Consider the following 72,089-nt stretch of genomic DNA (forward strand, 5'->3'; position numbering starts at 1 on the left):
AGCTTCCTAGGTTTGAGCAAGTTAAAAATGAGGAAAAGACTTTATCAGTTTCTCCTCTCCATTTCAATTCCTTTATTGAATGGAAAATCCCTATCAAAATAGTTGATTATGAGTAACCCAAGTCATCCACTTTCAAGAAAGACTAGGAAACTCAAATGAGATTTATTAAAGGATAGTCAAAGAGGACTGAAGATGAGATGTATATGATGGTCCTCCAAATATGCATCATAATTGTGGCATTGATATTGCTGTTCATCAGATCTAGTTAATGGGAAGATACAAAGATAGCTTTTGAATCATCCTTTATGCATCAGAAAAGACCTGTCTTATGAAAAGATATTTCTCCGTCTCCCAGTCCTTTTCAGAAGTAGGGGCTGGGGCAGACCAGTATAAAACCTTGCTTATATTGTCAGATTTTTTTTCATTTGTTTTGGAAAATTTTGTCTATTTTTTCTTTCTCTTTATTTTGTCCTTTCTTTGAAAAGAATATTTGTTTTAAAGGATGACTCTTTGGAAAGGAAAGCAAGAGGAAAATTTATGTGATATAAAAACAAAAGACTAATAAAATTTATTTTAAAATGAAAGGTCCTATCTCTAATGTGTGTTAGAGATGTTCCCTTATTTTTGAGCATTCCAGGATGATTTGTAAAGGGAAGTGAGGGTTTTTTTTTCTGCTTTATCTACTTCCAGATCACTGAATTGAGTGAGGATTAGACTATCTCCAGACTTACTGAGTATTAGTTAACAAAGAAGTCGTAGATTATCATAGAGATGTTAAGGACTATAGGGTACTTATGAAGTTAAATAAAAATTATGTCTAATCCTACCAATTTTATGGTGAGTCAATTTGTGCTTTGATGGCATAATGCAGGTGTAGTAAAAGAGAAGATATTTTCTTTTTGTTTTTTGAAACTTGCACTGTCAGGATCTCAGCTTTTGAGGGTCTGTTTTTTAGGTCTAGCATCATTTTCCTTAAGGTAGAAAGGGATGCAAATGGAATATTGTTTTATTAAAAGAAGATGAGAATGCCTTGTTACTTTAAAAATCATGAAAATCTTGAAACTTTCTGGTAGATGGCTTCAAATTCTAGACTTGTTTTACATATCTAATAGGGTAGGACAAGATGTAAGTGAGGGTTTCTTAGATGAGCTCAGCTGGAAGCCAGAAAAGAGAAATCACCAAAAATAATCAAGTATAGTGATGAGGATAGTCTACTACATAGTGTAATTTCCTGTTGATGTTAGGCAAAGAGATGTTTACATGTAACTCTAGTTGGCCCATATATCTAAGTGAAGTTTTAATAGAATAATCTAAAACAAACTGATTAAGTCTCCTATTGAACAAACAATTAAGTTACTTAATGGTCTATGTCTTTGTTAAATTGGTTAATTTCTGAAGACACTCTACTGTAGGTTAAAGGCAATTTTTAAAGGGATATCAGATATAATGAAACTAGCAGTTGGACTATGCAAAGACCCAAAGGCAATTAACTGGTTGAGTTAGAAGTCTAATAATAATGACAAAGTAGCTAAAGGTGGGAGAAAGCTTTAACACTGTTATCCACACTAATAGTCTCTTGCTTTTCATAGATTTTTTAAAAATCTAAAGCAGTGGTAAGAAGCTCCAGAGGTGGAGAAAGAAGGGTAGGGAAGGGAGACAATTTGGATCATATAACTTCAGAAAATTTATGAGGAAATTTATTGCATGTAATTGTGTAATTTTTTTAATTTAGAAAATTAAAAAAAGAACAATGGTAAGAGTTATACAATAGACCTGGTAATCAGGAAGGATATGACAGAACTCTTGCTGAGACATTCATTAAATTTAATTCAATCATACCTTCATGTGTTCATTTGTAAAATAAGGTAACATTGTTTCACTTGAGTAGCAGCATTATTAATGTGTAGGAAAAATGAAAGTAAGATTCCATAGTAAGACGGGGACTATAATTTGACAGGCATAAGAAAATTAATTTTTTCAAGCTAGCTTCTCTGCTAGCCTATCATCTACTATCAGAGAGAGACCACTTTTACACATGAAGGTTGTGTTTGTAATCTTCAGGAACTCCCTGTAACCATCATATAATGATATTCTGCAGATAGCCCTGGGAGAGACACTATATGCCATTAACATCCCACCAAGGATTAGCCTTTTCATTGAACCACAGATTTGAAATAGAAGGGATTTTAGTGGTCTCCCATTTTACAGAAGATGAAATTGATGTTTAGAGAAATGAAGTAACTTGCCCAATGACAAATAAGCAATGTGTTGAAGTGGGATTTGAACTTAGATCTTTTGACTCCAATACCAGTACTACTTCTACTCTATACCATTCTTGATGAAACATTTTACATACCTTCTCTTACTTGATATTCCAGTAATGTAGCAAAATCACTAATCATAATAGTATGGTCAATAATAATAACAAAAACAATATTAGTGAATATATTATATTCTCATTTTGCAGATGAGAAACTTGAGGACTAAGAACTTTAAGAAACTTATTTAAAGTCATAATAGTATTACATAACAGAGTTAAGACTCCATAGATCTTCCAAATCTAAATTCTGTACTATTTTTACAATGTCATATTTCCTAGTGGCAGCTGGTGGCACATTGGCTAAAACTCTGGGCCTAGAATCAGGAATATCTGGGTTCCAATCTGGCCTCAGCTAGCTAGTTATGTGACCCTGGATAAGTCAACTAATTCCTATTTGTCTCAGTTTCCCCAACTGTAAAATGGGGATGATAATAATAGCACCTACCTCTCGAAGTTCTTATGAAATTCAAATTCAAAGTTCTTATGAAATTCAATACTCAAATTGTTAAAAAAAAAAAAAAACAGCACAGTGCCTGGAACATAGTAGGCACTATTTAAATGCTTATTCCTTTCCTTTCCCCAACTTTCAACTTAAAAAAAATTGATAGCAAATGATATTCACAGCAAAGATAGTGCAAGATCCCATAAACCACTTTAGCCAATAGACAATTTCTTTGCAAATCAGAGAGATGTGGTAGTTAAGGGGAATGAGTACAAGTTAATTTGCAAAAACTTACAAAGGAGAAATATGAAAGATTATGAACAACATTGGCACATACAATACAAAAACAATGGATGAGGAAATGAATTTGTAGAGAGCTTGGTATTGTGTTTAGCTATGGAAGATCATATGGAGAGCATTCGTGAATGAATAAAGAGTACAACCATGTAAGAAAATGGAGCAATGAGCCTAACCTCCTCAATTTTGGGGGAAAAAAGAAGAAAACCACCTTATTTGCTTAATACCAACATTCTCAAGATGATGCCATATGTTTGTGAATCATGCCACATCATGATCTCACAAAATTAAAATCTCAGTTGACCAAAATGACATTAGAAAGAGACATTATGGATGTGTATAGGCTAGAACACACTTATCAGTTATAGCTTGTGTACGAGCAGTGGTGAAAAAATTCATCAAGGACATGTACAACTGAAAAAAGGAGGCAGGTTAATTTTATATGGGGCACTTAGGATGTGCAGTAGATAGAGTGATGGGCTGAAAGCCAGGAAGACTCATCTTCCCAAGTTTAAATCTGGCCTTACTAGCTGTGTAACCTTTGACAATTCTCTTAATGCTGTTTGCCTTAGTTCCTCATCTGTAAAATGAACTAGAAAAGGAAATGGCAAGTCACTTTAGTGTCTTTGCCAAGAAACCCCCAAAATAGAGTCAGGAAGAGTCAGCTATGACTGAAATAACTGAATAAATTCCATGAAATGAAAATTAGTCAATGGATGGATAACTCAAGAACTTGACTGATAATTCTGAGTTATTAAATATTTGTAACAATGCAATGGAAGAAGGCTTCCTGCTTAGTGAAGGAATTAGCTAATTAATCAATTTATCAATGAACAAAAATTGATGAAGTGTCTGCTCTGAACACTGTGATAAGTACTTAGAGTACCAAGACAGAAATCAAAAAATTTCTGCCCTCATTGGCCTTGTAACCTTGTAATAAATCTCTTGTATGAGAGGTGATTTATTACATATATAAATCTATATAAACAAATCTAAATACATATATATCTATATCTAAAGCTATACACATATAAATATATACAAAATAAAAGCAAAGTTGTTTTTCCTATTGTTTTTTGGGGGGTGGAGATGCTAGAATCTGGGAGGGGGCAGGAATCATGAAAGGCTTCAATTTGAAGGTGGTACTTTGAGGGAAACTAGACATTTTAAGAGGCAGAGGTCAAGAGAAAGGGTACGACAGTCAAGATGGCCAGCCTATGCAAAAGTATGGACATGGATGAAATCAGAGATCTGTTGGAATAGTTTTCAAATCTTCCTTATAGGAGTGTTGTAGTCTGTGAGATTCATAATTAGTGATGTCAGGGAAAACGAGCTGAGCCAAAGTTTCCTCTGGATTTAAATCAAGGACTCTTGAAAGTTGCATTACCTCATTCAGATCATTAGAGTTTCATGACTATATTAAGGTTTTAATATACTGTGAAGTGGGTGGCTAGGTGGCATGGTGGGTAAAGTACTGGTCCTGGAATCAGGAAGACTCATCTTTATGAGTTCAAATACAGCCTTAGATACTTACTAGCTCTGTGTCCCTGGGTAAGTCACTTAACCCTGTTTGCCTTAATTCCTCATCTGTAAAATGAGCTGGAAAAGGAAATGGCAAGCCACTCCAAGATCTTTACCAAGAAAACCCGAAAGTGGGCTCATAAAGAGTCAGATATGATAAAAACATTTGAACAACAAAATACTATAAAAAATTCCAGTAACTGGAAAGAGTTAATTTGAAGTTCATTTATTTATGAGAAATTACTTGATGTTTCTAAAAGAGCTCTTGCAAATGTTAAGGCTCCATAGAAATGGTATCTGTTAGGATTACCAAAACCTAACATGAAAAGAAACAATACAAAGGATTAAGAGAAATAACTACTTGTGATTTTCACTTTCAGTCACATTAGCATTTATCATCTCAGCAATGCTTAGAATAACATTATTTTTCTCAAGGCTTTCTCTTATGAAGATGGATTCATAATACAATACCTCCTAGTGACAGTATGATAGTATCCTCTCTAGTATGCATTATATACTGAAAGTACACCATCGTAATTAAGGCTACATTATTTCACTTCAATTTCCAGTTTTTTTTTTGTTTTGTTTTGTTTTTGCTTGCAGTTATTTAATGGCTAAAAAGAATGGGAACAGTATGGAAGTACCATTTTCTTTGGAAGCACTGGGGAAAGCAAGTAGGCTCTGTGTTCTTTCAGTCTTATATGTAAATTGTACATTTATAGTTTTAAGGGGAAATTTTTCTGCACAAAATATATCCTCCTCCTGCATTGCTATTTTTATTATTATTTTGTTAATAATATTTCTTTTACTGGTCAAAAAATCTAAAGCTAATAAAGAAATAAAGCATATTTTTCTTCTATGTGTTTTTTTCTTTTTCAGACTTTTTGATATTTAGTTCAAAAAAGGTTAAATGTTACATAATCCCCTCATGAAATAGGTAGAATGTTTCCATTTTTCTCAAAATATTTCTCATCACATTGTAGAGATGTAATCTAACCTTTGAATTATACGTAATCTTTGTGTCAAAGGTTGTAACAAAGCATGAAGCCCTCAGATATATGTGTATACATATATGCTTGTGTATGTGTATACTTAAATACACACATACCTGAGCCCTTCATGTTATGCTTACACATATATTCATATATCTATACATACATACATGTACACATATGTATATATATGAATATGTGTGTGTATCTTTTGCTTCTCTGGCTTATTGTTTTAACTCAGATAATCTGAGAATTTCAATATCTAAACCGTAACCATCCTGCCCCCACCTCAGGTGGCTGCTGCTGACTTCATGGCTCTCACATAGGTTCACAGAGCTCAAACAAGCAACATTTTTTTTAAGGTTACTTTGGATCTTTGATTAATCTGTTATCTCATCAACATAGCAATGGAAAGAGCAGGGTTCTAGAGTCAGGGGACCTGGTTAAAATTGTGCCCAAGTTAACATCTTGGCCTTCAGGTTTTGTTATTTATAAAATAAACCTCTGAGGTTTTCTCTATTTTGAAGGTGATCATCCTATGATATATATGTTCTCTTCAACTGTACATAGCAATTTATCTACACTTAAAACTACTTTTGTTCATGTCTTCCAGGTCTCAACCATTATGGGGCAAAGGGAGAGGGGGGTCTTCCTCTTCATGTCTTGTCATTTCACTGATAACAACAGAATAAGCAGATTGTTTATTGGTTATCTCTCTTATTACTTGACTGACCCCCAACATATGCCTCTTCATTTGATTCTTCAGAGGAAGATGCTCTATGATGTTCTGTCACTCAGTCATAGAGCCTCATTGGAGTATATTGATGTTAAAAAAAGATGGAGCTACAAAAGAAAGCACATAAATGTACCAAAATATTTATAGCAACACCTTTTGTTATAGTAAAGAATTGGAAGCAAACTTGATGCCCATCCATTGGGGAATGGCTAAATAAATTGTGATACATGAAGGTTAGGGAACATTCATCTGCTCTAAAAAATAATGAATATGGAGAAATATAGAGATGTCTTCATTAACTGTAAAGTAAGCAGAACCAAGGAAACAATTTAAAAAATGACAATAACATTCTAAATAGAAAGAACAAGCACACACATACCCCCAAAATGTTAAAAAAAAAGTGATTGTTTTAAAATTACAGAGAACAAGAGCGCCTCTAAGAAAGAGATATGAGAAGATGTTCCCAATCCTTTGAAAAGTGGAAGGTCCATGATTGTGGTATATTACACCTATTTTCAGAGTTTTAAAATTTATTTGTCAGTTATGATTAATTTTCCTTTTTCTTTTTTTGTCTTTAAAAATATTATTATTTGTTAAAACAGATGACTCTGGGAGGAAAAGGAGAGAGGACACTGAGGGAAATTGTGGTGATGTATGCAAAAATGAAAAACATAAATAAAATCTTATGTAAAAAATTTAAAGTAGAACTGTGTTTCAGGAAGGTATTTGGGATTGTTAAAAGCACAGAATTATTTTCTTAAATAACCTGTTCTCCTGCTTTTAGGCTATTAGCTCATTTAATTACCCAATCACAATGCCAGACCAATACTGATTGCCTAGGTCCATAGAACCTTTATATGACTACATATCATAACCTAGATAATAAGCATTCCCTCTCCCCCTTCATTTTTCCAGTGTGATGAGATCATTTGGCTAAAAAATTGACTAAACTCTCTATAATTTTGATCCAGAAGTTTCACTGCTAGACATATATTCCAAAGTGGTCAAAGAAAGACCTCCAGTGTACCAATATGTTCATGGAAATATTTTTAGGAGTAGCAAAAAACTTGAAGAAAATTAAATGCATCGATAAATTGGTAAGTGGCTGAAAAATCATTGTACATGATAGCATATTAATGTAAAGGTGAATATGAGAAATCCAGAGGTGCATGGGAAGACTTATGTGAACTGATAGAGTGAAGTAAGGAGAACCATAAAAAAACCATATATGACACACCATTTTAACTCTGAGTTTTCCTAGATGTAAAATGAGGGGATTTGATGAAGTAATTGCTAATATTCCTCCTAATGATCCTATGATTTCAGAGGCCATCTATTCCAACTTCTAAAAATCTCTTCTTTCATCTTGCTGGTAAAAATTCATTCAGCCTTCACTTAAAAACTCCAGTGAAAAGAATTCTTCCACTAAATTCCTGTTGTAATAGTTCTTCATGGTATAGGGGTGATGCTGTGATTTATTAATATTCTGCCAGTAGACTGAAAGCTCTAGCATATTCTTTCAAGTTAGAAAAGGCTTCAAGTATAGTTTTAGTGATGGACTGTCATATGAAGATCAACTTTAGATGAATCTGGAAAAGCTCGTCATAAACAGAAATTTTTCTCTGAAAGCCAAAACAACTCTCAAAAGTAATATCCTAAGACTTAGAGAGATGGTGATATGCTTCAGTATAGGAAATACCCACAATGAGAAAAATCATAACTTTTGGAAATATTATTGAAACATGATTAGAATCATTTAAATTATGGAAGTAGTGGATTTGGTTCTCATAGTCCCAGTGAAATTTGAAGTTAAGAAAGATTCTATTATGATTTGTACAAGGCTGAATTGCATATGTTAAGAACTGATAAAAGAAAATCCATAAATTGTGACTGTTAGGCCTTCTGATTTCTGATTCACTCTTACTCTCACTCCAAGCACCTTCATATTTGCCATTCACATCCAGATTTTGGGCCCATGGATTTTCCTTTTACATCTGTGAAAGTCATGTGTGAATTGACTGGAACAAGCAATTATTTTAAATGTTTTATTTTGTGATAGCATTTGGTTAAATATGTGTACTTCTTCTGACCCAAGGATAAATCAGAATATCTAATCCTAAACAGAAGAAACTAAATTGAATTGGATTCCCTTTCTTAGTTGTCTGTTGTTTTCTGGATTTTGTCTATATATTCATGACATTGTGCTTTTATTGTATTTTTGTGTTTTTTAAGATATTACTCCAAGGTGCTATGCAAAAAAATTTAGCTCTAAAATCACTGTTAGAACTACTACAGTGCTTACTGGTATAGGAAAGTAAAATATTTCATGGATGATCCAAGTCCACAATAAAAGGGGATCATTTGTACCAAAGTGCAAAATAAAGTGAGGCTACAGAAGAAAAACAAATCTAAAAGTTGACAAACACTGCAAAACAGCCTAATTAATTCTCAGAAAACAAAGACCTTCATAGAGACTCACCTAGAGCATCAAGTGGGATAGTTATTGATTCCTGTACAGGATGAAACAGTCTTCTTGAAGTTGGAAGAAACATGAGACCACTAAAAATGAAAATCTGATAATCATTACTATGGAGAAACAATGCCTATTGTTGGCAAGAAAATATAGAGACTGGAATATTAAGCCTGGAAAATGGTAATTTTTATGGATGAAACTGATTTTTAAATGAAAATCTATGTGAAAGCATTTTAGGCGATCTTATAATATGGACATATTTTTCAGACTATAGAACATTCATCTGTACCAAGTATTTTGGAGAATTTTTTAAAACTTCCTTAGCTTGAAAGTCTTTTCCCTTTTAATGGAATGATGAAATCTGATATAGATTGATATATTGAGAAATGGAATCATTCCTGGATTACTATGAATTCCCAGATGGAGTAGAAGTACTACAACACCACCAAGGTTGTACCACACTTCATGAAAGGTTAAGAAATGTATTATCCCAGAGATGGAGATAAACTTACTTCAGTGTCTTGGAAATTCATCTAATTTAAACTCATTAAAAACATATCATCTATAATTAATGCTATACTTTGAAAAAAAGGGATTGTTTTTAAAGGCACATTTATTATTCTGTGATTATGGCTTCATGATGAAGAATTAAAGAATATATATCAAGATCTTGTTAAATCAATTTTAAATTGTATAAAATAAGAGATTTTTGCAAAAGGAAAATGTTACGTATTAAAAGTTTCTTTTTTAATATTCAAAAAGTTATAAGATTTATTGTGTAAATCAATATATTCAATGATTTTACTCTATCTTAGTTAATTTTATTCCACAATAGTTTCCAATACAAATTACTGATAGTATTGTAGTATACTGTAGTACTCAAAGAACTATGCTCTTTGGAATGCAATATATGTCTGAGCTATGTTATCATCATCCCCAGTGATGATATGATAATCTGGAAATTGGCATTGAGACCCAGAAATCCCAATCACTCTGGTAAACTTCCAAAGGCAGCCAATAGTCTGCCTCAGTAGCTGTTCTCCTTCACACTTAATCCTAGTCCCAACAGAGACAAGGAGCTTTCACATTATCAGAATTTGCAACAGCCACATTTTCAATATTCTTTTTTTTAATCCTTACTTTCAGACTCAATAACAAGTCTAAGACAGAAGAACAAGGGCTAGGCAAATATGGTTAAGTGACTTGCCCAGCCACCTGTCATCCATGCCACAACTATGAAGTGTCTGAAGTCAAATTTGAACCCAGGAACTCTCATCTCCAGCCCTGGCACTTTATCTACTGAGCCACCTAACTGCCATAACCTTACAAATTCTTAAACCCTGTAGGGATCTGCACTGTGAGACAATATCATTTTGCTGACTCTGGCACCTGAGCAAACACATTCTTACCAACAACACAACTAAGATTCCTTCAGATTACAAACATTATTCTTGTATTCATAAGCTCAAATCTATTATAAATAAAAACACCCAGGGATGGTTTTTAAACTATATTTACTCCATTGTGCAAATATCAACACATAGGTAATGTCCTGATTCTTCTTTTAAAGCCTGTTGGCTCACAGTAATTGTAGACGGGAGCCCTTTGTGACTCTGCACATAGCTGCTAGCCCTTCAACTTGAAATAACATTGTCAGGTAAAGACATTATTAATATCATTGACAGGGGAACAGAGGGAATCAGGAATATACCTCTTTGTGCTTCAAAATGTGAAACCTTGGGGGCAGCTGGGTAGCTCAGTGGATTGAGAGCCAGGCCTAGAGACGGGAGGTCCTAGGTTCAAACCCAGCCTCAGCCACTTCCCAGCTGTGTGACCCTGGGCAAGTCACTTGACCCCCCTTGCCTACCCTTACCACTCTTCCACCAAGGAACTAATACACAGAAGTTAAGGGTATAAAAATATTAAAAAAAAAGTTTAAAAAAAAATGTGAAACCTTATTGTGCTGCCAAGAAGAGGAGCTCATGTAGATAGAAAGGAACAGAATCAGTGGGTATTTAAAAAAATGAAAATAGGTGCACAACATACTTTTCCTTCTTTTTTAATTTTTTCCAGTCATATATTGTGGGAAGCCAATAAGAGAATAGATAAAAATCTGAGACTCCTCTTTTGACCCCTTTTGTGATCCTTGTGATTTCGTGTTGAAAGTATTGTGGCCTTATTGAAAAGCTTTAAGTTCCTAGCAAACCTGAATTTAAAGGGTTAACACTTTTCCCCTTTGACCAGAAATGCTGCTGCCTGGTATAGCCAATGCCAAAATCTTAGTGGGGGCAATTCAACCCTGAGAGGGATACTCCCTAACTTGGCTTCCTGATAAGAAGCCAGTCAAAATTCAGCCTTGGCCTTGGTCTGTTCTGAAGCCAATGTTTTGTGTTTTGATGTGACATAATTTATAACTTCTGCGCATCTGCAAAGGTTTTTTGGGGGGGGAGGGTTATTTTATGTGAAATGAGTCTTGAAATATATATAATAAACTCCATGCTCTTGGAGACAGAGCTCGAAGCATGAGGTAAAAGATCTTTGTGTCCCATTATTTCCTTATCAACTAAACTGTCCTTATCAGATTATCAGAGATGATAAAGAGATCTTGACAATATATGATGACTCTTCATGATCCCATTGGGGTCATTTTCTTAACAAAGATAATGAAGTTTGTAATTTTCTTCTCCAACCCATTTTACAGATGAGTGTACTGAGGCAAACAGGATTAAGTGACTTGCCCATGGTCACATAGCAGGTTAGTATCTGAAGCTAGATTTTAATTCAGGTCTTCCTGTCTCCAGGCCAGGTTCTCTATCCACTGTACCACCTAGTTACCCACTTATCCCACTACAGGACTTAATTGCCACCTAAATAATATTTAGCTTTGGTTTCTACTATGCCAGACACAGTAAGAAATTACAAGGGTAAGTGTCTAATATAGCCATCACCAACCCTTCCACAGAACTGCCTAATGTTCAATATTAATCCAATAATTTTAAAATTATCTTTAGAATACATACTTCTCTTTTAGGCTCTTTGGCCTACTTAATTTCATAAAAGACCTGTTTTTCCCTCTCTTCAAGAAATTTGTAACTTACTAGGAAGGGGACTATGCCAACAATTAGAGAACAATCTAAGACACATATATAATGACTATTTTTTCTGACCATAATATAAATGCTGAGACATTCCCAGAAAGGATATTGGTTTTAGGAAATAGAGTTTGATTCATATTGTTGATACATTTGATTATTTTGACTTAAGAAGACCTAAAGCGTTTGAAATAATGTTTACTCTAATATTTTTAGCTAGAAAGAATCTAGCTGGCTTTTGGTAGATATCTATAGAAGGGAAGCTGAATGGGAAGTTGGAGAAAGTTTCCTTGGTTTCTCATCTTCTCTTACTACTAGGCTATAAGTGATGTTTCCATAGCTTAGTAGGTCAGTGGGAGAATAAAGGTCAGAGGAGGGAATAAAGAGCTCAACTCCAGTGTTACACTAATAGGTGTGGATGAATGATTTCTAATCTGAGAACCATGATATAATTGAATCATATTTGCAATCAATAATATTTATATAGCATTTAAATAGTAATTGAAAGTTTGCATAGTCCTTTTCTCCTTAAAAAAAAACCAACCTAAACAGATAGCACAAGTATTTTTATCCCCATTTTACAGAAGAGTAAGAAGTCAAAGTGGCTTACTATTGGTCTTAAAGGTTATATGTAGTAGTTAGTTCCCATAATGTGACTCTCAGTTAGCAATTCTAGGTCCATGGTAATCAAGAGATAATTATCCATCCTAATAAATAGTTCATAAGCTCCCATTCCCATTGCTGGCTAGGGATAAAAGAAAGGGATATTTTAGTCTTGTCTATTAAATACTATTAACTCAGTTCCTAAAAGAAGAGGTGTCAAACATGGCCAGCAATATACCTGAGTACAGTTGAAACAGATTAAAACATAATTGGGAAATATTTAACAAAATAAATAAAAATACAGTAGAAGATAATAATGTTAATATATTGTATTTTAAATCCAGCAAGGGTCCTCATGTATGACTAGTGCTGGTTTCTCTCTTAATTGAATATTACTGCTTAAAAGCTTTTGATTTTTGCTGTAGGAGTTAAATTTTGCAGAAACGTTGCTTTTTATTCTTGAGAAATAGAAGGCATACACTCTAGATACCACTTCTACTTAGTGCTGCAACACTATCAGCTAGATGCAATCTTCATTGTCTTTTCTTTTTTCTCTTCATTCTCCTGTGCCCAGTCTCTAATCCATATCTTAATCAAACATAAGACTCCCCTCCTCATTTCCACCTGGATGCTCTGAACATTGCTAGTTCACGGTCTTCTGGAAAATGTAGTAACTGAATAAAGAATAAAAAACACTCCTCCTTCCCTTATAAGTACAGTAGATCCCATCATATATGGAAGATGCCAAAAACTATGTGAAAAAACTATTAGTCAATCGCATTATCACAGGATCCAGGAGTTCTTATGACTTTCCTGTGTTTAGGGTATTAAGGATTAGAAAGATCCATGAAAGCTAAATTATACTGATGTTTTAAAGATTTGGTATGCTATGGTACACTATTTTGTGAGTTCAAGACTCCCAGGATTTTCTTTGCTTGACATCCAGGAGCTTTCAGTATTAAACTAATGCTGTGAGTGCTAGAAGGTGGTCCTGGTGAAAACAAAAGACAAGAATGAAGTCTTTATCTGCCCAACTGTATTGTACCATTTTGAGCTGCTGTGAGGAAGATTAGATTAGTTAGTAATTAAGAATTAAGGTTCATCTAGCAGGCTGGAGCTGGAGCATTCTAGGATAGAATGAAGGAGGAGGAAGTGTGTGTGTGTGTCCTGAGAGGGGACTCCATTAGTGGTGGGCAAACTGTTGCCAGCCCAGGGAGATCTCAGACCCTGCTTCCTTATTTCCTTGGGATCCTGAGTGGAGGTGGATTTCCAGCAACAACAGAGCAGCACCAAGAAGAGGAGAAGTTTGGGACCTGGTGGACAATTTCTCAAGAACACTCTTTCTTCTTGGATATCTTGGACCACCTAGGATTTTGGCATCCTGTGAACCTCTTTGGAAAGCTGTGAGAACCCTCAAAGACGTCCCTCTGATCCATAGTTGTGCTGATTCAAGACTGTCTGGCACCAGCATTGATTCAGTCTTCTAGAGACTCCAATGCTCCTTGGGCCCTGCCTGCTAGATCACTTAGATAAGAGTAGAATAAGGCCTCCCTTTGCCCTGTGGGTTTTGTCATTAGGATTGAAGGTTTTAGAGTAGACATCCCTATCCCACCTTTTAGTTGTACATAATTAAAACCAGATAATCCCTCTTACCTTGCCTGCTTGTTTCTAGACTCTGGCCTAGGGGAAGCTGAGTGGCAGTTAAGAACAACTGTCATTCCTGTGTGAATCCAGTAAACTCTGGTCTTTCATCCTGGTCCAGTCTCTCTTAACCCCAGTGTGTGTATCCACAATTACTTAGTTTTATTATAATATCCCTGGTGTCCCCATTATCGATTACCTTTATTTACTTATCATTTCTACAGAGCATATGCTCCAAGGAATCTGGAAGCCATTGACCATATTTCGATGACATATGGAAAAGGTGATTTGAGATGTGAACTACTTGTAAGTAATGGTAAACCTTGGTCATCTTACTTTGGAAATCTCCTGGAAGACCATAAGGAAAGAATCATTAAAATGATAAATAGGTTAGAAGAATATGGTTTGAAAACATTCATTGATGAGTGATGAGTCTTGCAGTGCCTCTGATATGAATGATTCTCTGCATATCTTCTAATATGGATTGCATAATGTCTCAATAGGGAGTGAAGAATGATCAGAGAAAGTAGATGATGACACAGAGATATTTCTAGGATTTGGTGGCTATTATGGAAAATTTATAATGAATTAAGCTAAGTTTCTCAGTGATCTTATATGTTGATACATGGCTGTGAAAAAGCAAAAGCAGAAGAACAAGAAAAGTCAATCTGGTCTGATACTTTTGAATTCTTTGAGAAACAATAAACAATATTTTCAAGATTTGCCAGTTTAAAGATTGGTCATTTGCCTTATACATGGACCAGTGTTGATCAATGCAGACCTAAGCAAACTTAGCTTACCTGGACGGACTGGAAGAAATCCTGTAATAAGAAAGGGAATGATCATTAGAAATGTATTTCATTTGCTAGCTTAATACATATTTACCACATTATCCCACACAGGAATTGGAGTTTTGGCCACAGAGTAGTAACTGGGAAACTCAATGATTATGTAAAATGAAATGGGACCACTTTCCACCAGGATTTCTTTCCTACTCCCAACCTTTAAATCACCCAAACTTGGGTTAATCTAATTATTTCCTGAAAAGTTACAAAACTGTCTCAAAGATTTGATTGGTTCAAAAGGCTAATGTTTCAGCTGAACTCTGCTAGCATCTGACTGTACTGACAATCAAGTATTTAGGTCCTTAATACATATTTAACCTTTTTACATTGAATCAATCTTCTTTGCCTCAGGTGATTTTGCTTGACTGGTGGTAGGAACAACTGCATGATGAAAGTCTGTATGGGTCTCTGAGAAGTGAAACAAGTCATGAATCAAGAGAATGGCCCTTGGGTAACTCAAGTTTAATTTCCAAGAGAGCATCTTACTGTTGACACAATAGCAGAAGTTGGAGCCATGCAATAGAGTGCTATATTAGCCTGTACTTTATGATGATGATTCATAACAATGATGATGGTAATAATAATAAGCATTTGTAGAGTGCTTTAAGGCTTACAAAACACTTTTCATCTATTATATTACTTAATTCTCAAAACAACCTTATGAGGTAGGTGCCATTATTATCCTCATTTTCTACATAAGGAAACTGTCAAAGAAAGGTTAAATGATTTGCTCAGAGTCACACAGCTGGTGTAATGAATAAAATTCTCCAGAGGCTGTATTTTTTAGTTTAAAAATATCAATTCTTTTAATCTGCTGCTCAAGAAAATCTAACTAGCTAATGGACTCCTCACAGTTAGAACAGACTCCATAGGACTCGAGCCATGAGTCCGGCTGGGTCAGAGAGAGAGAGAGAGAAAGAGCAGATGCCCAACCATGAGAAAAATCAGCATATAAGCAGGAGAGTTGGGCCAGAGGCTAAAATATGAGGAAAATCAGCAGCTGGTCTGAGCTAGGAGAGAGAGAATGACCAGAAGAAAGGAGCAAAAGAGAGAGAGAGAAAGAGAGAGAGAGAGTGAACAAAAAAAAGAATGACTTGTCATGCAAGCCAATGTATATTCCTTCTTATATCATCACTCAGTCCCTCATCAGGACACATCTGAAGAATAATCATGCAGGGAGTGGCCAAAGAGACCTTAGCTCCTTCCTTACCAGTTGATCACTAGAACAAGTAGTTCTTAGGAGGATGCCAAGAGGCCCTCCTCCTCCATGCCAAGAAGTTTCTCCAAGCACTCTTCCCCCCAACATATTGGTTGTCTAATTGATTTCATTTTCTCCTCAAGTCCTAGTTTACAAATAAATAAGGAGCAGGTCTCAACCCTGCCAGTTTTTACATTTAGACAAAGGAAGGGCGTACTCAAGCCAGGTTCATTGGTTTTTAATTTTAAAAATCAAATTGTCCTTGGGAGCCAAAAGAGAACAATTTCTCAAAAAAAAATACCAAATCAATATTGATTTTCCATACTAGTTAAGTATCCAGAGAAGGAGTTACATTTATGTCTTCCTGATTCTAAGACCAGTGTTCCTCCACTTTGCAAGCTGGATTCCATATATGCCACCAGAAAGCAGTGGGAGCTTCTCAAGGTACTTAGCTTTATAATCATGAAAACATTATATAAATTTTTAGAACATAGGTCGAGAAAACACAAGCTAGTATGTAAAAGAATTAACTAGCCCCAAATGGCCATAGATGGCCCTAAGAAATATGAGACTTGTGTATGACCTATTCAAAGGAAAGGACTGCCCAAATGTGCAGCATACTTGGAGAGTATAAGCTGCTGGTACTTGTGTACATAGATTCTTTTTTAAATCCCCAAATGGGAAGAAAAATATAAGAAGCATCCTAGTGGTGATTTACCATTTTCATCTAGTATATAAAAACATATCCATACCCAAAAAGCTTCTATGTGTGGCACATGTTTTGAGTCAAGTATTTCTTTGGAGAAAAAGGAAAGGAATAAAAAAAGATTGTCAATAAAAATGCCACATAATTATTATACACTGGGAGAAAGGGGAAGAGAGTTAGACATGATGTTAAAGGATTTTGAGATGAAGAGAATGGAAGGAAATCAAATATGTTGAATGGCCTCAATTTTCTCAGTAAAATAGGAGGCAAAGTCCTCAGAGTAGAGTGAGGGAGAGGGATTGGCAGGGGAGACTTGAGGAGAGAAGAGAAAATTTGGAATAGCTTCTCTGGAAAGTGAGATAAACCATTTAGGGAGGAATAAAAGCATTGCCTTGCTCCAGTTAGAACCTAGTTGGAGCTGAATACCATTAATTAATCATGTGTGGCTTTCTTTAGCTCCTTTTACAAACATATGAGTAGGAATGGAGAAGGTGGAAGACAGGAAAAATGCAAGAAAAAACTACAATTTGGCAAGAGATTAATATCCATAAGACAAAGAGGTGAGCGGTTTGATAGTAGAGGACAATGTAAAGGTGAATGGGTTAATTCTGAAAATGAAAAGAAAAAAAATCAGAGCAGTAGTAATAGCCTAAAGTGGGACTCTGATGGGATTGAGGCAGATAGAGATGAGAGAATAGAACATGAGAGTCTAGAAATATTGGCTCTGAGATGGACAATGATTGATTATTATAGAAATGGAGAGGGAAGTGGCATAGGAGGATTGTTAGCCATAGAGACATTAGTAGATGTCAGAGGAATAATAGTCTCCACACCCCAAAGGATTTTGTTGCTAGATAAGAGCCAGAAGTATAGGGCCTTACTCATGACTAGGTGAACAACCAGTAGAGGGAGCTGGGCCAGGATTGGATCTGGGTTTCTTCCCACTGATTTTGCTACTCTTGTAGGGTTCATTTTCTAGACATTTTCTAAAAAACATCTTTTGCTCCTGTTCTTTTTTGAAAGTCCTTATTGGTTACTTACATATTATAGCTTACTCTTACCTTTCAAGAATCTGTCTACTGCCTTCTCTGGGAGAATTATCAGAGACTATTGTATTCTACTTTTCTCTGCTCAATAGCAACACTAGTAGGATATTGGTAATAAAAGATGGACCCTTGTTTCCACAGAAAGATTGGAGTCTTTAAAAGAGTTTTGTGGGTTCCCAGATACATTCCACCTCAGTTTCCTCTTGTTAAACTTGGCCAAGTCATAGTGGTTGATTTAGTAAAGAAGAGGACTAGCCAAGACTGCAGAACAGAGCTGGGAAGGAGACCAAGAACCAATCTCTACTCCAAGAGAGCAAAGCAGTGGCAGCAATATCCAGATTGCAGAAAGGACAGGACCAAGAAAGGACTACCCACCCTATTCAAGAGTGTAGGACAGGAGTCGACAACCTTTTTGGCTGTGAGAGCCATAAATGCCACATTTTTTAAAATGTAATTTCGTGAGAGCCATACAGGGCTCACAGTGCGCGCTCCTGTAACAGTGCACACTTCTATAACTGCGCCTGAAAAAAAATTGACTTTATGGCTCCTGCAGATATGGCTTGAGAGTCATACGTTGCTGACCCCTGGTGTAGGAGGAGGAATATGACTTCACAGTAAACAGATGAAAACTTAAAAACCAATGAAGAAATATTATGGATTAAGAGGAACCAAATAAGTAAACACAAGATTATAATTATGAAATAAGTACAACTGAATATGCAGGAAAAATGATGAGATATACATAAGAACTCTGAGTGAATAGAAGAAATGAAACAAGAGGTGAAATGAGAAATGAGAACTCACAGAGAAAAAAAAACAGAATAGCTTAGAATAGAAGGTAAAAAATATGACCCAAATTGTAGACTATTTAAAACTATTAGAACAAAGTCAAAAGACTAAATAATTAGAAGAACATAAAAAATATCTACTATCAAAAGTAAAGTGGAAAATGGGTTAAGGAGACATAATTTAAGAATCCTTGGACCATGACCAACCAAAAAACCTAGTTCTCATATTTCAATTATATATTTGATTTTGAAAATATTTTTTTAATTAGAGCAATTAATTTTTCCTTTTTCTCATCTTGTACTGAAAGTACATATAAAATCATTATTTATCTTTTTTTAATTTTACAGCAATATAAGCTTAATGCAAACATCTGAAGAGCCTTGAGACTATGGAATTGTGATTTAATGCCTCTCTGTCTGATTCCAGAAGTGCTGAGCCACATGGTTACAGAGATTTGACTGAGAATCTGCATGAATTGCAGGAGTTCTATGCCAACACTTGAAGGGCTTGAAAATTGGGGTTTGAGTCCTGGAGTCCCAGTCTTTTCTAAAACTTTAGAGGACGTGGGTCCCCTCAACTTAAATTCCTAGTGAAGCACCTAAGATTGGCTATTATTTAATGGCTCATTCCCTGAGAAGGTGCAGGGAAGAATCGGTCAAAGAAAGGCATTTCCCTTATTCCTCTATATATATAGAGAGAAAATGGCAATTTTTCTGTAGTCCTGGCCCTGAATGGGTAATTGCAAACTTCTTAAATCACTTTAATTAGGCCTTGATTCAAAGGCCCAAGTTCATTTTTCTTACATTTTTTTTGCACATTTTACATTTCATTCATGTTAATTTCTTCTCTTTTTTTTGAACTTTATTCTTTTTATTTTTTTATTATTTCTTTTGCCAATTGTTTTAATGCACCCCCGTGACTCACTCAGCCATGCATCCTTGGCTGACCTTTTCATGGGAGTAATGTGTTAGTTAAAATTTTCCTCAGGGGTGTGTGTGTTAAGTTTTTATAATCATAATGTCTGAATTATAATCTATATTGCAAGTCAATTTTTACTCCTTTAGAAGTAATTTCAGGGAGGTAATGTTAATTCCCAGAAGAAATTGTATGTTTTATAATTTATAATGTGAAGTTTAAATTCTTTGAGAATAATTTCAGGATAAGGATTGTACCATCCCCCCAGAATCCAGACGACTGAACCTGTTTGGTGGAGGCACCAAAAGATGCCTGAAGAGCCTTCACTCGATCATGAAGACCCAAATTTGAACTTTGGGGCGCAGTTGATCTGAACCTTGAGGGTTGAACGAATTGAATGCATTTATTTTGAATGGACACTCTTATTCCAGTGGGGGACTGCCCCAAAATTGGCTTTTTGTCAACACGGCTAGCTTTTGTCCTCTTTTCTTTTGGTTTAAGATCCACTGAAAAAGACCAGTCTTTTTCAACGGATCTCAGGGGAGTAATGTGTTATTTAAAATCACTTGGGATACTTGGAACTACATTTCCCATAATCCTCAATGGGTTTCCTATTTTGGATTACGTATTCAAGGTGAGGGACTGTTTTAAATAGGGGGGAAATGACTTTGAACTTCCTCTTTAGCTACCTGAGTGTGCAAAGATAGGAAAGGTAAAATGGCTGAGGTGAGGTTGGAATAGGTTTTCTTACAGGCTCATGGTCAATTTATCTCTATCAGCACGGCTTTTATTAAAATACTATTCTCCCTTCTAATCTCAGCCCTCATCATTTTTAGTAACAACACAATAAACCTTTGAGGAAAATTGCCATTAGTTGTTAGAACCAGAGGACAAAAAAAAATCCACTGGTCATCTTAAAAAAAAGAAACAAATTGAAAATACTCAAGAATGTCACTTTGGGTTTTTGTTTTTTTTTTTTCCGGGTTAAGATGGGGGCAGAGTAAAAAGCAGCTGCTTGACTTCTCCTAACCAACACATATAGGAATCCTCAAGAAGACATAAAAACAAATCCAGACAAACAAAGGGACTCCACAACAGGGCACAGCATTGGAGGTACATGGAATCGGGGCATTTCCATGCTATAAAGGGGTGAAACAGCAGTCACTAAAACGTGAGCTGAGCAACCCCCTCCCCCACCCCACACCACCTACAGTGCCAAAGCCAGCGCAAAAGAGTTAGAGCAAGTTTGGGGCACCCATTAAGTCGCTGGCAGCTCACTGGGGCTTGTTCCTGAGAGCAGCAAGACTTAAGACCCCAAGAGGCTAAAGAACTCATGGACTTTGAACACAGATCTTGAGCTCAGGCTCAAGCAGAGGCTTGGACATAGGTGTGAGGCTAAGGTGTGGACAAAGGGGCTGATCCTGAGCGCAGAGTGGACCTTGAGTGGAGACCCAGTACAGAGAGGTGCTTGATGGTGGAAGGAGCACCCTGAGACTGTCAAAGGAGCTTCAGGCAGAAGAACGAGTAAGGAGACCACCAGGAGGCTTGACCCAGAGAACAACCAGACCTGGGATTTCAGGAGCCTAAAGAGCATAGACAGATCCTGGGCGAAAGCATAAAGCTGAGAAGGCACCCAGCTCACACAATGGCAAGCCAGAATCAGGAAAACAAGAAGAGAAAGATGAAAAAGAAATCTTTAACACTCAACAACTTTTACACAGAAAAAATCCCGACAACACAACAAACAGCAGAGGAGAACAAACAAGTAACCATATCCAAACCTTCCCAAAACAATGAAAATGGGTCACAACGTATTGAAGAGTTTAAATCTGAGATTATGAGAAAGATGGAAGAGATTTGGCAATAAAATAACAGTATAAAAAGCAGAATTTCACAATTGGAAAGTGGGGCAAATAAATCAAAGACAAGAAATGACCAGATTGAAAAGGAAAACCAAAATATTGTAGCCGAATACCAAAGGATTGTAGCCGAAAACCAGTCTCTAAAGGCAAGAATTGGGCAATTTGAAAAAGATGCTCCCAAATCAAAAGAATTGATAAGGAAAGAGGAGACCAAAATCAAACCGCTGGAAAACAGGACAGACCAAATTGAAAAGGAAAATCAAAAGCTTACAGCAGAAAACCAGTTTCTAAAGGCTAGAATTGAGCAATTAGAAGCCAATGATCTATCAAGACAGCAAGAACAAATAAAACAAAGTCAAAAGACTGATAAAATAGAAGGAACCATGAAATATCTCAATGAGAAATTGACAGATCAAGAAAACAGGTCTAAAAGAGACAATCTGAGAATCATTGGTCTTCCTGAAAAAGCAGAAATTAATAGAAATTTGGACTCCATACTAAAAGAAATTATTCAGCAAAATTGCCCTGAGGTTCTACAAGAGGGCAATATAGACATTGAAAGGATCCATAGATCACCCTCTACACTAGACCCTGAAAAGACAACCCCAAGGAATATAATAGCCAAATTCAAGAGCTTCCAACTAAAAGAAAAAAATCTACAAGAAGCCAGAAAGAGACAATTCAGATATCAAGGAGCCCCAATTAGGATTACACAGGATCTGGCAGCCTCCTCACTAAAAGACCGCAAGGCTTGGAATATGATAATCAGAAAGGCAATAGAACTGGGTCTACAACCAAGGATCACGTACCCATCAAAACTTGACTATATACTTCCAGGGGAAAGTTTGGGCATTCAACAAGATAGAAGATTTCCAAGTATTTGCACAGAAAAGACCAGGATTAAATGGAAAGTTTGATATCCAACCACAAAAAAAATGTAAATAAGAAATAGAGGAGAAAGTAAGAAAACTCATATTTTTAAAATTTTGCCTCTTTAAGGGCTTCAATAAGATCTAATTATTTGTATTCATATGTGGAGAAATGTTATGTATAATTCTCTGTAGTGAACTCTGTTCACCATTATAGTATTCACTATTATAGTAATTAGAAGAATTATTCATAGGGAGAGGTTGGAATACTAAATGGTCTAAGATGACATGAGGGAGTGGGAAAGAGGGGGGTGAATAGGAGAGGACACCAAGAGAATCTTGAAGGAATAATAAAAATAGGATATTCTATTACACACAAAGAGGGCATGGGAAGGGGAGGGGACAAATAAGGAGAGGAAGAGAGCATTAAGAGGTAATATTTAAACCTTACTCTCAGTGTAATTAACCCTGAAAGGGAAGAGTAGCTATATCCATTGGGATATAAAACTCTATCTAATCCTACTGAGAAAGTCAGAAGGGATAAACCAAGGGGAACAGGGGAGTGGGGAGGTCAAAAAAAGGGAGGTGAGAAAAAGTGGAAGGGAATTCATTAGGCCTTAAAAATAAAAAGAAGGGAATAATAAGGGAGGGGGAAGAAAGGGAAGTAAATCAAGGGAGGGGACAAGGGTTACTGGCTTAAAGCAAACACTGGTTTAAAAGGAAATAGTGTAAGAAGAAGGAGTAGAACTAGGAGAGGATACAAAAATGTTGGAGAATACAAAACTGATAATTATAACTCTGAATGTGAATGGGATGAACTCACCCATAAAAAGGAAGCAAATAGCAGAGTGGATTAGAAATCAAAATCCTACCATATGTTGTCTACAAGAAACACATATGAGGTGGGTGGACATACACAAGTTCAAGGTAAAGGGCTTGAGCAAAATCTTTTTGGCTTCAAATGAGAAAAAAAAAGGCAAGAGTGGCTATCATGATTTCTGACAAAGCCAAAGTAAAAATAGATATGATTAAAAAAGACAGGGAAGGTAATTACATTCTGATAAAAGGCAGTATAGACAATGAGGAAATAACAGTGCTCAATATGTATGCACCAAATGGCATGGCATCCAAATTTGTAAAGGAGAAACTGATAGAGGTCAAGAAGGAAATAGATAGTAAAACCATAATAGTGGGAGATCTAAATATTCCTCTTTCAGATCTAGATAAATCAAACCAAAAAATAAATAAGAAAGAGGTAAGAGAGGTGAATGAAGTCCTAGAAAAATTAAATTTAATAGATATGTGGAGAAAAATAAATAGGGAGAAAAAGGAATACACCTTCTTTTCAGCTGCACATGGTACATTCACAAAGATTGACCATGTAATAGGGCAGAGAAACATTGCAAACAAATGCAAAAGAGCAGAAATAATAAATGTAACCTTCTCATATCATAATGCAATAAAAATGATAATTAGTAAGGGCACCTAGACAGGCAAATCAAAAACTAATTGGAAATTAAATAATATGATTCTCCAAAACCAATTTGTCAAAGAAGAAATCATAGAATCAACAATTTCATTGAAGAGAATGACAATGATGAGACATCCTACCAAACTCTGAGGGATGCAGCAAAGGCAGTACTCAGGGGGAAATTTATATCCTTGAGTGCATATATTAACAAATTAGGAAGGGCAGAGATTAATGAATTGGGCATTCAACTTAAAAAATTAAGAAGCGAGCAAATTAAAAATCCCCAGATGAAAATTAAATTAGAAATACTAAAAATCAAGGGAGAAATTAATAAAATCGAAAGTAAAAGAACTATTGAATTAATAATAAGAGTAGAAGCTGGTATTTTGAAAAAACAGATAAAATAGACAAAGTACTGGTTAATCTAATTAAAGAAAGGAAAGAAGAAAATCAAATTGACAGTATCAAAGATGAAAAGGGAGACTTCACCTCTAATGAAGGGGAAATTAAGGCAATCATTAAAAACTATTTCTCCCAATTATATGGCAATTTTTTTTATCCTGGGACTCCATTCTAGGAGCATAGGGCCACAACCAGTAGGCAATGGGACACACAGTCGCTCAGGGTCACCCAGCTGGGAAGCATCTGAGCCTGGACTTGAACCTAGGACCTTTTGTCTCTAGGCCTGGCTCTCAATCCACTGAGCTAGCCCAGCTGCCCCTACTTTAGGTTGCAGTTTCTTTAGCAGATGTAGTTTTTACAGGGTGGGGTTGCTAGCCCAACCCTCCTCCTTTTTTCATCCGGGCTAGGGACCGTCCTTGGCCCAGGAGTGGTAAGGGTGGGCAGTAAGGGTCAAGTGACTTGCCCAAGGTCACACAGCTGGAAGTGTCCAAGGTCGGACTTGAACCTAGGACCTCCAGTCTCTAGGCCTGGCTCTCAATCCACTGAGCCACTCAGCTGCCCCCTTATGGCAATAAATATAGCAATTTAAGAGCTATGGATGAATATTTACAAAAATATAAATTGCCTAGATTAGCAGCAGAAGAAATAGAATACCTAAATAATCCCAAATCAGAAAAAGAAATTGAACAAGCCATCAAAGAACTCCCTAAGAAAAAATCGCCAGGGCCTGATGGATTCACAACTGAATTCTATCAGACATTCAAAGAACAACTAATCCCAATACTACACAAATTATTTGATATAGTAAGCAAAGAAGGAGTCCTACCAAATTCCTTTTATGACACAAATATGGTACTGATTCCAAAGCCAGGTAGATTAAAAACAGAGAAAACTACAGACCAATCTCCCTAATGAACATAGATGCAAAAATCTTAAATAGAATACTAGCAAAGAGATTCCAGCAAGTGATCAAGAGGATCATCCCCCATAATCAGGTGGGATTTATACCAGGAATGCAAGGATGGTTCAACATTAGGAAAACAATCCACATACTTGACCATATCAACAATCTAACAAACAAAAATCACATGATTATCTCAATAGATGCAGAAAAAGCCTTTGACAAAATAAAGCATCCATTCCTATTGAAAACACTGGAAAGTATACGAATAGAAGGACCTTTCCTAAAAATAATAAACAGTATATATCTAAAACCATCAACAAGCATCATATGCAATGGGGATAAATTAGAAGCCTTCTCAATAAGACCAGGAGTGAAACAAGGATGCCCACTATCACCTCTATTATTAACACTAGCAGTAGCAATTAGAGAAGAAAAAGAAATTGAAGGTATCAAAATAGGCAATGAGGAGACTAAGCTATCACTCTTTGCAGATGATATGATGGTCTACATAAAAAATCCTAGAGAATCAGCTAAGAAGCTTGTAGAAATAATCAACAACTTTAGCAAAGTTACAGGATACAAAATAAATGCACATAAATCATCAGCATTTCTATATATTTCAAACAAATCACAGCAGCAAGAGGTAGAAAGAGAAACACCATTTAAAATTACCCTAGATAATATAAAATACTTAGGAATCTATCTACCAAAACAAACACAGGAATTATACGAAAAAAACTACAAAACACTTTCCAAACAATTAAAACTAGATCTAAAAAATTGGAAAAACATTGATTGCTCATGGTTAGGATGAGCTAACATAATAAAAATGACCATTCTACCCAAACTAATTTACCTATTTAGCGCCATACCTATCAAACTACCAAAAAACTTTTTCACTGAATTAGGAAAAACTATAACTAAGTTCTTTTGGAATAACAAAAGATCAAAAATACCAAAGGAAATAATGAAAAAAATGTGAAGGAAGGTGGCCTAGAAGAACCAGATATTAAACCATACTATAAAGCAGCAGTCATCAAAACAATATGGTACTGGCTAAGAGACAGAAGGGAGGATCAGTGGAATAGACTTGGGGTAAATGACATCAGCAAGACAGTGTATGATAAACCCAAAGAACCCAACTTTGGGGACAAAAATCCACTATTTGACAAAAACTGCTGGGAAATTTGGAAAACAAAATGGGAGAGATTAGGTTTAGATCAACATCTCACACCCTACACCAAGATAAATTCAGAATGGGTGAATGACTTGAATATAAAGAGGGAAACTATAAATAAGTGAACACAGAATAGTATGCTTGTCAGATCTCTGGGAAAGGAAAGATTTTAAAACCAAGCAAGAGTTATAGAAAATTACAAAATGTAAATTAAATTATTTTGATTATATCAAACTAAAAAGCTTTTGTACAAACCAAAACAATGCAGCCAAGATCAGAAGGGAAACAACAAATTGGGAAAAAAAATCTTTATAACAAAAAACTCTGACAGGGATCTAATTACTCAAATATACAAGGAGTTAAATCAATTGTATAAAAAATCAAACCATTCCCCAAATGATAAATGGGGAAGAGAAATGAATAGGCAATTTTCAGATAAAGAAATCAAAAGTATCAATAAGCACATGGGAAAGTGTTCTAAATCTCTAATAATTAGAGAAATGCAAATCAAAACAACTTTGAGTTATCACCTCACACCTAGCAGATTGGCTAAAATGAAAGAAGGGTAGAGTAATGAATGTTGGAGGGGATGTGGCCAAATTGGAACATTAATGCACTGCTGGTGGAGTTGTGAACTGATCCAACCATTCTGGCTGACAATTTGGAACTATGCTCAAAAGGCTATAAAAGAATGCCTGCCCTTTGATCCAGCCATACCACTGTTGGGTTTTTACCCCAAAGAGATCATAGATAAACAGACTTGTATGAAAATATTTATAGCCGCGCTTTTTGTGGTGGCAAAAAACTGGAAAATGAGGTAATGCTCTTCAATTGGGGAATAGCTGAACAAACTGGTATATGCTGGTGATGGAATACTATTGAGCTCAAAGGAATAATAAGTTGGAGGAATTCCATGTGAACTGGAAAGACCTCCAGGAATTGATGCAGAGCAAAAGGAGCAGAACCAGAAGAACAGAAGAACAATACACTGTGGTAAAATCGAATGTAATGGACTTCTGTACTGGCAGCAGTGCAATGACCCAGGACAATTCTGAGGGACTTATGGTAAAGAACACTACCCACATTCAGAAGAAGAACTACAGGAGAGGAAACACAGAAGAAAAGCAACTACTTGAACACATGGGTTGATGCGGACATGATTCGGGATGTAAACTCAAAATGATCACCCCAAAGCAACTATCAATAATATGTAAATAAGTCTTTATCAATGACACATGTTAAAACCAGTAGAAATGCATATTGGCCATGGGAGGGGGAAAGGTCAGGGGGAGAAGGGGAAAGTAAGAGCATAAATCATGTAACCATGTTAACTTTTCTAAAAAATAAATATTAATAAATGAAAAAAAAAGAATGTCACTTTGAAGTCCAAAATTTTCAGATCAAATAAAAAATTTTGCAAGCAGCCAAAACAAAAGATTTCAATTCTTCAAACTGTGAAGCTTATATATTAATGGTCTGATTGTAAAATTCTAATTATTAAATATTTTAAGATAGTTATCTATTTTAGTCATCAGAAAGTGAAATCCCTTTTTCATATTCATAATGGATGACAGACGTTTGTTGTTTCAACCCATGGAGAAACTTCATTTAGTTTTTAAATGTGTTATACAAAAATTATATTTATGTACACATAAAATTTATTTTATTATTCACTTCTAAAAGAATTAATAGCTTATATAATTTGTGTAAACCCATTTCTGGAAAAAAAAACTATTGAAGGATTCTATTTCTTTATGTTTAAAAAATTTCAATTCTAATATATGAAATGATCGCAATCTTCCCCGTTCTCTGAAACATTGCTAAAGATCTTGACCCAGAACAAAAATCACCTTCAGTATGGTCAGCAACAGCACCATGTTTAATACCAAATTGCAGCTCAGAAATAAATTAGACCCTTGGTTCACCATCAAAAGGTTAACTTCCATTCAAAGGGATGAAATGTAAAATCACCCACTAAGTGAAAACTCTGGATTCTCTATTATTTTGATCTGGGCCTGTGCCATAAGTTTAGAGAATCTTTTTTCCAGTGAAAATCAGAGACTCATCTTGTAACTTAAAGTCTTGGAGGATCACCTGAGGTACAAAAGGGTTAAATGGCTGGTGGATTGTAAAATATCTGTCATGTGTTAGGCAGGAAGTGAACCGGGGCAGTTCTGAGTCCACAACATATTCTCTGTGTGCTATGTGTCATATTGCCTCTGAAGACACAAGTATTTTCAGGAAAGTGAGTCCTTGATGCTTTTCCAGTAGTCTTGAAAAGTGCTTTCCGTATTATTTTTAAATCTCTAATATTTTACAGACTAGAATTATTGTGTTTCTTTTCTCTTTCCAAGTAAGAAAGGAAAATAAACAACAAATGTCTGTTACAGCTCAGTTCAAAAATGCTATAGCTGAACAGCGGAAATGTATCTAACCTTCAAAAATTAGGCTTGGGAGCCAAAAAAACGCTGGCATTTAAACATCACCCTTGAATGCTACAGAAAATGGCAATCTTGCTTTTGTATTTGTGTTTTTTCCCCCATGGGGGATATTCCTATTCAGTCCAGTATATTTTATGGGTCTTTTTGTTGAAAAAAATGGTCCTGAGTATTTGATATATTGTGCTTTGTTTTGTTTATTTGTTTTATTAAGGGGAATACCCCTTGACCTGAAAATTTGTTGAGGTCAGAAACTATCTTTTCTTTTTTCAAAGTTCATAGTGCCTACTGTGGTGCTCTGTATGAATCCATGTTTTAATTAACTGAAGTGTGTTGTGACTGAAGTTGGATAATCGTGTCTGGTTGGTGACAGAAGATCTGTGTTTTGTTTCATACATTACTGTTCCTTTCAAATATTGTGATACTTGGCCATGGAATGAGACTAGGAGCCAGCTCATATGCTGGCTCATTGAGACATAGTAGCAGTTTCTGATCCAGTGTCACAATTATGCCTCTGTATTCAGTAAAAGAGCATAAAGAACTATAAGTGACTAAGTTTTGCTAACTGACTGACAAAGCTACATGGATCTGGAATCAGGAAGACTCTGGACTGAAGTCTCAGCCATTTAATAGCTGAATCACCTTGGGCAAATTATTTTATGTCTTTGTCTCAGTTTCCTAATCTGTATAATGGAGATAAATAATAGCACCTATCTCCCAGGGTTGTTGTGAGGAACAAATGGGATATTTGAAAAGTGCTTGGAATGCAGTAGGTACTTAATAAGTACTTCTTCTTTTGTTCACAATTCAGTCATTGTCCATGTACATAAATACACAACTGACAGAAACTTAACAGCATTCTGTCAACATGCACATATATTTATTATTTAGATTATTTATTTATTTAGGGATCTGTGATTTTATTTTATTTTATTTTAAACCCTTAACTTCTGTGTATTGGCTCCTAGGTGGAAGAGTGGCAAGGGTGGGCAATGGGGGTCAAGTGACCTGCCCAGGGTCACACAGCTGGGAAGTGTCTGAGGCCAGATTTGAACCTAGGACCTCCTACCTCTAGGCCTAACTCTCAATCCACTGAGCTACCCAGCTGCCCCAGATCTGTGATTTTATGAGAATAAGCATTTCTCCCATCTCCCACCCCACCACCACTGCAGTTCCTAGTAGACTCTCTGTGCCTGTGGAGAAGGTATTTATGAGTTGTTGGGTATGAAAAATAAATCCCCTACCTAGTTGTCTGAACTTAGCTAAATGGGCAGAATTTGTATTCCAAGATATAACTTCAAGGTCACCTTCATGACATAAATGGGCATTGAAATAGGACTCTTATGGAGGTTCTTTAACATAGACGAGATAATACTCACTAAATAACTCATAGAGGATATTATGAGTATCAGTCTAAAAACTGGCAGAGGATACTTTGCAGTGCAGATCAATGGCTGTTTTCTCTAATTTCATACCATTTTGAATATTTTCATTGATGTTATTGATATCTATTGTTTTCATATTATCTCTATTTCTAAATATATACTTCCACTTTCCTCAATCCTGTATTCTATATCATATTTCAAAGAACAAAGAAGAAAAAATCAATAAAATTTACAAAGCAAACACTGGTGAAGAAGAATTCATGATCTTACAAATTTGTGCTAATTCCTTTTATATCTTGGATACTGAATGATTATCAGAGATATCTGATGCATTTTCTTCCCAATTAATGACTTGTCTTATTCAAGCTGTAGTAATTTTATTTGGACAAAAGTTTTTTTAATTTCATGTAATTGAAACTATTTTATTTTTTCTAATGGCTTCCTTCCTTTATTTTACCAAGAATTCTATCTTTAGTTATAGCTATGAAAGGTACCTAATTTTTTAAAGATATTTTTTATGATATGATGTTAAATATTCAGGTTTCAATTTTTTTGCATTTTATGTTTATAAGTTGTTCATATAAACAATTTCTGCCAAAGTGCTTTCCTTTCATCACTGGAATTCTTGTTAAATAGGAATGTCTTCCTCAAGTAAATTGATGTTCTTTGGTTATGAAATATTGGGTAATTGAATTCAACTATTTCTGTGGTTTTTTTTTTAATTTTTATTTTGTAATCTGGGTTTCCTTATTTTACCTGGGCTCTAAGTGTAGTAGGCATTCATAAGTCCATTCCCAAAACTAATTGGCATAGAAGTTTGACCTGATCTATATTTCTGACATGAATTGTTTTAGTCCTCCTTAGTCTGGTAGCCCTCCCCTACCTGGAACTCGCCATATTGGTTCTGTAAGGAATGGAATTTTAAGGAAAGGAGATGGAACCAAAGAAGGAGAAGACAGTTGTTGGCAGTTGAAACAAGCTGAGGATTCTGAACTTAAATGTGGAAATCTGATCATCTTTATCTCTACTGAAGCTCAAAATTTTCTTTAACTAAAGAGATCCATCAGCCATAGACCCTAGTAGCTGGAGCTACAGCTATAAAAAAGCTTCCCGCTTTTTCCTCACTTAGTTTCTTTTACTGATCTTCTAGTACCAAATAGTTTTGATTATTGCTGCTTCATTGAAAAAAAAAAGGTCTATGGTCTAGAAGTGCTATTCCTCCAAATAAATTTAATGGTTAATTTATCAAACACTATAAAATGCTTTCTTGATTTGGAGGACCTCTAACTCAACCTATCTGGGAAAGATTTAATATAAGAGTCAGAGAGTCATATGGGATATGTCTGATGACCTGACAGCCTGATGCCTGGGTACCCTGGCATCCCTCAGCATCTCAGCATCAGCAACCATTGATCTGGTGCAGGTATAATTTTGCGATGATGTTTGAAAGTCATTGGTCTATGAACCTGGACTGTGAGGAGCAAAGAATCTGAAAAGCCAGCACAAGAAGCTGAGAAGTCTCTTTTCTCTAGAGCAGGCTTTTGAACTAACTAGCTCTCTGGACTTGCTTTCTGGCTGCTCTCTTATATCACCAAGCCATCCCTGACAAGCTGAGGCTTGGAGGCTGGCTACAATGGAGGATTGGATTTTTACCTACAGTTAGAAAGGCTGAAACCTATTATTCTCTTTCTCTTTCTTTACTAATAAATGCTTAAGCCTCCAGATTCATTTTAAATTATAACACTTGGTAGGTTGATTGGAAACTAATATCTATAATAGTGTGGTCTAGGAGTTCTTGATCTGAAGTTCATGAACTTAGTTTTATATATATATATATATATATATATATATATGTATATATATACATATATATATATACACACATACATACATATATTTATTGTTGTTCAGTCATTTTAGTCCTGTCCAACTCTTTGTGACCCCATTTGAGGTCCTCTTAGCAAAGATACTGGATAATTTGCCTCTTTTTCTCTAGCTTATTTTACGAATGAGGAAACCGAGACCAATAGTATTAAGTGACGACCAGAGTCACACAGCTTGTAAGTGTATGAAGCTAGATTTGAACTCAGGAAGATGAGCCTTCCTGACTCCAGGTCCAGCACTCTATCCACTGTGCCATCTAGCTACCCCATACATCTATGTATATTTTAATAAATGTATCTTAATATAATTGGTATACTTAAAAAAATCTTCTGAGGAGCTCATAGCATTTACTAAACTGTCAAAGGAGTCTAACACACACACACACACACACACACACACACACACACACACACACACAAAGAGGTGAACAACCTAATAGACTAATTATGAAGAATGGATATGCCTCCAATTATTTAAATAATTCTTCATTTCATTAAGGAATATTTTGTGATTGTATTTAAATGCATTGAATATCATTAAATGAATTCCCAATATTTTGTGCATTTAAACTTCCTTTAAATTGAATTTGTCATTTTATTATTTCCTTCTGGATTTTGTAATTGCTATATAGAAAAGTAGATGACTGTAGATTAATTTTGTATTCTCCTACTTTACTAAAGTTATTCATTTTTTATTGGTTTCTTTCCTGATTCTCTAGAGCTTTCTAAGTTAACCATATTGTCATCAGTAGGTAGTAATAACTTTGTGTCCTATCTTCTAATATTTATGCCTTTAATTTCCTTCTCTTTTATTATTATTTTTTTGAGAGTGGGTTGCTTTATCTTGCACAAGTTGGAAAAGCAACAGTTATTCATAGGCTTGATTTCCACTTCTTATTGTTATAGAAGCTTTGACCTACTCTGGTTACAACCTGTGCTGGATTGCCCCTTCATAAAAGCTGATCTTCCTGTGTCAGCCAAATTGCCAGTCAACTCCATTGGACTTACCGTATTGGTACTGGTATTGGTATTGGTACTCACCCAATGAGCTTTAGAAGACTGATGCCCTCAGAACTCCCTAGTTTAGTAATCTACCAGTTTTTACCTCCTTAGTAGCTGGGATTATTGTTGGGTTTTAGCAAAAACAAATGTGCTTTCTTTAAGTCTTTTTCTGTTTTCATTCATGTAATTATGTAATCATGTAGTTTAGGGATATTTTAATTTTCAATATAATTAATTACATGAATTTTTTAAATGTTAAACCATCCTTGCATATAAATCCAATTTGCTCATGATTAATAATTTTTTGATATATTGCCATATTTTTGGCTATGATTTTATTTTAAAAATTTATAACATTATTCATTAGTGTTTGTGGTTCATTATTCTTTCTTTCTTTTTTGGGCTTTATTCTTTGCTGGTTTAATTATTAGGAATTTATTTGTCCTACAAAATGAGATTGGTGGAATATTCTTGTTATCAATTTTGAGAATAATTTGTTTAGCATGGATATTTCTAAAATAATCTGATAGTTTGATAGAATTCACCTGCAAATCTTTCTGGACAGGTGTCCAACCCCACCCCACACACACACATCTGTGGCTGTTTCTTTAAGGCTAGATCAATCTCTCTCTTGCTCTCTCTCTCTGTCTGTCTCTCTCTGTCTTTCTGTCTCTCTTTCTTTCTTTACCCCTTTCTTCCTTTCTCTTGATATTTAATTGCTTACAATCCCTCTTTTCTGATCTATTGTTTTGAATATTTAATTAGAACTGTGTTTCTTTTAAATTTTAAGTTTTTATTTATAATCCTGTATGTGCTGTAATTATAAATCTACATAGTGTTATGTTCAATTTAGGGAATGGATTAATTGGGAGTATAGAATCCTAATGGGACACCTAGATATGGTAGTGAACCCAAAAGCTCAAACCCAATGCAGCTGATGTTTAAAGGAGAATATGTAGAATCTGTTTACTCCAATCCCAGGATGGCTAACAGTATCCTAGGACTAACAGCTTAACTAGGAATCAGCTGACAGTAGAACACAGCTAAACCCTTGTCCAACTGAAGCCCTGTAAGTTTGTTGTTGGTGACTATATCCCTTAACTTGATTCACTATAGATCTGATTATTTGATCTATAAAGGCTAATGTTTAGTTTGATCTGACTGCAAATATTATCTCAAGAATTTGATTGAAGGAATATATTGAAGTAAACCTCTTTCCCAAGTTGACACAGGTCTCACTCAACTGAAGCCTTACTAGATCTTTGAGAACTCTCAGGCAAGTAATTTCTTATAAAATGCTTTAATAGTCAATGAGTTTAGGGAAAGGGAAACTGGGTAATGGATGGAAAGTGGGAATTGGGAATCCTAAATAAATAGATGGATAAATTGTTGTTGAATCTTCACTTGAATATTGTTGATCAATGATCTTGGTTGACTGACAGCCTAGCTAAGGCCTGACAGACCTCAGCCCTGAGTCAAGGTTTGACCCTGCTGAATGATAGTTATCTTTGCTGATCTTCTTGGTGATTATAAATCAGGAAACAGAGATTGATGGAACATGGTTGTATCAGTCTGATAGCTAAAGCTGGTTGCTGAATAAAGAGAGTATAAGCTATGCCTAAACCCTATCCACCCTCACCCAAATATCTCCAAACTGAGACCAAGATGGGTTTATATCTGTTCCTTTTATACCCAAGCCTAATTACCTTGGCTTATGCCAGGCTCATGCCAAGCTCAGTCCATTCTGCATTCTAAGAAGGTAACTGTCTATCACTCTTGACTCAACATGGCAGCCATATATTTGTTTTAAAATAGCCCACAATGTCTCAACAGCCCTAGACCAACAGATTAAACAAATGACTGCCAACCAAGATCATCTTCATACAATTTACACTACTTTTGCATTGGTCTCCCATAAATTTCTGCTGTCATTTGAGAATAGCAACTTAATCAGAATTACCACTCTGGAAAACATGTGCCAATCCATAGCTTTGTGGCTCCATTCATTTTCCCTGTCACTTTCAAGACCAAAACATCTTTTGGCACTACTATCATATATGTATTATCTTTGGCTATTAAAATGTAAGCTCTTTGAAAACAGGGGTTATCTACTTTCGTATCTGTATCCATAGCATTTAGCACAATATTACCACAATGTATGCAATTAAACAAAAGTTTGTCATAGGTTCTTATTATTCATTTGATTTCACCTTGTTTACCTTATTTATTAATGCAATTTCCTTTTATTTATTAGCTGTTAGCTTTATTTTTTTATTTTGTTAGTTTTTTCAAAGGACGAGCTTTTACTTAAAAAAAAATTAGTGCCACAGTTCTGTTTTCTAATTTATCTGTTTCTTTTCTAATTATCACCCTGTACTTGTATTAGGTTTATTAGTATTTCTTTTCTAGTTTTTAAAAAATACATATTCAGTTCAGTAATCTTTTCTTTGTTTGATAATAGTTTTTTTAGAGATAAAATTTTTCTTCTAATGACTATTTTAACTGTGTCCCAGGTATTTTGATATATTGTTTCACAACTATCATTCTATTTTCGCATAGTCACTATATATATATGTGGCTTGTCCTTTGATCCACTCATTTTCAATTTTCTTTCTCTATTATGAACTTTAAAAATGTCAACAAACTTGTATATTTCAAGATAGAACAAGAAAAAAAGAACTATTAATTTGTATTCTATTCAGTTTGGGCTTTATTAAGTATATAATAAATTTAACTTTATAGTGTTTACGACTGTGCTTGGATGCGTACCTTTCTGCATTTTTTTCTCCTCTTTTCTATATATTTGCCTATCTTCTACATGTTACCTCCACTGACAAATTTTTCTCTACTTCAGTAATTTCCCCCCCTAATTTCTCTCTCATAGAGCCTCTAGTTCTTTGGAAACATTCATTATTATATATTCATTTTTTTTCCTACTCTGATGTTTTTATTTTGATTCTATCTGAAAATTCTGATTTCTGGTTTAAATTTATTCTTGATTTCTTGTTTATGATCTTTTATATTACTAATGGAGTAGTAGGAAAATGGGGGAAAGTGAGATGGCGAGGTTAGTTAAACTAGCTAGATGAGCTAGACTCATATTTCCAGGCTCAAATTTAGTATCAGACAATTACTAGCTGAACTGAGAAAGTCACCTAACCCTATTTGCCTCATTTTTTTTCAACTATAAAATGAGCTAGAGAAAGAAATGGCAAACCACTACAGTATTTTTGCAGTAAAACCCCAAATAGGGTCTCAAGAATTGGACATGACTAAAAATAACTGAACAACAACAACACTAATGGAGCACCTTGATATTATTTCATGATCCCTTAGGAATCTCTGATAATCTCTCTTAAGGTAATTTTGGGTTCATTTTCCTTCAGATTAAAAATTTTTCATAAAATGTTTTGACTTCTCCTTTAATATTTTACTCATTCTTCCTTATGTTTTTATCCAGGTTTTCTCTCTTGAAATTTGGTTTTCTCACATTTCTCTTGTATTCCCTGACATTTGCCTTTGTATTCTTTTCTTAGTCTTTGGCTTCTTTCCTTTCCACTGCTGTACAAATTTCTGAGTCAGGACTACTACAAATCTTCAGTTTCTTAAGTTGAGGATGTGAGTATGCAAACCAGGGTTTCTACTCAGGTTAAAATTTTGAGGAAGAGGGCTGATTGTAGTTCAATTTTCAATTCCCTTAACACTGGGCAACAGCACTCTCTCCCCTTTAACCTGAAGTTCTGAGTGAACCTATCCTCTTCACTTTCCTCAGGCCACTTTCCTTTTCCTTCATGTACTTGGATGGAATCAGTGTCAGCCACTTCTTGGAAAGTCAAGGGGGGTTGAATGCAGCCATCTCTTTGGAGAATTCCTAAAGCCAGACTCTGAGATATAAGATCCTAAATTTGCTTATATTCAATGAGTTTGGCCTGCAGAGAAGGTTTGTGTGAAATAAATTATTTAGGGGATGTTGATTCCAAGTACAGAATCTAGCTCTGTTGCTGTGTCTCAGTGCAGTCAGTGTCAGCATGGGCATCCTGGTGCTCTAGTGTCAAAGTGCCAGAGACAGCTTAATGTCACCATGGAAGGGCAGACAGCATGATGATATGATGATTGAAAGCCATGGGCCAAGGAAAGGAAAGTAGACCAAAAGAGTTTTTGTTGTTGTTGTTGTTGTGTGGGTGTTTTTTTTTTTAAGAAGAGCATGAAGCCCAGTGGGTCTCTTTTGGCTTTCTCACTGGTGAAGGGACCGGCATTTTCTCTCTGTGCTGCTTCTTTATTTGATAAGCAATTAGCAGCAAGCAGCTGGAATCTCAGCCATCTAGCAAAATGAAGTATCAAATCTAGTAGACTGAAGTCTAACTCTCTCTCTCTCTCTCTCTCTCTCTCTCTCTCTCTCTCTCTCTCTCTCTCTGTCTCTCATAATAAATGCTTTTAACTCTGGTGTTTGAGCCTCCAGATGAATTTTTATCTGTAGCAAGTTATTGTTGGAAATGTTAAGTAGGTGTTCTAACTTACTTGAGTACTTCAATGTAAATTTGTGCAGGGTTCTATTTTTTTCTCTTGTGAATGCAACTATATAGCCTGTCCCAAAAGTCTTAGTGCAGTTTTAAGCTTAAATTAAATAGCTTAAAATTAAACTTTACTAGTACTAAACTATTAAGCTATAAGCCTTAAGATATCTTAAATATTCTATATCTGATGCATAAGTCCTGGTTTTGAGTTTTTGATTTGCTGAAGGTTAAAGAGAGCAGCTATTTGATATTTTCCAGGTCATGTGATCTCTTATCCTTCCTACACTTAAATAAGATTCAGGAATCAAATCAAAGTCTCATAGTAATCATCTATTATCTTGGTTTTTGAAAGCTAGAGAATTAAAAAGTTTTAGAGTGGTTTTCTAGCTAAACTCCTTCCTTTATAGATGAGAAAACAGCCTCAAACAGATAATGTGATTTTTCTAAAGTCATTTAGTGAGAGAGTGCTAGAAATTGTATTTCCTGGTTCCCAGGTCATGTTCATTCCATTACATCATACAACTCTCAGGGCATCTCAGCCCACACACTTGGCAGTTCTTCAGAATAGTAACTATATTCTTTGAGATTTTGTTAGTGTAGTTTATCTAAGCAACAATGCCTAGTTCTCTAACTAGCAGGCTCACTAATGAATTTAATTTGCTTGCTCTCTATATTAAAAGAAAAAAGACATGATGGACTTTCCATTATACTTTTTTTTAAGTCAGTGCTAGTTTCTTAAGTCTATTAGTCATTTGCTCTAAATCATCTCGCATTAATTAGTACCTACTTCTATTTTCTAGAGAACTCAACCTAATTTCTCAGTTAGCTATAAAGCACCTCTGAATGACTAACATCTACAGTAATACAGGACAGGCCTTCACATTCTTTGTGGGGATCCAGAGTACTTGGAAGAGAGTTGAAAACTGAATCTAGACTATTTGGAAACAAAATAAATATGGACACTTACTCTTATTAAGACAAACCAAATTCATAATAACTCAATTGTAGGTACAACAATACATCTTCAGGACCAATTTTAATTGATACTAGTGTCAAAGAAGAAGGAGTGGGGTGACAAAGGAAAATTTCTTTGGCATTGTAACTTGATCATTTTAATTGGTCCGTTATCTCCCTCATCAGGCACTGTCAGGCCTTGAAGATAAAGAAGCATAGCTTCTTTTGGATGATGGCACTGCCATCTTTGCTTATATTAACACCAGATTGAAAATTTGTTTTCCAAACACTGAATAAACAACAACAGCATTCCAAATAGAAACTAAACTATATTACTGATGAAGTCCAGAAGATGAATTTTTTTCAGATACATATAGTAATGTTCAAAGTAGGACAACCAAATTCATTAGCATCACTCCTACAAAAGTCATACTCAGGCCCAACTTCCTTGGTTACATAGTTTGTTTTGCAAATGCATTAAGTGCCTCCTAAAAAAGATACACTAAAAGAGAAGATTAAGATCAAAAGTGCAATCCTGGACATTTTAAAAATGAATACGCAGAGAACTCATTTTATAGGGGAAGTATCAAAATACAACCTTACACAAGGACAAAGGCATATAACAGGCATGACTCATCAAACATGACAGATTTACATAGGTGACAGGTTGCCTGTTTGGGTAAAATAGTATGCCTTTTCCTCAAATACTCCACAGATATTGAGTTACCTCATAACTCCTGACTCTATCCTTACATCTCTAGAAATGCTTCCTTTTCCTGTTCAGAATCAAACATTAAAATTCATCATTTTCCAAAGAAAAATTAGTTTAATTAGTAAAATCATCATCATAATATCAGTAGAAGCAATAGTAACAGGAATCATTACAAATCTTAATCTTTGTTCACACCCCCATGCCACCTGGAGTAAGGAGTTAAAATCCTGCAATTTTGCTAAAATTATTCACTGTTTCCACTAGCTTTTTAGTTGATTCTCTGGGATTCTTTAAGTATGCCATCATATCATCTGCAAAAGAGTGATAGTTTAGTTTCCTCATTGTCTACTTTAATTCCTTAGATTTCTTTTTCTTCTCTAATTGCTACAGTTAACATTTCTAGTACAATATTAAATAATAGAGGTGATAATGGACATCCTTGCTTCACTCCTGATATTATTGGTTTAAATAAATTTCTTTAACTAATTAATTAATTTAGAACATTTTTCCATGGTTACAGGATTCATGTTCTTTTCCTCCCCTCTCCCCACCCCCTCCCATAGCCGATGCACAATTCCACTGAGTTTTACATGTGCCATTGATCAAGACCTATTTTCATATTATTGATATTTGCAATAGGGTGATCATTTAGAGTTTATATCCCTAGTCATATCCCAATCAAACCATGTGATCCTGATCTTATTGGGAAGGCTCCATAAATACTGTTTATTATTTTTAGGAAAAGCCTTTCTATTCCTATACGTTCTAGTGTTTTCAATAGGAATGGGTGTTGTATTTTGTCAAAGGCTTTTTCTGCAGCTATTGAGAAAATCAGGTGGTTTCTGTTACTTTGGTTATTGATATGGTCTATTATGTGGATGGTTTACCTAATGTTAAACCAACCCTGCATTCTGGTATAAATCCCACAAGATCATTGTGGATAATCTTTGTGATGACTTGTTGTTCCCTCTTTGCTAGTATTCTACTTAAGATTTTTGCATCTATGTTCATTAAGAAGATTGGTCCATAGTTTTCTTTTTTCTGTTTTTGGTCTTCCTGACTTGGGAATCAGTACCATATTTGTGTCATAAAATGAATTTGCTAAGACTCCTTCTTTGCTTATTTTTGCCAAATAGTTTGTGTAGTATTGGGATCAGTTGTTCTTTAAATGTTTAATAGAATTCACTTGTGAATCCATCTAGCCCTGGGGATTTTTTCTTGGGGAGGTCCTTGATGGCTTGTTCAATTTCTTTCTCTGAGATGGGATTGTAAGGAGTTAAAATCAGGAAATTGTCATGCTTAAAATAAAATTGCACACACACACACACACACACACAAACACAAGATATGTTGGTACAGGGCTGGACATCCCAAGTCTCCAAAGGAATCCCAGGTCAAAAGAGTACATGAGTAATTTCCCAAAAGTTGGCTCTTGATACAACCAAAGGGACAAACAGTATAAAACAAGAGTTTTCTGAGGGATACATTTCTTTCTATTTTAGATGCATTTTCCCCAGCCGTCTGACTAGCACAGATATATACCTTCTGTTTGTATCTCAAATATCATTAGATTCTCTACAATATGCAACTCTTCCTCCTTTATGATCAGGGCCCAATATATAATATGTGTACCTGTGCTTCTACCCCAAACCAAGGCACCTCACACAGGACTGTCACCTAATCCTTCTTGCTTGAACCCTTCCCCACCTTCTGTTTCCAGTCACACAGTCTCTGTTCCTTTTAACTATAAAAATCCTGAACTCCTTCTCTTCAGGGAGGCAGACTTTATCTGCACCTGTCTCCTGGCCACTCACTCAAGAAATTCCTTTATTTTTAAAGATTCATCAGAGCCTGATAATTCTTTAAAAGGGTACCCCTCTTGAATCAGATAATATTAAGCTCACACACACACACACACACACACACACACACACACACACACAGGCCATGTGACTATTCATCAGCTGGAGTGTGTTGTTTCAGCTTGATTCAGAAATCAAATGATCCTCTAGACAGCCCAGTGGTATGCTGGAATATGTATACAATTGGCTTTTCTTTCTTTTTTTCTTTAAAGTATGGCTGACACACTTTTAAATTTAATCTATATTATTAGCAGCAAGCTATGTGGATAGAGTGCCAGGTCTGGAGTCCAGAGACCCCTGGTTCAAATCTGATCCCAGATACTTGCTAGCTGTGTGACCCTGGGCAAGTTTGCCTAGCCCTCGACACTTTTTTGTCTTAGAATTGATACAAAGACTGAAGGTAAGGATTTTCTTAAAAAGCTATATTATTTCTATTTCTCCATAAGTTTCTTAGTTCCAAACAATCAACAAAATAATAAAGGCATGAGTTGTAATGTTGACAGTTTTCAGAGGTGTAAATATTCACACTGACAATTTAACAATAGGCTCTCCTGTACACCACTACCTTTCTGTTTGCCACAGCTTCATCAATTCCACAGAGATGCAGGAAGTCTTGGAAACATTGGTCTCCCTGACTGGTCCTAACTAACAATCTCCTCAGTTTCTTACTGTGGCCACTGCACAGAGGAGAAGGGAACACCCTTAGTGTCTTCAACTTAAAGTCAGAGAGGATATTGGCAGTAACTTCTTTACTCTGGGTCTATTCTTTTTTAAATTCAACTAAATTTTCCAATTTAACTTTACAGTCAAGTGATCCATGTGTGCTTCACCACATCCTCAAGTCAGTCTCTCTAATTAGAATTAGTGTTGGGTCACCAGTACTGGCTGCCCTTAGCTCAGATTGAGGTAAAGCAGGGCCACTGGAAAATGCAACCCCAATACTCTGGGACCAAATCTGAACTAGAGCATCAGTTACATTTACATTCCAGAATCTCTTTCATAATCACTGGATATTTTTGTAGGTATGAAAGAATAATTCTCTGCTGAATCTTGTCCTTTTGTTATGATCCTACCCTGAATTTTGATACTGGAAAAGGAGAAACCAATTGTTCTTCTCTTCCCATTTCTTCCCACTCCCTCGCCCCCAGTTTGGATGCCAAAGTTCTCAGTGGCTGAGGAAACATATTCCTTGCCCTCAGATTAAAAAAGAGGGTATGCCTCTGGACAACGTTGAAATTCCTTGCTAAAAAATGTTTGATCTAATGTCAGGCATCATTATGTTAGCCTGTGGTTTGAGAAAAAGGGTCTCTGTTTTTATTGAAATTCATCTTTAATAATAATAGCTAACATTTGTGTCATGTTTACTATGTGTCAGGCACTGTACCTAAGTGTTTCAGAAATATTATCTCATTTATCACAACATGAGCAATATGGAATACTGCATAAAAGTATTGGTAAAAACTTATATAAGACTATTTACTGCTTGGGGGTGAGGGAAGGGAAAGAAGGAGAAAATCTGAATCCTAAAATGTCAGAAAATAATTGTCAAAAATTGTTTCTACATGTCAACCCCCCAAAATAATTAATTTAAAAATATTATTTCATTTGATCATCACTGGGAGGTAAGTGTATTATTATCGCCATTTTATAGATGGTGAAATTGAGACAGGCAGAGATTGAGTGACTTGCTCTAGGTCATAAAACTAGGAAGTATCTGAGGCTGGATTTGAACTCAAGGCTTTCAGACTCTGCACAAAGGAATCTGGCAATCTCTTTCCTGCCCCTTAAATATATATATATATATATATATATATATATATACTAAGCTACCTGTAACACTAGATGTTACTTTGTAGTATGAAGGCCTTTATTTTCACTTTCCCCCTCCCAGTTAGGACTGGATATAATTGAAATACTCATATATAATACTCATTAGGCTGGCAGAGAAGGGACCACACTCACAGCCTTGGTGGTGACATCATAAATCCTTTAAAGGAGGGACCAGGAGATCTCTGAGTTCAAGCACCCTTCAGAAGGTGATGGTTATTCATAAAACTTTAGAGTGACATTGTAACTCCTAAAGGAGGGCCTTGAAACTTTCTCTCCAGAATGGTGGTGTGCTAGTGTGTATTGTCTATGAAATCCAATACCCTTCAGGGCCATCCCTCCTTACTCCCTGGAGCTCCAGGAATAATCTGGCTTCAGACAATGGGGACAGACTAATTTATAAGAAGAGAATTAGAATTACAAAATAGCCCAGGGCAGTGGCAGACAGCCAATAGTATGTGTATTTGGGAAGGGGGGGAGGGTGAAATGGTCAGAGTTTTTGTGTAGCTCTTCCTAAATTGATTGGAGGAGAGAGGTAGAAAAAGAAAATGCCCCACAGCCACTGGCCTCCTGATTATGCCTCTGAGACAGAGACATAGTCCATTCCCAATTGGGGGGTTCCTCCATTCAGGCTGCTACTCTCCCATGTGTCTTTCATGGACATTGATACTGTTTACCCTAGAAGGAAACTGTTTTCCGTCCTGATTTCTTGCCTTTCTTTCCCAGTGGCAATGAATTCCCAAGTTACTGTCCTAATGCAAAATGGTTCCCACTGTGGCTGCAAATATCAGGCATAATAATAATAGTTAGCATTTATTTCTATTAGGTCCTACTATGTGCAGACTCTTATGTTGTAGCAGAGCTGAATGTTAATCTGGTTCAGGAGGGTACTCTCTTTTGAAAAATGAACATGATCCAATGAATATCTTTAAAAATAGAGAAGTTTATTGAGTTGAATGGCTGGGAGGCAGGTGTAGCACCAAACTATCTTTCCAAAGAGAAGCAGTCCAGGATTTTTATAGCCTAAAGGAACAGGATCAACTTGATTTAGAAAGAAAAGTGGGGTGGGGGACAAATAAGGGAGATTAAGCGACATAGTGAGGTTCCTTGGAGTCTGGTGGCAGAAACTCAGCTATGCATCATTTATGACATCCTGATCATAAAGGTGGGCGAGTTGCCCATCTTGAGGAACCTAGTGATGATGTTTGAGGTGCAAACAGAAGACATGCCTCTGTGCTAAGACCCCCATGATAAAACTAGTGTAAATGCATCTAAAACAAAAGGCAGAGAATCCTGTGTTTATTCAGCCATCTCTTTGGTTGCACTAGAGCTGGCTTTCTTCAGCAAGTGCTATAGGGGTACAAGATTGGGAAATTCCTCATGTAATCCTTGACCTAGGATTCCTCTAAGGATTTGGGGTGTTCAGGGGACCCTGTGCCCCATCTCACTTATAAATAATAATAACAATAATAATTTACATAGTTTTTAACATTTGCAAAGCACTTTCTATCATCCAATTTCATCCTCATAACAGCTGGGAATCAATGCTATTATCCTCCCCCGTTTTATGGATAAATAAACTGAGGCACATAGAGGTTAAGTGAATTGCTCTGGATCTCACAGCTGGTGTCTGAGTGTGGATTTGAACTCAGGTCTTCCATTACTCCAACTACACTACTTGCCTGCCCATTGTAAGTGACAACCCATGATAAATTGTATAAGATGCTCTTTTTTCAATTTATACAATTATATTTGGGATTGTTAAATATAACTACTGACTATCTTGCTTGTGATCTTGCTCAGGCCAGAGCTTCAAATTGCTTGACATCTCCTACCACTTTCCCCTCCCCTTTATAGCCTCTGCCTACCCCCTTCCAGTCTCCTCTTCAATGGACTATATAATAGCTTCTCAGAAAACTATATAATTCTGCTCTTCTCTGTCTCTCTTGGATACCCTGGTGCATGTTAGGAGCCCCAAATTATAATCTTATAGCCTGGATTAAAGACTCTTTATTATTATTACTCTGATAGTTCTCTTTAATTTAGGTTGACAGGGTGATTGCAGTCTTTGAATCTACTAGCTATAGTAGGCCTGAGCCCTGACAAAAAGACTTTTGGTGTTGACTAATTATGTGCAGAATGGACTGTTTAGTATTCTTTAAAATAGCACTTAGGAGCCCATTAAGCTTTTGTGTCACATAGATTTTGTTGCAACTCTTTAATTCAAGTTACTCTGGGAAGGCACTTGAAAAAATGGTTCTTGAGTTTCCCCAGAAAACTTTCAAGACCTGGGAATATTGACAATGTGTCAAATGCATCCCAGTTGAGTTGTTAACATCAGAAAATATTAACTGGGGAGAGATAATGAAAGTGGTCGTCCCCTGAAATATGTGTGGTAAGAGGTTTGAGACCTGGACATTTCCAGTGACCCATGTGCTCTGATTATAATGGGTACTTCTCATGGAAAGTTGAATTTGTAGTCTGGCTGCTTTCCTGGGTCATGTGTGCATATTGCTAGAGGCCTTGGCACTTTAGAAACTACCCAGCAAACTTTGAGTAGTCCCTCATATAGGAGAGAAGATTGTTCCAAAGGGGCATTGGAGATAATTGGTCACCGAATTAGGAAGATTATCCCATTGAATAGACTTTAAAGTAATTAAATCTACTTTACCCAGAGGACTGCTGGCAAATGTTGAAAAATGTAGACATAACACCTTGAAGATTAATCTGCAATGTCCACATTTTCTCCATCACTTTCTTAAGTCTAGAAGGAGAAATCAAGCCCCAATTTGTCCTATTTGCTGATTTCTGAGATCTAAAAACTCATACTGAAAATTTAATAATTTTTCTTAAATTAGATTATTTTGACTTCAACCTAACACTTCTGGTCCCATCTCTTTATATAGAAGAAAATATCTTAAATCAATTAGTACTTGTGGGATGGGGTGAGGTGTAGAGATTTGGGGAAAAGTTTGAATTTTTGACAAAGGTTGGTTTTAGGGAGGCTGAAAAAAAGCAGGGAAGAAAGTTAAAAATAACTCCCTTCAGAAGCCATAAGAGCGGGGCAGCTAGGTGACTTAGTAGTTTGAAAGCCAGGCCTAGAGATGGGAGGTTCTAGATTCAAATATGGTCTCAGATACTTCCTAGCTGTGTGACCCTGGGCAAGTCACTTGATCCCCATTACCTAGCCCTTACTGTTCTTCTGAGTTAGAACCAATACACAAATATCAATTCTAGGACGGAAGGTAAGGATTTTTCAAAATAAAGAAAAATAAAAATAAAGAGAAGTCAAAAGTACAATGTATGCTTCCTTGAGCAAACATAAGTTGTCATAAACATGAGAGTGAAAAAGCAGAGAAGGAATATTGACATAGATATTGACCCCCTGGCTTTAGTAGAGATAAACCCTAAAATCAAAAGTAAACCAAGCCCATGAAAGGGGGGATTAGTGCTACTCTTGGGGCAGGACTCTTACTCTTTAAACCTTGGCATATCCTTTAAAGCAGTGATTCCCAAAGTGGGTGCTACTGCCCCCTGGTGGGTGCTGCAGTGATCCAGGGGAGTGGTGATGGCCATAGGTGCATTTATCTTGCCTATTAATTGCTATTAAAATTTAAAAAAAAAATTAATTTCCAGGGGGCTAAGTAATATTTTTTCTGGAAAGGGGGCAGTAGGCCAAAAAAGTTTGGGAACCACTGCTTTAAAGGGAAGCTTCCCTTTCAAGTGCTACATGTGGTAACTTCATACAAATGTTATATAATTGTGCACCTTTCTTCTTCCCTTTTTAATGCTTACCTATACAAGACAAGAAACAGATCTGCATTAAAGGTCAAAGTTCTCTTTAAAAGGAACTATTATGAAAGATGTTGCTGTTGCTGCTGCTCAGTCTTGTCTGAGTCTTTGTGACCCCATTTAAGGTTTTCTTGGTAAAACTAAGAATGGTTTGCCATTTCATTCTCCAGTTCATTTTGCAGATGAAGAAACTGAGGCAAAATGAGAGAGTGTCTTGGAGAAGGAACAGCAAGGAGGCCAGATCAATGGATAAAGATGGTGGGAGTATAAAATGTAAGAAGACTTGAAAAAGTCACTTAAAAAGGACTTTCAAATGCAAATAATTTAATATTTGATTCTTGAGGTGATGGGGAGCCACTGAACTTGCTGGGTACAGGCAAGAGCTTCCTTGACTCTAAGAACTAATGATATAGATGAGCCTTCCTTGACTGCTATTCAATACAATAAAATGCCTGTTAGAAAGTGGTGAGGATGAAGAATCATAGAATGTTAGAACTGGATGAGATCTTATAGATTTGATTCACAGATATTGAAACTTATGCAGGCAAAATCAAGACAAAACCCTAGAGGTTCTGACTTCCAGCCTAGTGATATATCTATTATTGTGACCATATACTTAAAAATTTTAAATGTTATTGTTGTACATAAAAATATTTATTTGCAATACTTTTTGCAATAGCAAAGAATTTGAAAAATAGATGCTCATCAGTTGGGAAATAGTAAACAAATTGTGGTCCTTCAGTATAAAGGAATATTACTGTTATAAGAAATTATTAATGTGATGAATATAGAGACATGGAAAGAGCTACATGAACTAATGCATAATGAAGAAAGCAAAGAAAACAATACTCACAGTAACTACAAACATGTAAAATGAAAGAAAAATCACCAAAAAAGCAAAAGTGAATATTATAAAATCCATGCATGGCTCCAAGGAAGAGAAATGAGAAGGCATTCTCATTTTTTTTTGCATCATCATAATTTCTAACTAACATTCAAGGGAAGTGTTCTTTGAATCTCTTCAGACTCTATGGACAAATGGAACACATTCTTCTTTCCCTTGTTCCAAGACACTTTTTTTTTTACTTATACATCTCCTGGTAATGTGCCACTACTCTTGTGCTTCACTGTTAATATATGCTTTTCATATGATTATCTGTCAAAATATTAAGGGAGGGGAAATTAAGGGAGGGGAAATGAAATGAAGTTTTAATGAGGATTCTTTTGCAGAGGTGGTGGGAGGTCCATGATTATGATATGCTGTAAATATTTTCAGACTTTTATGTTGATTTTTCTTTTTTTTCTTTCTGTATTTTAAAATATTTGTTGTAGGATATTATAGGATGGCTCACTGAGAGAGAGGGGGAAGAATACTGGGGGAAATTATGATGATGCAAAAAAAAGAAAGCAATCCAAAAAATCAACAAACACTTAAACTCAATCACTAAACTAATCAGATCTATTAGAATTGTGGACTAATCTTTTTTTCCTACTTTTTTCATGCTTGGATACTTCTATGATCTATAATCCTTCCATTAGTGCAAATTGCAACCCATTCATTCCTTCCCATATTGTTCAACTCTCATATATGTTGTTTCATGATTCTTCCACATTAGGTCCAACTAACATTCAAGGGAAGTGTTTTTTGAATCTCTTCAGACTCTATGGACAAATGGAACACATTCTTCTTTCCCTTGTTCCAAGGAACAAGTAAGTTTTTTACTTATACATCTCCTGGTAATGTGCCACTACTCTTGTGCTTCACTGTTAATATATGCTTTTCATATGATTATCTGTCAAAGTTCTGTTTCTGGTTTTTGTGCTTTATCCCATTTTCTTCCTTAGTGCCTTTTCCTTTGGAGATATTCGCCTTTGAAGCAGTTGGATTCAAATTCATTGAGAGTCTTCAGTTAATATAAATAAATTCTGAATTAAGGGAGGGGAAATGAAATGAAGTTTTAATGAGGATTTCTAGCTTTGATGGTTAACCTAGTACTTCTACAGATTCCCTAATGCATTCTTATCCAGGCAGTGGGTTGTTTATCATGCTAACTATGGGATGAATTCTTTACAGACTATCCCTTATTTAAAATCATACTAAGTGGAATAAAAGTTTTCCTGGGCCATACAATGATATATTGAAATAATCCTTCCAAAATGTTGTTGTCAACATTCCTCCCTCCCCCAAGTCTAGACAGATACATTAAAAAAAAGTTTGACATCATTCCACAGATGTTTTGTTTCAACAAATGCTTGAATTTTCTGAAAAGAGTGATCACCTCTGACTTCTATTCCTTCCACCTTGGCTATATATAAGATGAAAGAAAATGAACTACAGATCTTATAGCAAAGGATGAGAAAGCACTCAGTAAATATTTACTTGCTTTCAGAAAAAAAAGTGAATATTTGCATGAGTCAAGGATCAGCTTCAAAGAAATGACAGAAAATGAACTAAACCCTGGAAAGCTTACAGGAATAGTTCTTAAAAGTTTAGGTATACTTAATGTAGACAAAAAAGCAGCAGGTCCAGGTGGTATGACTCCAGAGCTCACATATAATGAAGGTAAGGATATAAAGAATGCTTTAGCTATTATTTTTTATATTTTTATTTGATCTGAATCTGATTTCTGGTGATGGGAAAGTATAAATTATCATGTTCTGTTTGGAAAGAAAAATCATAATTTTTCGATTACTTTGTAACCTAAAGAAGCAAGACTTCCTACCTCCATGCTTTTGCTTCTGTTGTGATCTATGCTTGGAATGCTCTTTCCTTATCTGTCTTTCTAACCCCAGCCTTATTCCCATCCCAAATAAAATTATTCCTATCTCTCAAGACAGATTAGTGCCAGCTTTCTTTCCTGAAGCTAGATGTTATTGTCCCCTCCCCAGAATTCTCATAACAAGTAGTTTGTAACTGTCAGATACATTATTTTGTTGGGGTTTTTTTTTGTCAGTATCTTATGCTCCTTACTAAATTGTGAGTAATCTGAAGACAAGGATCCAGTCTTACATATCTATAAAACTAGGTATCTAACAGGTTTTCAATAAATGTTTGTTGAATTGAATGTGGTTTTACTTTAATGCTATTTCTAAAGTCCTAAGGGGAAAAGTAATACTTAAAGACAAACCAGCAAATTCTATAGATCTTCCTTTTCCTGCTCAACTTCTAGAAAGAAAATTTTACTGTTAATGTTTTTTCTTCTTTATTGTCTATTCACTCACAATCTCTTCCAACCTCACTTCTAAATCTATTTTGCAAACTGGATCTTTCAAGATCACCATTAGTGACCTTTTATTTGCTAAATCCAGTGGCCTTTATCCTGTCTTCATTCTTACTGATCATTCTTTTCCTTTGGTTTCAGTGAATCTTTCTCTTTCCTGGTGTCCCTCTTTCCTGTTTGACTGCTTTTTCTTATTATTTGTCATCTTTAATGTGTTCCAAAGTTCTGCCCTTGACCTTCTTCTTTCCTCTCTCTTCAGCTCTTCCTTGGTGATCCTATCTACTTCTATTAAGTTCAGGTATTACCTTTATGTGAATGATTCCCAAATCTACAACCATTTGTGAATTAAATATCTAGGGCACCTCCAATCTAGCCCAATCCCAGAAGTCTCACCTAATAGGGGTTACAGAATCGTGTGTCTTAATTTGCCAGTCTGGTAAGTGAAATTCTTGACCTGTTGTAGTCTGGGGATGTGATAAATTGGGATTGAAGTGAAACCCTGGTCAATTAGAAAATCTTAGGGAAGGATTTAGACTGAATTTAAAAATCCAGCACGTGAAGAGAGTTGGGGCTCTGCCATTTTTGGGGCTTGTAAATGGAGCTTGCTCACTGTAGTGGGTGCTTATCTATGTAAGCCATCTCTGACAAGCAATGTGAGGATGGGAATCCAGGAACTCTGCCTCTTGGACTCTAGCTCCTTCCTGAACTTAAGCCCAATCTTTGACTGGCTTTAATTTGTCCATCCCAACTATGTGGTTAGCTGGGCCCCCTGGTCCTTGCTTGTGAAATGGACCAGTCTAGGACATGATGAATGAAGCACGTGGCTGGTAATATTATCTTCTTTCTCTCTTTACTAATAAATATTTATAAACGTAGTATAAAGTCTCCAAGATTAATTCTTATTTGTAACAATTCTAAAATCTTACCTGAGCCCCTGTGCAACATCTTTCAATGCATATTGCCACCTATATGTATTATCATCTTAATTTAACATATCTGAAACTGAATTCATCTTACTAATCTTACTCTTCCCAATTTCTTATTTCTACTGATGGCACTATCATGCTTTTCTTTTTTCCCTATTAAATTATATATTTATTTTCAAAGATCAAACATCTCTCCTTCCCTTTAACTTCCTCATTCCCCACATTAAGAAAACAAGAACAAAACTTCTGTTACAAACATATATAGTCAGTCAAGCAAAAAGTTTTCATACTGGTGAAGTCTAAAAAAATATGTTTTGATCTGTGCTCTGAATCCAAATAATCTCATTGTTAGGATTGGGTAACATTTATCTTCTTGTGTCTTCTATATCATATGGTTAGTTTTGTGTTGATCACAGTTCCCAAATACATATTTGTATATATGTAGATAGATGTATACATATACATATTTACACAAAGTATACATATTTATAATGTTTTTTCTTGTTTTCTCAATGTTTATGATATGTGTTGTATATGAATACAATTTAAATCAGTCAAGATCTACCTTCCTACTCACCTCCCTCCCAAATAAAAACACAAAAAACCCCCAAAACATATTATGAACATGTATAGTCAATTGAAACAAATTTATACTGTCCATGTTCTAAAAAATATTTCTTATTCTACATTTTAAGTCTTTCACCTCTTTAACAGGAGATATATAACATGTTTTACCATTAGTTCTCTGGAATCCTCATTGGTAGTTATAGTGACAAATGCAACATTCCATCATGCTTATATATCAGGAATTATTCTTCCCTTTCCCAATTTATGCGATACCACCCCAGATTCTTATTCTTTTCTATGAGAAAAAGAGATAAATTTTGTAAATGCTTAGAATTTGTCTTATTTAGTACTAGTTACTTCCTTAATTTCCTGTTCCAATTTCCTCCTTCTCCCCCTTACTTCCTATTTCCCTGCTGAGTGAAATGCATTTCTATACATTTAACTTTATGTGTATATTTCTATACATACATTCTATACATGTTGTGTATATTTCTTCCTCTAATCAGTTCAGGTGAGAGTGAGTTTCATGTGGTAATTGCTCCCCTCTACTTCTCTTCCCTGTTTGCATAGATATTTACTTCTGTATTCTAATTATGTGAGATAACCGTCCCCAATTTTCCTTTCCCTTCTCTTTCCATTCTTTTCTTAAGATTGTCAAAACATAACAGAACTAACTCCCAGGCCTTATCTAATTGGACTCCCTCTATAAACCTTGGCCATGTATTGTTTCCTGCAATTTGAACATTAAGAAGTTTTCCCATGTTTAGTCCTTATTGCTGTTCATTCATGTCCACCTTTTTATGTTTCTTTTCATTTTTATGTTTGATATTAAGAATTTCCCCACAGTTTTCATTGGGAATGCTTGAAAATGTTCTATTTCATTAAAGGTGCAGTTTTTCTAAGTTTTTCTTGTCTATAAACATATATATCCTTTGCCCTCTAGAATATCATGTTCCAAGTTTTCTTCTTTAGAGAGGTCATGTGTGATCCTGACTTTGGCTCCTTGGTACTTGATTTCTTTCTTTTTGGTTGCTTGCAGTATTTTTCTTTGACATAGATGTTCTAGATTTTAGCTATGGCATTCCTAGATGTTTTCATTTTGATGTTTCTTTCCAGAGGTAAGCAATAGATTCTTTCTATTTCTACTTATCTCTCTGGTTTAAGAACAGTCTTCTTAAAATAGACTTTTTTGTTTAGGTTTTTTTTTTGGTCATAGCTTTTGGGTAGTCCAGTAATTCTTAAATTGTTTCTCCTTGATCTGGTCAGTTTTTGTTATGCAATATCTTACCTTTTCTTCTATTTTTCAGCCTTTTGACTTTGTTTTAATATTTCAGATTGCCTCATGGAATCATTTATCTTTATTTGGTCCCTTCAAAATTTCAGTGTGAAACTTATAGAAGTTTTTATACCACATATTCTTATGGGGAAAACCAGGGGGGTTAACTTAAATATTATATGTGTGTTCAGAAGGGTGAGTAGGAGACAGGAATGGACAATAGATGGGGACTTAACAAGTTAGGGGAACTGGGTTTAACTGTTAAGGGAAATGACTTGACAGAAGGGACAGTTAGACCTAACTGTCACCCTGCCCCACCTAGACAAGGGGCCTGTGAAAACTAGCAAGCAAAAGACAAGAGGGCTTGTAAACAAATTTAATTAAGGGAACTATGGTCTAAAGGATGGGAATAGGGGTTTCTACACTTCCAGACTATGGGCAAACCACAGGGACAGGGGAGGAACTAAAGCAAGACAGGGCCCAAAGAATAGCAGGACTGAAGCGGGTATCCTCACAGCAGAGTCCTGACACACTCCAGCAATGTTGCAGCTCTTCCAGGACCACTAGCTGTACTCCTTCAGGTGGGTAGATCTGGAAGCTAACACAACTCAAGTTAACGTGCAACTCAGGTTGGGATTAAGAGTCTCTACCAAAAATCTCCCACAAGTAGATGACAGTCTTCCTTCTGGATATCAAGAAATCTGGGTGCAAACTCCACTTCCTCTGAGGTCTCCCAGGATCAGTTACAACTTGTCCCAACTACCATGGAGTCCATCTCAGAGAGAGAGAGCCACACTTCCTGCTTCCTCATTCCATTTAGAATTCTCCAGCCCTTCCTGCTAGGTCTCCTAAATAATAATTCAGTAATCTTCCTCACAACAATATGAAGGTGTTAATTTCCTTTCTAATTTTTTTCCATAGTTCTCATGAATTTTTCTTTTTTCCCTTACATACTCTCATTCCATTTATAAAAATGTTTTAAATTATTCTTTAGACACTTGCCTTGTTTTTTAGGAATCCTAGTTGAATCTGTGGCCATGATAAATTTTCTCTATGGCATCGCTTCTAGATTTTTGGAGTAATTTTCTTCTGCATTTGTGTCTTGAGTGTCACTGTAAACAAAATAGCTTATTGTTCTTTTTGTTTGTTTGCTATTCTTCTAACCTACATCATGATTTTGGACTTGATATTAGAGGTAGGCTTCACCATACATTCTGGAGAGAATGTCTGGGATAGTCTTCTTGCTGCTACTTTGTGGTATTGAGTGTTATATTACTTTATAATCTTGGGAACAGGCTAGGGGATCTGAAAGCTTTCAGTGCTTTCTAATTGATCTAGATCTGATCTAGGGCAAAGTCATTGCTGCCACTCTTTTTTAAGCTCTGCAAATTCCTGACCTGAGTTTGGGTTTGTGCCAGAGTATACTGCTGCTGTACTCCAGTCCTATCAGCCGTATGGAAAGCTCTCTTGGCTCAGCAGTCAAATTGTAGACTTCCTTTGGTCTGGGATTCCAGCCCTGGTTATTCCTCTACAGGCTGGATAGGACCCTGGAATTAGGATACTGCTTTGTACCTGAGGTTTGAGCCACAGCTCTGTTGTTGCTGGCTTCTGAATTTGCTCCATAGAATCTAGAACCTCTCAACATAGAATGATATTCCTGTGTGCAACCCTTTCTTTGGCCACATTGGAACTGTGACCCAGAACTGGATAAGTGGGTGACAAAACTGTCCGTTCACACCTATCCCTATTGCAGTGCCCTACTGTGAGTGTGAGAGTGGCCCAGTTTAGGTCTTGGAACTCCTCTTGCCTTGGTGCACAGCTTCTTCCTGGGCTCTAGAGCTCTCCCTACCACATGGTCTTGGTCTACCCCTGTTCCCTGAACTCAGAACTCCCCACCTATCTCCCTATGCTTAACTTAGTGAGACCAAGGGAGCACTGTGACTTCTCCTGATTTCCCCATTAGGATTTTCCCTAGTACATTTTTTTGGGTCTGGTAGAAGAGTTAGTGGATTGGAGTTCACTATATCTGTCACCCTCACCATCTTGACTCTAAGGTCTTGGGTTCTGTTTTTCCTAGAGGAATCCAGAGTGTTGGAAGTCCTCCTGTCTCTTTCCTTCATTCCAATTTGAGGATACCCATAAACCCTCTCCTTCCCAAAAGTAAGTGCACCATTTGGATCTCCCTCAATTTTGCCCTCCCTGAGGCAAAATCCCATTGGTTCTGTTCTATGGTTCAGCCAGGCCCCAGTCCCTTCATTTTATAGATGAAGAATATGAGGCACAAAGAAGGGAAATAATTTATCCAAAATCACATAATTATCTGGTGAGAGATATGTGCTTGTAATATGTTTTCTGATTCTTTTTCCAGTGTGCCTTTTATTATAGCACTCAGAATAACTTGTGACCTGCAGAAGGGTTCAGAAAAGAAACTCTGGGATTTGCAAACACACAGACACACAGACACACACACACACAGACACACACACACACACACACATGATTTCTGACTTTCAAAACAATTGATATCTCTTGTAATCTTGAGTATTTTATATATTTTAAAATATTATTCTAAGAAGGGGGCCTTAGGCTTCACTAAAATGCAAATGGGGCTCATGATTTAAAAAAAAAAGGCTAAGAACCCATGGTTTAAATTACTTTATAGCTATTGCTAGAAGGTGGCAAGTGTTGGGGATTTATTGTAAGGGAAAAAAAAGGTAATTAACCTAGTAAGTAAGAACTAAACTGAAAAAGAGGTATAAATTGGATAATTGTCCAGCACAAGGACAGGAAGATTTGGTGGTTGAAATCATTTAGTTATAATCGGCAGTTCAAAAAAGATTGAGGGAGTTTCATTTATTGCTAGGAGAAATCACTGTTCTTGACATATATGTGTATGTATATATATATACATAAACACACACACACATATATATTATATAAGTTGGCTGCTATATCAAGTTACAGCCCTAGTCTTGAAATCAGCTGATGGACAAGCATGCACAAAATATTTTTTTTTCTTTTGGGACTATGCAAACTAAATATAATGAAAGTAAAATCAGTTCCCTTCCCTTTTTTTTAAAATATTTTTTTAGAAAAATTTTCCATGGTTACATGATTCATGTTTTTACTTTCCCCTTCACCCCTCCTTCACCCCCTCCCCCATATCCAATGCACATTTCCACAAATCAGTTCCCTTCTTAAGAGGGTCTATTCTGCCTGCTCTGGGTCACCTCCAGATCAGTCAAATGAAACTAAATAGATCCAGCAGCTTAGCATTTCCTTTTTAAACAGGAAAAAGAAAAAAAATATATAGCAATTCAATTCACCTTTTCTGTCATAATTAAAATTTTATTGACCCAGTTTTCTTTGCCAATCCACAGGTGATGAAGCAAGCGACTTCTATAAGCATGACCAAATTTAATATACCATCACTTTGTCATTCATCAAGTATTTGGGTATCCCCCAAAACAATATCTTGGAGACCAGACTGCATTAAAACATGGAAGAATTGCCTTCAGTGTACCTGAAAGTATAACATAGTCTAATGAAAAAAGTAACAGATAACAGTCAGAAGACCTGGGATCAAGTATTGAATCTGTATGAACTTGGGCAAATTACCTCTTCTCTTCGTCTGTCAAATGAATATAGCAATATATCTTTTTAACTCATAGACTTGCTATAAGTGCAGCAAGGACTACATATCTTTCCCTTTGCAATGTGCTCAAGTGAGTGTTAATTTTCTCTTTCCTTCTTGCCCTAGGAGGAATTTTTAAGGAAGTATCTATAGTTAATTTGAATAATACCTTTCAGCTGTCCAGGGAGAATTGTAATGGATTGAGAGACAACTGGAGGGAAGCTTCAAAATGTAGAGCAGTGAGTGGGACCAGAAATTGGTGACATTTCCTGACAGTAATTGGAGGTGAAAGATGCAGGAAAATGCAATGCTTTAACAGAAATTCTGGTAATATGACAAGAGTGGAAATTTCAGGCTAAAACTTTCTGTCTCCACCTTTATCTGAAAACCAGTAAGAAATGTGCCAAATGAAGTTCACATGTACCAGGCAAAGAAAGGCTTAAAATATTAAGATTAGTGGTAGAAATACTACGAAGAAAATTCAGAGACAAGAGAGGGTGTAGTAGGGGGTTTGAGAGAAAGATTCATGTTTGGGAATGAATAAGCTCAAGCAAAATAAAGTTAGTAGAATGTAAATTCCTTGAGGTGAGGATCTGTTTTATATGCCCAGTGCCTTGTACAGTGCTTTGCATGTAGTATATCTAAGGTTAGATATGATGGAATTGGAAAGAAAGAAAATGTTTAAGACTCAGTAACTTGGGTCTGGGTTGAGAAAACAGAGTATGGAGAAAACTACATACACCCAGAGAATAGATTGGATTTCACTTTTGCTCTTGTATCCCTATCAATCAATACATATTTATTAAATGCCTATTATGTGCCAGCCACTGTGCTAAGAATAGGAGATACAAAAAGAAGCAAAAGATAGTCCCTGCCCTCATGAACCTTATAATTTAATGGAGAAGACAATATGTAAAAAATATGTATACAAAGTGAACTGTATACAGGATAGATAAGAAAAGGGAAGGTACTAGAATGAGCAAGGTACCTGACTCATACCAAGGATAGGGATGGAAATTTTATTTGTATAGAAGAATCTCTGGTGAGGAAATTTACCCTACTAATGCATATTGGCTGTTTTTTAAAGCAATTTATAGTCTTAGAAAATTGCTTAGAATATTGAGGCGAAGTGACCTGCCAGGATAATAGAGGCAGTATATGTCAGAGGGAGGAAATGCTTGTCGATTGATTTAAATATTCCTTTCTTCTTAATCTTAAGAGGTCTGAGCTAAAAGAAGAAATATTTTGATATAAGGAAACACAAACTTAAGACTCCTAGCCACTAAATTTTGAATAATGATATGAATTCATTTACAAAATGGAGGAGAGTGACAGAATAACAGATTAGAAAATGAAACCCAATAAGTTTTACTAGCAAAAACAAAAAGATTCGAAATGTTAAGATGTATACAGAGTCAAAAGGATGATTAGAATAGACTTTCTAAGGGCTCAGCAGAAAGCAAAAACAGGTGTGACAATCATTAGCTCTGACAATGAAACAGTAAAAAAATGTACTTCTAAGTCCCTCCATGCCAGTTCTACTGGCTTTTAGTAAGCAAATAGAATACTTGGTTCAAGAATCTTTCTTTCACCACCCTCCTCAATTGCTAGTGTCTTCTTTCTAAAAATATCTCAAATTTATCATGTTTTTAACCTATTTCCATGTTATTACTTTCCTCTTGTCTCACCATTAAGACTGTAAACCCCATGAAAACAGATTATTTTTTTCTTTCTTTGTATTTCCAGCACTTAGCTCCATTTATGGCATGTGATAGGATCCTAACAAATTATTTACATGATTTTATCTGGCTCTTCCTTCAAAGTTTGGCTAAAATTCCTCTTACATATGATGCCATCCCAAATCCACAGTCATTTTCCCTCTTCTGAACCTAATAGCACTTATTTTTTTATCCCAAATTTCATACTTATTTCATGCTATGTGTTGCTATTTTTAAAATTTGTATGTTCTATTGCCCCAACTAAATGCTGGATTCTGTAGAGTGAATATCATTTCCAACAGCTAACAGAGCTTTATATATAGTAAGCATTCAGTTCATGTTCAATGATTGTTTCAGTGGGACAAGAATCATCAGTTGCTTCAGAACCAGTCAGAACTCTTGGGGTGTAGCTCAGGAGCATCGAAAGGGTCCACTTGCTCGAATTTCCAAAAATATTTACAACAGAAACAACATCAGTAGGTTGAGATTTATTATCTGAAGTTTATTTATCTGAGATCATTTGAAATTATTTTTTGCTGTCTTTTTCTAGAAGCTGTAACATTGAGCCTAAAGATGATATGCTTATTCTCTTACAATTTTGTAGATTTGAATGTCCCACTTACAGGCTTTCTAGGCCACTAGCATTCATTCTTCTAAGGTTTAGGCTTTTCCATTTAGGCTTGTAGGCAAATTGATTTCATCTTATTTGGCACAACCTCCTACTTTGTACAGCATTTGGTTTGCTGTTTTTATTCTTGAACTAACCAATTAATCTTAATTATATTCAGCTGTCTAATCTCCTATTGAGATTTAAAGCTTGAGTTCAAAACAAATATATTTAATTTAAATTTAAATTTAAATACATTAAAAGTAGAAGATTCTGGAAAGGGTGGCTACATATAAATTCACTCAGGTTTTAGGTGAATAAAAAAAAAAGCAAAAAGCATGAATAGGGCACTTTGTTTTTCCTGATGGAAAGGGGGAGAAAATGGGAGAGTTTTAAAGAAAAAGAAGATTTTATTTGTTGTTAGATTTGCTTGGAATTGAATTTGGATAAACATTGCCATTTGGAAAGCTGAAGATGTCTGAAGTTGTCAATGTACTTAAATCTGGGGTAGAGTAGAACCAATACAAGACTTTTGAATTGTTATGGCCTTGGAGAAATTATATTGTAAAGCATTTTCTTAGGATATTAGAAATGAAATTTCTTGTTCATGTTGATTGAAAATGTATGGAAAAATAGTAAATCATTCCAGAGATGGCCAGTATCTCAATATGTTAATTCTACCAGTAATATCAAGAGCATACATTTTTAAGAGTTTTACAGGCATTTACCTATGAGGAAATATTTAAGTTTCAGGCGGCTACTTTGACAGTATCTTTATCACTATAAAAAGCACAATGAATATTATAAATAAATATAGCAAAGAAAGTCCCTAAGAGGCTCAGTGAATTGAGAGCTGGGCCTACAAAAGGGAGGTCCTAGGTTCAAATCTAGCCTTAGATACTTCCTGTGTGACTCTGGGCTAGTTAATTAACCCTCATTGCCTAGCCTTTTTTGCACTGGAACCAATACACCATATTGATTCTAAGACAGAAGGTAAGAGTTTAAAAAATAATTGTAGCAAAAAATATGTTGAAAGAGAAATGTAGCATCTTTCTCTAGAGACATTGCCACGGATATTGGTTTGCTACAAGAAGTATCCATGTAGGGGCATGTTCACCTGATGCAGAATTACTCAAGTTTAGAATAATTTGAAAGGCATCCACTACAATCCAGATTGTTTGATCACTTCATACACTGTGAGTTCACTATGAGTATGATCATTTGAGAGGCTAATGTTTAAGCCTTGTTGGGACATAAAGTTTTTGCAATGCTGCTAATTTGGCGTCCCACATTTTCCTTCTTAGTAGAGTTTAATCAAATGTCAAGTTTGTGCTTCTTTTCTAGTGGCTTACTCTTTCTTCTTCTGGTGTCAACCTGCTCCAACTGCTGCTGTTGCAACTGTCATCAAGCCTTCTGATGAAAACTGCAGCCAGAGCCTTGCTGGATTCCCAGAGTGTACTTGATGATTTTCTGAAACTCAAAAGATCTCCTGGATTCATTGATAATAAATATTTTTTGGATTAGTATAATTAATAAATGGCAACTCCAAATAGTAATACCTGAATAGGACAGAGAGAGTAAAGCATTTATCTTGCAAAACTTTTGTATTAGGCGCACATATTAAAAAGTGCAAGCAAATAGCTCATAAAAAGAGTAGATTTGAGAAAAGACTAGAAAAGCAAGATATTAATAAAGGGAGAAGTAAATTAATGTGTCTTAAAATAGGATGCCACCCATGAATCTTTGACAATTTAAAAGGTTGGGGTGGGGAGACTAAAAAAGATAGAAGGATAGAAAAATAGACAAACAAGGAGACAGAAAATAATTAAACTAATGCAACTTGGGATAACAAAACGATTAGAATATCTTTGCTCAGGGCAGTGGACTGAGAACCAGGCCTATAGATAGGAGGTCTTGGATTCAAGTGTGACCTTAGATACTTCCTAGTTACATAACCTTGAACAAATCACTTAACCGCCATTGTCTAGCTCTTAACATTCTTTTGCCTTTGAACCAGTACACAATAATAATTCTAAGACAGAAGATAAGGGTTAAAAAAAAAAAGAATAACCATGCTCTGACCTAGAGATCCCACTGCTGGGCAAACATTTCAAGGAAGTTAATGGAAAAAAGAAAGATCCAATTACCAATATATGAAATATAATAAAGTGTTTGCCAATTCCCAATATACCAAAATATTTCTGGAAGAATTTTTGTGTGTGTGTATGTTAGCAAAGAAACATAAACAAAATAGATACACATTGTTTGGGGAACAGCTAAACAATTCCTACATGAGTGAGATAAAATTGTGCTGCAATTTAAGAAGTAATAAATATGAAGAGGGGTTATTTTTTTTTAATTGATGTATGAAAAGTCACTGAGAAATGTTGACTTCTCACATAAACCCCAGAAAATATCAGCAAATTATACTATAAAGATTAATGTAAGGAAAACAGAAAATATGAGGTTCAGTACCTCTGGCATAAAAACAAGAGGCCAACAGTGGCAAGCAGGATGGTCCATCTAGGGAATCTAGTGCAAACACATGTAAATATGGCAGCTGACAGAATCAAGAAGAGGCGCCACCAGGGAAAATGGCAAGAGTGCTGGTAGATAAGCTGATCTCTGGAAGATATAAGTAGGGTAATTAAACCAAAGAAACCAGTGTAAGTTCTTGAAAACAGAACTGAAGCCAGTTCTCTCATCAGAGAGGATGTTTTCATTATGAATTTAAATAATCAAGGGTTTGAAGCCAAATCCTGGACCTCAGTCTGTAAGAACAAAAGGAGGGATAGAACAAGTTCTTTAGTCCATTGTGCTCCTACTCCTGGAGCCACAGTAGATCACAAGGAGATAAAGAAAGAAACCAGGCATTGGGGCAAAAGTAGGTCCTAATATTAGCCCCTGCCATACCCAAATTGGTAGTGGTATTATCATCTAGCATATATAGATGATAGATCTAAATAGAGCCCTTAAAACCACTCAAGAACACTCAAGAGGACAAGTCCAAGCACAAAAATCTTGAACAAAGAATTGAGTCTAAAAATATGATTAGACAAAAGAAAATATTGATTCACAATGAAAAAATATCATGGGTTAATAGAAGTCTAAAAGATAAAACTAGAAGGCAGCAGGCTCACAACAACTATAAGAAAAATCATGAAGGAAAAAAAGAATGGAAGTCATAAGGATTAAAGGAGTGGAGGAAATGAGGTTAGAAAGAATAAAATGAGATTATATATAAAATGAGAATTGGGGAGAAAAATTGGAGCTAAAATTAAAGAAAGAAGCAGGTAGATAGTGCAGTGGATAGAGTGCTGAGCCTGGGGTCACTAAGACCTGATTTCAAATGAGATCTCAGATACAAGTTATACAACCCTGTGCAATTCACTTAATCTTATTTACCTCAGTTTCATCATCTGTAAAATGAGTTGGAGAAGGAAATGGCAACCACTCCAGTATCTTTGCCAAGAAAATCCCAAATGAGGTTATAAAGAGTTGGACAAAACTGAAATGAATGAATAATAACAATGAAGATAGAAAACTTAACTTAAGTAATAATTATGTAAGAAAATAGAATGAAATAAAGCAGAATCTAATGATTCAACTCGCAGATAATAAGAAATAAAAAGTAGTCAAAGGTATAAAAGTAGAGGAAAATATCAAGTACATATTATCCAAAAATTGACTTGAAAAACAGGTTGAGAAGAGATATCAGGATCCTAAGGCTGTCTGAATTCCATGATCATCAAAAACATGTTCACTATATCCTAAGAAACCTTAGAAGAAAATTGACTAGATCTTTTTGAACCACTGGGAAAAATGAAAATATAAAAAAATCTCCAGGCTGAAAACAGAGTTTGGTATAGAAATAAATTAAACAGTAATATATCAAGAACCAGAAAAACATAATGAAGATATAAGAATAAGAGCAGATTTTGGAAAATAGGAAAAATAAAACTAATTTCAACTTCTGAGGGCTGATATAATGGCTGACTAAAGAGAGAAAGAATATTAGCCAGAAATCACAATATGAGTTTGGGCGAAAGAGGATGGGCAAAGGAGTGGAAACAGATCACTTCAATTATATATTACTAATATGTTTATCAGGTTCATTTTATTTCTTCACCCTATCTTTGTGAGAGGGAGAAGAAAAGTGAAAAAAGGGCAAAAGTTATGATGGAGAGAAATGCACTATTAACAAATTATAGTGATGAAAAGAATGAGAAGAACCCATTCATAAAATGAAGGGGTGTAAAGCAATTGATTAGAAAGTAGGATCAAACAACATATTGTTTAGAAGAAATATCTGAAACAGAAAATTTCATAAAGACTTGAAATGAAAGGGGTGGAGCAACATTATACAGCAGGTGATTTAAAAAAAGACCCAAGGATAGCAATTATGATCTGAGACAAATCGGCAGGAAAAATAAGCCTGGTTATAAGAGATTAGCAGGATATGATTAAAGGAGACATAGATATAGACATAATAAAAAACATATGATATATGCATAAAATGGCATAGCATCTATGTACTAAGAAAGAAAAGAGAAAGACAATTATAGACAAATATCCTAATGAATTCTGATGCAAAAATATTTGAATAAAATTTATACAAAATATGATATATTTTAAAGACTATGGACTATGACCAGATTGAATTTATATTGCTGACACAGTTGTTTCAATATTTAGAAAAATATAATCACAATTGTCCATATTAACATTAAAACAACAAAAAATGATTCTATCAATAGATATACAAAAAAACTTTCAACAAAATAGCACCCCTTTATCTTAAAAAGCACAGGAAATAAAGAACAATTTCTTAATATTAAAAGGGTATTTATCTAAAACCAAAAATAGTCATATTGTTATCTTTCCCAAAATAAGGACATCTATTGTTGCCATGATTATTTGATATAGTTTCAGAAATGCTAGCTATAACAATGGCAAAATAAAAAAGAAATTAAGGAAATAAACAGAGACAAAAATAAAAGCACCATTTTAAACCAATGATATAAACATTTATAGGATCTAAGAGAATCAATTAAAAATAATTGAAATAACTTTATTGAAATAGCAAAATCATTGAACTTTTGATAAATTATCAATAAAACTCAGAAGGAAATACAAAAAATTTTCATTCAAAATAATTGCAGCATATATAAAATATCTCAGAGTCTAGCTACCCGAACATATCAACAAGAATTATATGAATAGGCAGCAGCTGGATGGCTCAGTGGATTAAGAGTTAGACCTAGATATAGGAAGTCCTGGGTTCAAATCTGGGTTCAAATTCCTTAGTTATGTGACCTTGGGCAAGTCATTCAACCCCCATCCTCTATCCCTTACCACTCTCTCTTCTGCCTTGAAACCAACAAACAGTATTAATTCTAAGATGGAATCTAAGGATTTAAAAAAAAAATTTATATCAAACTACAAAATAACCTTTATGGGAACAGAGACCTAAGCAGTTAGGTATTAAAAGTTGATGATTTGGACATGCCAATAATAATAAAAATGACAAACCCAACTATGTTAATTTAATCATTGCTATCCCAAACTAATAAAGGATTACTGTATAGAACTGGAAAAAAAAATAGTGCAATCTATTTAGAGGAACAAAAGGTTAAGAAACTCTAGGGAAAGAATGAAAAACACAAAAAGGAATGGATCCTGTAACAATAATGGATCTCAAACTATATTCCATTCAGCAGTCATCAAAATTATTTGTTGGCTAAGAAAAATAGAAAAGTCAATCCGTAGTTCAGATTAGATACACTTGCCCCTGAAGTTATAAAAGGAAATAGAATAGGACTTCCTGGTTAATATGGCAGCTGAGTAAAAAGCAGCTGCTTAACCTCTCCTAACTGAAACATATAGGACTCCTCAAGAAGACATAAAAACAAATCCAGAGGAACAAAGGGACTCCACAACAGGGCGCAGCATTGAAGGTACTTGGAATTGGGGCATTTCCATGCTATAAGGGGGTGAAACAGCTCTCACTAAAATGCAAGTTGAGCAACCCCCTCCCCCACCCCACACCACCTACAGTGCCAAAGCCAGCGCACAAGAGCTAGAGTAAGCTTGGGGCACCCATTAAGTTCTTGGCAGCTATCTGGGGGCACCAGGGCCTGTTCCTGAGAGCAGCAAGACTTAAGACCCCAAGAGGCTAAAGAACTCATGTGGACTTTGAACACAGACCCTGAGCGCAGGCTCTTGAGTCCACGGATCCTGAGCACAGAGCGGACTCGGATCCTGAGCACAGGAGTGGACCTTGAGTGAGGACCCAGTGCAGAGGGGTGCATGACTGCGGAAACAGTGCCCTGAAACTATTAAAGGAGCCTCAGACAGAGGAACAAACAAAGGGGCCACCAGGAGACTTGACCCTGAGAACAAATGAGATCTGAGACTTCAGGAGCCTAGAGAGCACAAACAGACTCTGAGTGTGAGGAAAAACCTGAGAGGGCGCAGGGCAAACAATGACAAGCCATTCTCAAGAACCCCAAAAGAGAAAGATCATCAAGAAGAAATCTGTAACACTGGACAACTTTTACATGGAGAAAGTCCAGCCAGCAGATCACACAGCAGAGAAGAGCAAACAAGTAATCACATCCAAACCTTCCCAAAATAATGAAAACTGGTCACAAGGTATTGAAGAGTTCAAATCTGAGATGATGAGAAAGATGGAAGAGATGTGGCAAGAAAATAACAGTTTAAAAGGCAGAATTTCACAAATGGAAAGTGAGGCAAATCAACTGAAGACCAGAAATGACCAGATTGAAAAGGAAAACCAAAAGATTGTAACCAAAACCAGTCCCTAAAGGCTAGAATTGAGCAATTAGAAGCTAATGATCTCTCAAGACAGCAAGAACAAATAAAACAAAGTCAAAAGACTGATAAAATAGAAGGAAACATGAAATATCTCAATGAGAAATTGACAGATCAAGAAAACAGGGCTAGAAGAGACAATTTGAGAATCATTGGTCTTCCTGAAAAAGCAGAAATTAATAGAAATTTGGACTCCATACTAAAAGAAATTATTCAGCAAAATTGCCCTAAAGTTCTACAACAAGAGGGCAATATAGACATTGAAAGGATCCATAGATCACCCTCTAAACTAGACCCATAAAAGACAACCCCCAAGAATATAATAGCCAAATTCAAGAGCTTCCAAATAAAAGACAAAATTTTACAAGAAGCCAGAAAGAGACAATTCAAATATCGAGGAGCACCAATCAGGATCACACAGGATTTGGCAGCCTCTACACTAAAAGACCGCAAAGCTTGGAATATGATATTCAGAAAGGCAAGAGAACTGGGCCTACAACCACGGATCAACTACATATCAAAACTAACCATATACTGCCAGGGGAAAGTATGGGCATTCAACAAAATTGAAGATTTCCAAGTATTTGCACAGAAAAGACCAGGACTAAATGGAAAGTTTGATATGCAACCACAAAAATCAAGAGAAACATGAAAAGGTAAATAAGAAACAGAGGGGAAAGAAAGAAAACTCATAATTTTTAAATTTGCCTCTTTAATGGCTTCAATAAGATCTAATTATCTGTATTCCTATGTGGAGAAATGCTATGTATAATTCTCTGTAGTGAACTCTATTCACTATTATAGTATTCACTATTATAGTAGTCAGAAGAATATTCCATAGGGAGAGGGTGGAATAATAAATGACCTAAAATGATATGGGGGGTGGAAAAGAGGGGGGTGAATAGTAGGGGACACTAAGAGAAACTTGAGCAAATAAGAAAAATAGGATATTCTATTACCCACAAAGAGGGCATGGGAAGGGGAGGGGACAAATACTATTATAAGAAGGAGAGGAAGAGAGCATTAAGAGGTAATATTTAAACCTTACTCTCAGTGTAATCAACCCAGAGAGGGAAGAGTAGCTATATTATCCATTAGGATATAAAACTCTATCTAACCTTACTGAGAAAGTCAGAAGGGATAAACCAAAGGGAGCAGGAGAGTGGGGAGGTCAAAAAAGGGAGGGAAGAAAAAGGGGGAAAGAATTCATTAGACCTTTAAAAATAAAAAGAGGGGAACAATAAGGGAGTGGGTAGAAAGGGAAGTTAATCAAGGGAGGGAATACCAGCTTAAAGCAAACCACTGGATTAAAAGAAAATAGTGGAAGAAGAAGGCATAGGACTAGGGGAGGATACAAAAATGTTAGCAAATGCACAACTGATAATTATAACTCTGAATGTGAATGGGATGAACTCGCCCATAAAAAGGAAGCAAACAGCAGAGAGGATTAGAAACCAAAATCCTACCATATGTTGTCTACAAGAAACACATATGAGGCGGGTAGACATACACAAGTTTAAGGTTAAGGGCTTGAGCAAAATCTTTTGGGCTTCAAATGAGAAAAAGAAGGCAGGGGTGGCTATTATGATTTCTGACAAAGCCAAAGTAAAAATAGATATGATTAAAAAAGACAGGGAAGGTCATTACATCATGATTAAAGGCAGCATAAACAATGAGGAAATAACACTGCTCAATATGTATGCACCAAGTCGCATAGCATCCAAATTCATAAAGAAAAAACTGAAAGAGCTCAAGAAGGAAATAGATAGTAAAACCATAATAGTGGGAGATCTAAATATTCCTCTTTCAGATCTAGATAAATCAAACCAAAAAATAAATAAGAAAGAGGTAAGAGAGGTGAATGAAGTCCTAGAAAATTTAGATTTAATAGGTATGTGAAGAAAAAATAAATAGGGACAAAAAGGAATACACCTTCTTTTCAGCTGCACATGGTACATTCACAAAGATTGACCATGTAATAGGGCATAGAAACATTGCAAACAAATACAAAAGAGCAGAAATAATAAATGTAACCTTCTCAGATCATAATGCAATAAAAATAATAATTAGTAAGGGCACCTGGACAGGCAAATCAAAAACTAATTGGAAATTAAATAATATGATTCTCCAAAACCAATTAGTCAAAGAAGAAATCATAGAAACAATCAACAATTTCATTGAAGAGAATGACAATGATGAGACATCCTACCAAACTCTGTGGGATGCGGCCAAGGCAGTACTCAGGGGGAAATTTATATCCTTGAGTGCATATATTAACAAATTAGGAAGGGCAGAGATTAATGAATTGGGCATGCAACTGAAAAAACTAGAAAGCAAGCAAATTAAAAATCCCCAGATGAAAACTAAATTAGAAATACTAAAAATCAAGGGAGAAATTAATAAAAATCAAAAGTAAAAGAACTATTGAATTAATAAATAAGAGTAGAAGCCGGTATTTTAAAAAAACAGATAAAATAGACAAAGTACTAGTCAATCTAATAAAAAAAGGAAAGAAGAAAACCAAATCGACAGTATCAAAGATGAAAAGGGAGACCTCACTTCTAATGAAGGGGAAATTAAGGCAATCTTTAAAAACTATTTTGCCCAATTATATGGCAATAAATATAACAATTTAGGAGATATGGATGAATATTTACAAAAATATAAATTGCCTAGATTAACAGCAGAAGAAATAGAATACCTAAATAATGCCATATGAGAAAAAGAAATTGAAGAAGCCATCAAAGAACTCCCTAAGAAAAAATTGCCAGGGCGTGATGGATTCACAAGTGAATTCTATCAGACATTCAAAGAGCAACTAATCCCAATACTACACAAATTATTTGATATGATAAGCAAAGAAGGAGTCCTACCAAATTCCTTTTATGACACAAATATGGTACTGATTCCAAAGCCAGGGAGATCAAAAACAGAGGAAGAAAACTACAGATCAATCTCCCTAATGAACATAGATACAAAAATCTTAAATAGAATATTAGCAAAGAGACTCCAGCAAGTAATTAAGAAGATCATCCACCATGATCAGGTGGGATTTATACCAGGAATGCAAGGATGGTTCAACATTAGGAAAACCATGCACATAATTGGCCATATCAATAGTCGAACAAACAAAAATCACATGATTATCTCAATAGATGCAGAAAAAGCCTTTGACAAAATACAGCATCCATTCCTATTGAAAACACTGGAAAGTATAGGAATAGAAGGACTTTTCCTAAAAATAATAAACAGTATATACCTAAAACCATCAACAAGTATCATATGCAATGGGGTAAAACAAGGATGCCCATTATCACCTCTGTTATTCAACATAGTACTAGAAACACTAGCAGTAGCAATTAGAGAAGAAAAAGAAATTGAAGTTATCAAAATAGGAAAAGAAGAGACTAAGCTATCACTCTTTGCAGATGATATGATGGTCTAGTTAAAAAATCCTAGAGAATCAACTAAGAAGCTTGTAGAAATAATCAACAACTTTAGCAAAGTTGCAGGATACAAAATAAATGCACATAAATCATCAGCATTTCTATATATTTCCAACACATTAGAGCAGCAAGAGGTAGAAAGAGAAACACCATTTAAAATTACCCTAGACAATATAAAATACTTGGGAATCTATCTAACAAAACAAAAACAGAAATTATATGAAAACAACTACAAAACACTTTCCAAAAAAATAAAACTAGATCTCAACAATTGGAAAACCATTAATTGTTCATGGGTAGGACGAGCAAACATAATAAAAATGACAATTCTATCCAAATTAATTTACCTATTTAGCGCCATACCTATCAAACTACCAAAAAACTTCTTTACTGAATTAGAAAAAACTATAACAAATTTCATTTGGAATAACAAAAGATCAAGAATATCAAGGGAAATAATGAAAAAAAAATGTGAAGGAAGGGGGCCTAGCAGTACCAGATATTAAACTATACCAGAAAGCAGCAGTCATCAAAACAATATGTTACTGGCTAAGAGATAGAGAGGAGGATCAGTGGAATAGACTTGGGGTAAATGATGTCAGCAAGACAGTGTATGATAAACCCAAAGAGCCCAACTTTGGGGACATGAATCTACTATTTGACAAAAACTGCTGGGAAATTTGGAAAACAATATGGGAGAGATTAGGTTTAGATCAACATCTGACACCCTACACCAAGATAAATTCAGAATGAGTGAATGACTTGAATATAAAGAGGGACATTATAAATAAGTTAAGTGAACACAGAATAGTATACTTGTCAGATCTCTGGGAAAGGAAAGATTTTAAAACCAAGCAAGAGTTAGAGAAAATTACAAAATGTAAATTTAATGGTTTTGATTATATTAAGCTAAAAAGCTTTTGTACAAACAAAAACAATGTAGTCAAAATCAGAAGGGAAACAACAAATTGGAAAAAAAATCTTTATAACGAAAAACTCTGACAGGGGTCTAATTATTCAAATATCAAGGAGTTAAATCAATTGTATAAAAAATCAAGCCGTTTCCCAATTTATAAATGGGCAAGCGATATGAATAGGCAATTTTCAGGTAAAGAAATCAAGAGTATCAATAAGCACATGAGAAAGTGTTCTAAATCTCTAATAATTAGAGAAATGCCAATCAAAACAACTCTGAGGTATCACCTCACACCTAGCAGATTGGCTAAAATGAAAGAAGGGGAGAGTAATGAATGCTGGAGGGGATGTGGCAAAATTAGGACATTAATGTATTGCTGGTGGAGTTGTGAACTGATCCAACCATTCTGGCTGGCAATTTGGAACTATGTTCAAAGGGCTATAAAAAAATGCCTTCCCTTTGATCCAGCCATACCATTGTTGGGTTTGTACCCCCAAAGATATCATAAATAAACAGACTTGTACGAAAATATTTATAGCTGTGCTTTTTGTGGTGGCAAAAAACTGGAAAAGGAGATTATGTCCTTCAATTGGGGAATGGCTGAACAAATTGTGGTATATGCTGGTGATGGAATACTATTGTGCTTAAAGGAATAATAAACTAGAGGAATTCCTTGTGAACTGGAAAGACCTCCAGGAAGTGATGCAGAGTGAAAGGAGTAGAGCTGGAAGAACATTGTACACAGAGACTGATATACTATGGTAAAATCGAATGTCATGGACTTCTGTACCAGCAGAAATGCAATGACACAGGACAGTTCTGAGGGATTTATGGTAAAGAATGCTACCCACATTCAGAGGAAGGACTGAAGGAAAGGAGACATATAAGAAAAACAATTGCTTAATCGCATGGGTTGTGGCGGACATGATTGGGGATGTAGCCTCGAAACTACCACACCAATTCAACTAACAACAATTTGGAAATAGGTCTTGATCAATGACACATGTTAAAACCAGTGGAAATGTGCATCGGCCTTGGGTGGGGGGAGTGCGGGGGTGAAGGGGAAAGTAGGAGCATTAATCATGTAACCATGTTAAAAATTAATATTAATAAATGTTTTAAAAATTTGAAAAAAGGTAATAGAATAATATTAGCTGAACTCAAGGGCTCCAGTTATAGAGAGAACTCAATATTCAACAAAATTTACTGGGTAAATATTAATGCATTTGGGCAGAAATTAGGTTTATAAAATATTTCAATCCATATATAAAATAAGTTCCAAATGGATACAAAGCGTGGCTAAAATTGGCTTCTGGGAGTTCAGAGGTTGAGACTACTTCAATTTCAAGTTATTCCATTGATATGTATTCACTCAAAACTATAGGTCACAAAATCACTACCCATTTTGTTCACCTTTATTAGTCAGCTAGAGGACACATTTGGTTCAAAGTAAGAGGCATTTGATCAAGTAGCATAAGTAAGAAAAGTAGCCCTGTTACATATTAATGGGAACAACAGACATACATGGGGAATATAAATAGATGTACTTGGAAGGAACATTTATGGCTAAGTTGCAGGTTTAGAAAGTTAAGTCCAAGACATAAGTGGATGGGCAACATAACACATAATTAATGAGTGTGACCAGGACATGTACAAAAGGACAATTCACATCACTAATGCTTCAGGGTTGTTTGTGCCTTCAGGTGATGGCTGTGTTTGTCCCTTTGCTTCTACCAGATGTGGTTCTGCTAGATAATTAGTTTTTGCCAGATGCTATTCCATCATCATGGTAGCTGTTGGCCACTATTAGACAAGGCTCTGCTGGGAAACTTCTCTGTGCTTCCAGATTCTGGCTTTCAGTTGACATCTTTTGGCTGGAGAGCTATCTAGTCCTCATTTGAAGAGTGTACTTTGCCAATCTTTTTACATGGAAAGACCTGGGGCTTTCTCTAAGCTCTTTTAGAAAAATAGCAGCTTTTAAAATCATGAAATGGTAAAAGTACTTTGGTAGGGGTAGAAATTATCTGATTTTCCTCAGCCCCATCCTTTATCCCCATTTCCTTTCCATTTAGTCCTAGATTAGACTTGGTATTTCATCTTAAGCCAAAAAAAATTGCCCCAAATACTAATCTTTTAAGAACACAGAGCAAGATCATGCCTAGCTCTTCATTAACCTTAAACTTAAACTCTGTCTTTTCAGTTTAAATTCCCAGTCATGGGGGCTTTATTTTCTCCATCAAAAAACTTACTTTAATATAGGATAAACTTTCTTTT

This window comes from Gracilinanus agilis, chromosome 1, assembly GCF_016433145.1.
Source record: "Gracilinanus agilis isolate LMUSP501 chromosome 1, AgileGrace, whole genome shotgun sequence".
NCBI classification, from domain to species: domain Eukaryota; kingdom Metazoa; phylum Chordata; class Mammalia; order Didelphimorphia; family Didelphidae; genus Gracilinanus; species Gracilinanus agilis.